Source organism: Papio anubis, chromosome 19 (assembly GCF_008728515.1).
Source record: "Papio anubis isolate 15944 chromosome 19, Panubis1.0, whole genome shotgun sequence".
Classification (NCBI taxonomy): Eukaryota; Metazoa; Chordata; class Mammalia; order Primates; family Cercopithecidae; genus Papio; species Papio anubis.
In genome coordinates, this window is record NC_044994.1 from 41,594,374 (window position 1) to 41,665,214 (window position 70,841).

At 46.6% G+C, this 70,841-nt stretch overlaps 1 protein-coding gene and 1 long non-coding RNA gene across 10 annotated transcripts in view; one reads left to right on the top strand and one right to left on the bottom strand.

Moving 5' to 3' along the window:
- Nucleotides 1–4,905: 4,905 nt before the first annotated feature.
- On the top strand, nucleotides 4,906–32,709 carry LIPG (lipase G, endothelial type). 2 transcript variants are annotated; one of them, XM_009192712.4, is made up of 10 exons: nucleotides 4,906–5,997; nucleotides 9,836–10,017; nucleotides 11,974–12,153; nucleotides 13,130–13,241; nucleotides 19,078–19,299; nucleotides 23,085–23,327; nucleotides 24,061–24,181; nucleotides 25,158–25,376; nucleotides 28,362–28,466; nucleotides 32,041–32,709. In XM_009192712.4, the coding sequence occupies exons 2-10, from the start codon at nucleotides 9,979–9,981 to the stop codon at nucleotides 32,060–32,062; spliced, it is 1,263 nt and encodes a 420-aa protein (XP_009190976.1). In that variant the 5' UTR covers nucleotides 4,906–5,997; nucleotides 9,836–9,978; the 3' UTR covers nucleotides 32,063–32,709. The 2 variants fall into 2 exon arrangements, with proteins under 2 accessions (XP_009190976.1, XP_003914420.1); XM_003914371.5 differs by lacking the exon at nucleotides 4,906–5,997 and adding an exon at nucleotides 6,024–6,938.
- A 32,130-nt stretch (nucleotides 32,710–64,839) lies between these two features.
- The window catches only part of LOC103879736, a 10,678-nt gene continuing 4,676 nt past the window's right edge, over nucleotides 64,840–70,841 (bottom strand). For 2 of the 8 annotated variants that reach the window (XR_002518705.2, XR_002518702.2), the window contains 3 exons: nucleotides 67,493–67,667; nucleotides 65,914–66,032; nucleotides 64,840–65,766 (listed from right to left, as the gene is read on the bottom strand). This is a non-coding gene — a long non-coding RNA (uncharacterized LOC103879736). The remainder of the gene's footprint in view (nucleotides 65,767–65,913; nucleotides 66,033–67,492; nucleotides 67,668–70,841) is intronic. The other 6 variants (XR_002518703.2, XR_002518704.2, XR_004180079.1 and 3 more) reach the window with 6 other exon arrangements.

Here is a 70,841-nt window from a genome sequence, read left to right on the forward strand (position 1 = left end):
CTTAAGTCTTCAAATCTGGTGGGTATTTTCTGCTTACGGCACATCTCAGTATAGACTAGCCATGTCTCAAATGCTCATAAACCACAGGTGGCCCATGGATGCTGCATTTGATGACAAGCATCTAGAGAAACTGGTGGCAGGGCCACTGTGGCAGGAAGGCAGAGGGACGAGGGTGTGAGGTGCTGCCCTCACCTGGGCCAGTCCAAGGAAGGTGGTGTAGGCATGTTAAGGATCTTGACCTTGAAGCTGAGCCACTGATGGCATAAAACATATTAAAAGTCCTGAGAAGGCCGGGCGCGGTGGCTCAAGCCTGTAATCCCAGCACTTTGGGAGGCCGAAGCAGGCGGATCACGAGGTCAGGAGGTTGAGACCATCCTGGCTAACACGGTGAAACCCCGTCTCTACTAAAAATACAAAAAAAATTACCTGGGCATGGTGATGGGTGCCTGTAGTCCCAGCTTCTTGGGAGGCTGAGGCAGGAGAATGGCGTGAACCCAGGAGGCGGAGCTTGCAGTGAGCCGAGATCGCACCACTGCACTCCAGCCTGGGCGACAGAGCGAGACTCCGTCTCAAAAAAAAAACAAAAAAAAAACTCCTGAGAAGTTCTGCAGTGAAAAAGCCCATTCTTGCTTGTCTAACTCAGTGTTCCCACTTTTATTCCATGTAACACCTAACAATGTCCTAGGGTCACACATTGGGAAATGCTGCTCTAGTTGACTACACTTAGAGGAAGTCTTGCTACTAATATAAACTTAAGCAAGAGCCGGTTACGGTGGCTCACGTTTGTAGTCTCAGATACTGGGGAGGCTGAGACAGGAGGATGGCTTGAGGCCAGGAGTTCAAGACCAGCCTGGACAACATAGTGAGACTCTGTCTCTATAAAAAGCAAAACAAAAAAATTAGCTGGGTGCGGCAGCATGCACCTATGGTTCCAGCTACTTGGGAAGCTGAGGTGGGAGGAATGCCTGAGCTCAGAAGTTCAAGGCTGCAGTGAGCTATGATCAAGCCACTGTACTTCAGCCTGGGAGATAGAACAAGATGCTGTCTCAAAAACAAACAAACAAAAAACCCAGAACCCCCCCCACCAAAACCCTTAAGCAGTTGGAGGTTTCAGGCCTCTCAACTTATTGAGGAGATAGCGAGGCTATATGTTATCCAGACCTAAGACCAGGTAAGCATAGAGATGCTGCCTGGTGGAAACTTGGCATTCCCTTTCTAAACTTTGTAGGCAGCAAATGACGCAATAGAATCCAAGTGCTAGCCAAGAGTCAAAAAGTAAGGGCTTTTCATCCTTTAAGGTCCTCCCAAGTCTTACCTTCATCTAATGGTCTGTCTTATCAATTTGCTTCACTTAATACTTTTTCTCTTCTCTGCACTTGGAATTCAGAGTGTGAGTAAACTGTGCATTCATTTATATTTGTCATTTCTTTTTGAGTTTCTACAGCACCTAGCACAATGGCAGGAATGTGTTAGGTGTTTAGTGAGTATTTGAAGGGGTCATGTTTGTGTTCTTTTTTTCAGGCAATGGTATGTCTTTATTTCACGTCCTCCACTAAGTCTGGTCCTCTCAGTCCTTCATCATCTCTTCTGTCTTTGAATGGGGAGAGGCCATGGGAAAAGCACTAATCTTGGAATTAGAGGCTGGGTGCCATGGCTTACACCTGTAATCCCAGCACTTTGGGAGGCCCAGTCAGGAGGATCGCTTGCCCAGGAGTTTGAGAACAGCCTGGGCAACACAGCGAGACCCTGTCTCTACAAAAAACATAAAAGAAAATAAGGTCAGGTGTGGTGGCTCACGCCTGTAATTGCAACTCTTTGAGAGGCCGAGGCAGGTAGATCACCTGAGGTCAGGAGTTCGACACCAGTCTGGCCAGCACAGTGAAACCTCGTCTCTACTAAAAATACAAAAATTAGCTTGGTGTGTTAGTGTGTGCCTGTAATCCCAGCTACTCGGGAGGCTGAGGCAGGAGAATCTCTTGGACCCTGGAGGTGGAGGTTGCAGTGAGCTGAGATCTCGCCACTGCACTCTAGCCTGGGGGACAGAGCAAGACTTCCTCTCAAAAAAAAAAAAAAAAGAAAAAAAGAAATAGCTGGGCATGGTGGCAGGCACTTGTAGTCTAGCAGCTTGGGAGGCTAAGGTGGAAAGATCACTTGAGCTCAGGAATTTGAGGCTGCAGTGAGCCATAATTTTGTCATTGTACTCCAGTCTGAGTGACAGAGTGAGATGCTGTCTCAAAAAAAGGAATTAGTAACCCAAGTTTGTGTTCCATCTCTGCCTTTTTACCAACTGTGTGACCTTGAGCAAGTCAGTTAATCTGGCTGGGTCTTGGGATCATGATCTGTAAAGTGAGACAGTTGTACTAAATGATCTCCAAGGTTTATTTTAGTTTTAATACTATAGATCTATGCTGTCCAATATGGTAGCAACCAGCTACATGCGGCTATTGAGCCCTTGAATATGGCTAGTCAGAACTGACGTGTGCTATAAGTGTAAAATACACACTGGATTTCAAAACAAAAATGTAAAATATCTCAATAATTTTTTTTATATTGGCAACATGTTGAAATGACAATATTTGGATATGTTGGGTTAAGTGAAATATATTAATTTTTTTTAAAAAATGTTTTTACTTATTTATTTCGGTAGAGATGAGGTCTCCTTATGTTGCCCTAGCTGGTCTCAAACGCCTAGCCTCAAGCTATCCTCCCACTTTGACCTCCCAAAGTGCCAGGATTACAGGCGCACCCAGCCACTTAATTTTAATTTCATGTGCTTCTTTTTACCTTTATAATAGGGTTACTAGGAAACATAAAATTATATATGTGCTGCTAGGGACTGAATTGGGACCCCCTCAAATTCCTATGTTGAAGCTCTAACTCCCCATGATGTATTTGAAGATGGGCCCTGGGGGAGATCATTAGGTCTAGATGAGGTTATGAGATGAGGCACCATGATGGGATTAGAGTTGTTACTGGAAGAGACATCAGCATTCTCTCTCTCTCTCTGCCACATGAGGACACAGTGAGAAGGCAGCCATCTATAAGCCAGAAAGAGGGCCCTCACCAGAAACCGACTATGCCAATATCCTGATCTTGGACTTCTAGTCTCCAGAACTATGAGAAAATAAGTTTCTGTTGTTTAAAACCACTAAGTCTATGGTATTCTGTTCTGGCAGCCCAAACTGACCAAGACATGCGGGTTGTGTTATATATTTCTGTTGGACAGCATTGGTCCAGGTATCTGGGAACTTCTACATACCAGCCCACCTTCTGGCACTTGTAACTTTCTGCATTGTGTCTGTGAGAGCACAGGCATGGTCTCCAAGCCAGTGTTTCCTCCCTAGCAGCTGCTCAGTAAGTTTCTGGCAATTAAGTCATTTTCTGACTTGTAAGAATATAAACAGTCTCTGGATAATGTATGTAAAAGAGGACCTCATTAAGATAATATTGGGTAACAACTGGAATCTCTGAAGGGCAGAAGAACCAGGCTTGGAGGATATACTCAGGCAGACAGCAATGTCCCAAATCCTACTGCAGACTCGCCTGAGGGTGACTCCACTGCTGCACCAGAGAACCAGAGTTGGCTGCCCACTGGCAGACTGAGTATGTGCTTCCAGCCTCATTAGCTTCCAGTTCAGAGTTCGGTTGAGTTTGAATCGGGGACTAGCTGCCAGGGAGGTTGGGAAGGTGAGCAATTGCTTTTGAGCTTTTTTTAGTGGAAAGTGGGGTGTTATCATAAGCAGAAGATTTATTCCTTTAACACAGGAAGGGTCTTTAGATGCTGGGCTGCCAAATAAGGACTGCAACGCTTTCTTTGTGTTGCCTGAGACCTTGAAATTTTGTCTGCAACACAGCTGAAGTTCCACCAAGACTCCTCAGCTGGAACTCCTCCAGGCGAGAGGCTCTTCAGATCTCCTTGTTCTTCTGGGAAGTATGAAGCAGAACAGTTGATGTCATGCATTCTAATGCTACAATTATAATTTCATGATGTCCTTTCAAAGTTCTTGCATGATATTTTAGTGTAGAGACACAGGAGGGCACTCTAACCAACTAGCAATAAAACATAAATGGTTTCACAGTCTTGGCCGTTAAAAAATGGATGTTGATTTGTCAAACCTGTAAAACACAGGTTTTTCTTTCTTTCTTTCAATTTATTTATTTATTTATTTGAGACGGAGTTTCACTCTTGTTGCCCAGGCTGGAGTGCAATGGGGCGATCTTGGCTCACCACGACCTCCGCCTCCCAGGTTCACACCATTCTCCTGCCTCAGCCTCCCGAGTAGCTGGGATTATAGGGATGCGCCACCACGCACGGCTAAGTTTTTTGTATTTTTAGTAGAGACGGGGTTTCTCCATGTTGGTCAGGCTGGTCTCGAACTTCTGACCTCAGGTGATCCGCCTGCCTCCACCTCCCAAAGTGTTGGGATTACAGGTGTGAGCCACCGCGCCCGGCCAGGTTTTTCTTTTTTTTTCTAGGCAGGATAACTAACTTTGCAGGACTACCTTCCAACAATACCCTGCAAAATACCCTAGCTTCTGTGGGGGTATCTCACCTATGACAAAGGCTCTCAAGACACACCCTCCACATTATCCAGTTAATGTTCTAGGGACCGTGACTGTGAGCAACTCAGAACAGGGAAGGAGTTTTTTTCTTCTGTTGTCCAGGCTGGAGTTTAGTGGTGTGATCATGGTACATTGCAGCCCTGAACTCCTGGGCTCAAGGACTCCTTCCACCTCAGCCTTCCAAGTATTAATAGCTTGCACCACTGGAGTACCACTTTGCCGGGCTAATTAAAAAAATTTTTTTGGTAGAGATGGGTGTCTATGTTGCCAGGGTTAGGGAAGAAGATTTTTGACTATAGCTTACCCACAGCCTCAGCCACAAGACCGGGTTGCCAAGGGCTCACATTTAAAGGTCAGTTGGCCAAATTGAACCTAGAGCAGAGAAGAGAGACCCGGTTGTCTTGAGACTTTCTTCAGATCTGCAGCCTGTCCCCATGACTCAGTTTTCCCGTCTGTAAAATGGAGATAACATTAGACCTGTCTGTATAGTTTGCTCATGAAGAGAGAGAGTGGGAACAACATAGCTGGGAGTGACATTTACCATCGCATACAGACCATTGAATTCTATACTCAAAAACTAAAGCCAGCCTGCGTCTTGTTAATGAATGATAGCACACGGGAGGGACAAAGCGTGCTCTGCTGGCAGCTGGAGTAACAAAAGTAACAAGGCGAGGTAGGAACAGGATCTGCTGGCTCCGGCTCGGTTTCCTCACACAGGTCCCTCCAGCTGGAGCCACGACACTAGGGAGGAAGGGGCGCGGGGCTGCTGCGGGGCTTTTCCCTCCCCAGGCAGGGGCAGGACCTGTTCCAGGTGACTGCAGGGTTACTCGCGGTCAAGGGTATCGCCTTGAAGAGCCGGCTCCTACAGGCTGGAGCGAGGCTGGATGGCCGGGCGCAGCCTCTCAGCCTCTCGCACCAGCCCTGCGTCCGCAGTGGCTGTTGGCGCAGCAGCCCCGCCGGTGTTCCGGGCTCAGTCCCCGCTCCCCAGCGCCAGACGCAGACTCTGGGCCAAGTTCTCCTTCCGCTCGCTGCTTTCTGCCCCAGGACTCGGATCAATAAAGGGAAGGAGAGCCGGGAGGAAATGATGGAGAACAGAGAGAAAGGAGGTGCTTGATTTCGCTCACCCAGCAGTTAGTGCTCACCGGCAGACACCGGGCGCTGGTCACGCGTCTCAGACACCAAATCTCGGCTCGCTGGTCCCTTTGAGGAGGTCGCCTGAGGGGTTCCCGCAGCCCTCCACCCCACCGTAGGAGTGCCTACCACGAGCTCCGCGCCGCGCTAAGTGCTTTGCTACGTGAACTCCTAGTTTTCCCAACATCCCTAAGTCGCGGATACGTTATCACCCGCGTATTGCGGACGAGAGAACCGCCTCGGAGAAGCTGGCTGGCTCGCCTGGAGTTTTGCAGCTAGTGGCGGAGCCAGGATTCCGAGCAGGTACTGTGCGATCCGCCAGCGCCGGCCACAGCTCACAGCCCCTTAGCTCCGCTGGGTTATTGTGCGGCCGCGCCTTCTGCACCTGTTGCGGCCTTCGCTAGGCGGGAGGGGAGGGAGAAGAGGAGGACTAAGGGGATGAGCAGGTGGCTCTCCTTTGACGGACTCCCGGCCCAGAGCGTGGGTAGACCACTCCTAGAGTGTGGCTTTGCGCCTTGGAGAGGGTGCTCTCCTTCTCCAGGGATCGCGTCCCCAGCGGACGCAGGGTTTCGGGGAAATGTCCGCCTCCGCCACTTGGGGTGGCAGGGGCGAGAGGAGGATCTGGAGGTCCGGGGGAGGGCAGTGGGAGAAAGCTGGGGCTGCTGGAGTCGCAGCTGCCGGCTGAGCTGGCCGGGGAGGAAGCGGGGCTGAGCGTGCGGCGTCCACGCGCTGAGTGTGCAGCGCTTTCATTCAAACTTTCTCCAGTCTCGGTTCCGGCGTCAGCAAGGTGTGACCAATCAGAATCCAGAGACGGGAATAAATTATGCAAATCACCATCTGGCGATGGGTCAGATGACTCCCATACTTTTAAAAACTACCTCTGTAGGAGCGTGACAGCAGCGAGCCCTTGCTTCCAGGCGGCTCAGGACGAGGGCAGATCTGGTTTTGGTGCAGGCGGTTCACATTCGCTTCCTGCCACCGCCCGCGGCTCCGTGCCGCCAAGTTTTCATTTTCCACCTTCTCCGCGTCCAGCCCCCCAGCCCCTGGCCGAGAGTAGGGTCTTACCGTCCCGGATTGCTGGAAACACCGAGAGGTGGTTTTTGTTTTTAAAACTCCTGTTTCTGGGGAGGGGGTGTGGCGGGGCAGGATGAGCAACTCCGTTCCTCTGCTCTGTTTCTGGAGCCTTTGCTGTTGCTTTGCTGCTGGAAGCCCCACACCTTTTGGTCCAGAGGGACAGCTGGAAGGTAACGTGCATTTATTTTTATTCCCCCCAGTCACTTCTCTGTGCTGGGTCCCCTCTGTCTTGCTGATTCTTCAATCCCTCCTTGTTCCTATGAAATTCTTCCTTTCCCACTGTGCTGCCCATTTTCTTCTCCAGTCCGCCTTGGAGTCCACTTGTCTCTCTGCGTGTCTGATGGGAGCATCCCCGGCAAGTCATGCAAAAGGCAAAGGCTGGCAGGCTGCGCTGGCTTTTGCCAGCCCTCTCACCCCCACCTCCTTCCCTCAGACCGTGCTGGTGCTGTCCAGCCAGCTGACCGGCCTGGCAGCAGCTCTGAAACCTTGTCCTCATGCTTGAACCTGGCGGTTTGAGAGGCAAGAAGGTTGTTAGAGCTCTGTCTGCTGGAGCTGCCTTTCAATCTTGTTGTAGGTGTCTTGAAAGTTCAGGTGGCAGGGTAGCTGGCTTTGGCTTGATTCGTGCTTGCAGGGAGTATCTGGTGGGTCACTTGTACTTAGAAGCTGCAGGGCCTATTCCCCCAGGTTGCCAGCCTTTTCCTCTTCAACACTCTTGTGCTCCCCCGACTCTTCCTCTTTCCACTTTTCCTCCCTTTCCTCCTCCTGGCATTTAGCTTTTCTTCCTTTTGGGTTCTCTATGGCAGCCTTTTCCAGTGGCAACTTGCCCTAGGGGAGCCAGAGTCAGTCAGCTCTGGGGGAGTCAGAGTCAGAGTCAGAGTGAGAACTAAGTCAGCTGATTAAGCAGTGGAGGGCTGGGGAGCCCCTAAACTGAACCCCATCATCTCATTTTCTAGTCTGCTGAGGTTGTGCCAAATGGTCTGTGTCCACTTATGTATGTGTGGGAGGGTTACTGTGAATGAATGGAAAGCTTTCCTTTACTCAACATGTTTCCAACTCTGGTGCTAACTAGAAGCATTGTCTGGGGGCAGGTCTCATCTCTGGCTCCTCACCTGTAAAATGCTAAAGTTCCTTTTAACTTCTGTGTTCTGGGCCTCTGAGTATGTGTGAGTCATTTCCTCCATTCCAAAAAGTATTTACTGCATACCTACTTAGTGTCAGACACTATTCTGGGAGCAGGGGAGAGAGCAGTGGACAAAATAGATGGCAATCTCTGCCCTCGTGACACTTACATTTCAGTGGTGGGAAGACAGACAGTGCACTGATTAAAATACCAGTGGTGCTCAGTATTATGGAGAAAAATCAAGCAGAGGAGGAAGGTGGGGGATGCTGGTGGGGGAAGGTGGCACGATTTTATGATGTGGTCAGGGAAGGCCTTTCTGGAGAAGCTAACCATTGAGCAAAGAGCTAAAGGGGGTGAGAGAAGGAGCCATGAGGACATCTGGGTGAGGAACAATCAGAAAGTCCCAGAGGCTGAAGTGACCCAGGCCAAAAGTAGTAGGAATGCAGCTAGAGAACTTTGGGGTCAGAGCGGTCAGATGCTAAGAGGAAGAGTCTTTGTCCATATGCGGGTTTATCCGCAGATCTGTCTCAGGAAACCAGGAGCCTCCTTTTCTCCTAGATTTCCCCATCTGGCCTCTGCGTGAGTGGCTCTCTGGGTAGAAGGTGGGGAGTTGCTGAACTCATTATGTCCGTGGTTCAAATTTCTGCTGGTTGGGGCTTTTGTTCATTACTTTCATGACAGTTAACCTGATTTCCGCTCATGTGCATTTAGCAGCATTTTCTGGAACCTTATCCCTCTTATATCTGCTGCATTCTTCCCCCCTCCCTCTCCTTTCCCTCCACCCTCTCCACCGCTGTATCTCTTTCCTTTTGGTATCTTTTTCCTTTTGCTTCTTAACTCTGAGATAAATTAACTCCAAGATGACCATTTGGCATCTTTCCCTGCTGGGTGATAGGAGAATTTGATACTCTAACGTCCTAGCCAGTTATCCAGTGATGCATCCCAGGATGGCTGAAAGAGCACTGGGTGGGGTCCATTTATGACTTTCTGAAACAGTGTCATGATGACAGCACCTACCTAGTGTTAAGCCACAGGGGCCATCAGTGACATGAGCTGCACTTTGGGAGCAGGGCCGTCTCCGAGGTGGCACTGTGCATGAGCAGTAAAGCTGGAAGGGGGGATTTTTGTTGCCTTTAGGAGTTTCTCCATGGCTTTAGTCACTTACTTAACAAACCAGATGAATGCCTGGCACATGCCACCATTAGAAAGGGCACTGAGGATGCCTGAGGTTCCCTAGATGGGAACACTAGGGGAAGCCTATTTTCCAACAGGTCAACAGCCTCTTGCCTCCAATTCCAAAATCCACAATCTCTCAAAATTGGAAAATGTGTTTGGTAACTTGTTTGGCAGCAAGACCTGGCCTTACCTGATCTGAACTTATTTGGCAGCAAAAAGCCTGAGATAACAGGAGGCTATTGGTTATCTTTATGTTTGCCCTCAAATGTGAGTGGTTATGTATTTCTCTGCAGAAATTTTAGGGTGTTTGATCCAGGGGGAATAGCCCAGGCCCCACTGAAAGCATCATATAATATATGGTGTATGCTCCATAATGCCTTTCTAAAATCTGAAAACTTCTAAATTCTGAAACTCACCTGGTTTCAAGCATTTCAGAAAAAGAATTGAGAACCTGTGATCTAAAAGTAGGAAGGAAGTAGAACTCCTTTTGATAGGAAAGAAGAGGGAAAAGCCAGAGAGAGATCTATTTATTTCAGAGTGACAGTAATTAATACTAGTGACTAATTAATACTCTTTAAGTATAAATGAGATGTCCTTTTTTATAAAATCTTCACAGTTTTTGTGGGAGGTGAAAAGGGAACATTCAGCAGATGTAAAAAGTGAAACCCAGATGGCTTAAGCAATTTGCTCACGATTGAACTAGAATCAGACTCCAGGTCTCTCACTCCCCAAGTCTGCTAGATGCACCTATGCTCTGTTCTGTCTCCCCAGATGAGCTCCACAAACCCAAAGCTATACAGACTGAGGTCAAACCCTCTGTGAGGTTTAACCTCCGCACCTCCAAGGACCCAGAGCATGAAGGATGCTACCTCTCCCTCGGTCACAGCCAGCCCTTAGAAGACTGCGGTTTCAACATGACAGCTAAAACCTTTTTCATCATTCACGGATGGACGGTGAGCCCGGGGAGGGAGCTCTGTGGCTTTATACAAGATTTGATTCCCTTTGTTTTGGTCAATTAGAAAGAATTCTGGTGTTTCCAGATTCCAATCCCTCTTCCCCCCTTTCCTTGTGGGCTGCTTGTATTTCAGACAGCTGTGAAGAATGTAACGGGCATTCACTAAGGGGCAATCTGGACTCCAGCAGGGTGGTATTAATGCTGGCATACAACGGGCTTTCAGAAAGTGGCTCTCCTGAGGGCAGCAGCCCAGCTCCACTGGCTCTTAAGGACCCCTCTAATTACACTTAATTACGCTGGTCAACCACTGCCTGGAGGGGGCTGTCCTGCCGTGAGAGCTGAGCTTGACTAAAGCAACTTGACTGGCTCCGAGAACCTATGAGTAGCCAGCTGGCCTGGATTGCCGGCTGCCCTTGGCATGATGCCCTCCTGTTTGCATAGAGATAGCCCCGTTTAAAGGCACTGGGGCTCTTTATGTGCTCTAGCTGAGCAATTCACATTGAAAAGCTCATGACAAACTTCAACAAAAAAGGGCTTTAGTGCTCAGCTTCAGAAGCTTTTGACCAGCCAGGGATTTATTCATTCATATAATGACAGTCTGTAGGGAAATGGCACTATGAAGTGAGCAGATTTCTGCCTGGGCTAATTGGAAGGGGACAGTCCTCCTCTTAATGATGAGAAATTCGTATCTGTTACATGCTTTTGGGGTCTTTAAGTCTGTCATCCATGGTTGAGGTCAGGGGTAGGAGAGGGCAGGTGTCTGCCTACCTAGTTGAATGAAGAGATGATTAAGAGCCTGTCTAACCGTGCTCATCACACAACCTACAATCAGAATCATATGTTTGAATCTTTTTAAGGCACCCTGTCAAAATGCAAATACAAGCTGCCTGCGACTTACAAATGGGTTGCATTCCAGAAAGTTCTTTTGTAATCTGTTTGGAACTTGGAACAGCAGTTTCCCATAGAAGCAAGATTGTAAATGGTGTTTGGGTTCCCAGGCTAGGCACAGAAAATCTATTTGTTTGATAATGTGCTTGTGGATAGGTTTACAACTGGACCTAGTCGCCATTTATAACTTTGTTTCTGTGGGAAAATATGTTCTGAGTTGTAATTTGGGATTCCGGGGACAGATTCTCCCTACTCTGGGGTCGGGAAGGACGGCAGAGATGGGTTGTGGGAAGGGGTCATTTGTTAACTCTGCATTCACCTAGGAGACAGCATCTCCCTGCATCTCTAAGAGAGAAGCTAATTCTCCAGGACAACCCTCCCCACTGCCTTTGAAGGATGGACCAGGCCACTTGCCTGCCTGTAACAGGGACTCAGACCAGCCTCATGCCAGTATCACCCTTAACACATATCTCACAGTGGCCCCAACAGACAGTGGGGCAACAGCATAGGACATTAGCTAGGAAAGTTTTGATGGGAAATACTGGGGATGTGAAGAGCAACGGAAGACAAATACCTGCATAGTGATTCTGCCTGTGCTGGTCCTGGTCATGTGCAAATGTCTGGTCCCTGAGAGGCCAATGTGCAGGCTCTAAAATTGTCTGGGGGCACTGGGCATGGTGGCTCATGCCTGTAATCCCAGCACTCAGGGAGGCCTAGGTGGGAGGATCGCTTGAGCCCAGGAGTTCAAGACCAGCCTGGGCAACATAGTGAGACCCTGTTGTTGCAAAAAATTTAAGAATTACCCAGGCATGGTGGCGTGTGCCTGTAGCCCCAGTTACTCTGGAGGCTGAGGTGGGAGGAGGATGGCCTCAGCTTAGGAATTCGAGGCTATCTTGAGCTGAGATGGTTGTCAGTGCACTCCAGCCTGGGCAACAGTGAGACCCTGAGTCAAAAAAAAAAAAAAAAAAAAAAATCGGTTGGAGAGAGGGTCATATAGAACGGAATTTCATATTTTTTAGGATTTCTGAAACCAAGAATAAAAAATAACTTCCACTTTTCTCTGCAGATGAGCGGTATCTTTGAAAACTGGCTGCACAAACTCGTGTCAGCCCTGCACACAAGAGAGAAAGATGCCAATGTAGTTGTGGTTGACTGGCTCCCCCTGGCCCACCAGCTTTACACGGATGCGGTCAATAACACCAGGGTGGTGGGACACAGCATTGCCAGGATGCTCGACTGGCTGCAGGTACTGGGGGATGACAGGGAGTCTCCTGTTGCCAGCAGGATCTCAAACCCCAATCTTCTTAAGAAATACATCTGTTGTCATGAACTTCTGGAGTCTGATAAAAATCTTTGAGATTATAAGTTTTATTGAATTAAGTATTGCTTGGAATACTTGAAAGCTGGGACTTTTCAAGAGCCTTTTAATTATTGATAGATCTCTGGATTTTTCCTGATACTTTTGCAGAAAATTGGCCTTGTGGGTTGTTCCTTCCTGTCTTAGAAACAGATACCCTTAGGCTGGTTGGGGATGGCCAGGAACCAGGCCAAGCTTGTGATCTGAAATTCCTACAGAGCCTGCTCGCGTCTCTGAAGCATGGCTGTGTTGAGGGTGGGGAGGGGGTTATTTCAAAGATGCAGCCTAATATCTCTTTTTTAATCTCGGTTCACTGCAACCTCCACTTCCCGGGTTCAAGTGATTCTCCTGCCTCAGCCTCCCGAGTAGCTGGGACTACAGGCGCCTGCCACCACGCCCGGCTAATTTTTTGTATTTTGAGTAGAGAAGGGATTTCACTGTGTTAGCCAGGATGGTCTTGATCTCCTGACCTCATGATCCGGCCCGCCTTGCTTCCCAAAGTGATGGGATTACAGGCATGAGCCACTGCGCCCCGCCTTTTCACCACCACGCTCCCCTCTCTTAGATACTGCCGGAAAGAACAGGAAACATGTAGGGAACAGCCACATACGCAGCCTCCAGTCATACCCTCCACCCTGCCCCCGTGCTTGGCATTTTCAGTGCCACCGTGTCCTTTTGGCCTCCCCTAAACTGACTGTGACCCACACATGGGGCATCACCAGCAAAGCCAGTGGGGCCCTGGGGAGTCTCTGTGCCCACAGCCCCTGCATCTCCTCCTACACCATGATTGAGTTGTTGAATTGCTGGTGACTCTGGATCTCCCGACCCTGCTCTTCTGCTCACATACTTTGGTGACTTTCTGCAGGAGAAAGATGATTTTTCTCTCGAGAATGTCCACTTGATCGGCTACAGCCTCGGAGCGCATGTGGCTGGGTATGCTGGCAACTTCGTGAAAGGAACGGTGGGCCGAATCACAGGTGAGCTCCGCTTCCATCACCAGTAGCCGGTGATTGCCGGGCTCCCTCAGCTACACTGAGCCAGAATGCTCCCAAATGAGGCAGCGGAGTGAATCATAGAGAGTTAGCTTGAGAAGGAACCTGGAATGCATCTAATTCAAAACCTCCCAAATGTTCTTTTTAGTCACAAGAACCTTTTTTTTTCAGATTGAACTCGCACAGGTTCCCAACATATGAGACATGGAGAGAGAGGTGGGTGCTGTGGGTGGTGGGGTGGGTATATGGCGGGTTGTGTTAGCCTTGCCAGTGTGGGCTTTCTCCTTCCCTGGAGGCATCTCAGAGTCTCAGAGCACCAGGGAACACAGTTTGAAAACCATGGGTCTGGTCCAACAGGTGAGGAAACAGATACAGAGGGGTGAGGCAACTTGCCCAGGGGCAAACAGCTAACAACTCAAGAGCAGAAGCTGGATGGAGTCCTGGCCCCAAAGCTTTTGGGTGTTCACTTCAGGTCTCCACCCAAAGACTCAGGGGAAAAGAATGAATAGTAGATTTTAGTTTGAATTCTGCCTCTGATTTCTATCTTGTCTCGCAATAGCCTCTTTCCCATGTTAAGGTAGCATATTTATGAATGATAGCTACCAATTTAGAACGGGTGGTTCAACTTTGTAATAAAAGGAAGCTTTCTGATATTGGTCCCCAGGGGGTCAATAGAAAATTGAATTTTCCATGTTGAAAACTGCATCTTAGTGAGCTTTTAACATGAGAGTTTGGATTAAATCATTGAATGATTGTGAAAAGTGTCAAAGGTTTCCTTTCTCATTGATGGGCCCCGCAGGTATATACACAGAGCTTCCCCTATGCTACAGTTTGTTGCCCTGAACTTCTATTGTCCTTCCAGCATCATTTTATTTATATTTACCCCTAACTTCCCCCTTACTCCCAAGACTCTAAGGGTGATCACCTAGAAGGAAAGATGTGAACAATTCCTTGTCCTGCAGCATTTTCATTTTAAAACAAAACTCAGGTTGGGTGTGGTGGCTCACACCTGTAATCCCAGCACTTTGGGAGGCCGAGGTGGGCGGATCATTTGAGGTCAGCAGTTTGAGACCAGCCTGGCCAACATGGTGAAACCCTGTCTCTACTAAAAATACAAAAATTAGCCAGGTGTGGTGGCGGGTGCCTGTAATCCCAGCTACTTGGGAGGCTTAGGCAGGAGAATCGCTTGAACCCAGGAGGTGGAGGTTGCAGTGAGCCGAGATTGTGCCACTGCACTCCAGCCTGGGTGACAGAGAAAGACCCTGTCTCAGAAAAACAAAACAAAACTCAGGTAGAAGAGAGTCCTTAGCTAAATAACGATTTGGTAAAGGTAGAATTTCAGATTTCAGTGACCAGCTGATATGGTAGAATTTTAAAAAGAATATTTGTGAAGTTTTCCTGGCTCTCCTGAATCCTGTCCCTGGGCTTGAGTCTAGCATGTGCGTGCACACACATGAACATGCATGCACGCAAATGCCTGTTGATCCAATGATTTGATTCATCCCAGCTTGAGAGCTTTATTTTTGATTTCCAAGACTGCGGGGCTTGAGCTCCCCAAAGTGGGCTATGCTTGTGTGACCACCCATGACTGCCTATTAACCCCTTGCTGGTGCAAAGCAGTTTGACCTGAAGCTACTTGGGTTCCATTGTCTGAGCGCCTCTTCCTAGCCCCTGAATGAGAGGTGTGATATTTCAGATCCAGGCGGCTGAGTTCAAATTTCAGCAGACACCAGAGTCAGGCCCAGGATGTCAGTAACAATGACAAACTACAGATCTTGCCTTTCTCTATTTCTAAATCTGAAATGAGATAGGGCTAGGGACGGAACTTTCCAGTTCTTTCCCCCTGCCTGTTTGAGTGGCATCTGCTGGGGTGAGGGCTTTTCTCCTGAGGATGGCAGGGGAGCCAGGCAGAATGCTAACTAGTGCTCTGGGACGTTTGCATGGAGCATGATGCCCACATGCCCTGAGCATAGCCCCTTCCCTCTGGCCTTTTTCTGTAGAGCAGGGGCCTGGCCTCTGTCCAGTTGCCAAGCAGCACCCCTGACACATGCTATTGTGTATGTCTGTTGGGGGAGGCTATGTCCTCTTCTCTCCCCTTGGTAGACTTCTCATGGACCTGTGGACCAGGTGATCACAACTGGTAAGAGGACAGATTGAGGCTCGCATAGGGTCCTGCGTCCAGTGATGCCACTATGCCAAGGCCACCAGGCAGTCCTTAGCCTGGGCCTTGCAAGGGAATATCTGAACCCCAATCTTGCTTGGACCAGAGGGTGTGGATGGGGGTTTGCTAGAGTTTTACTTTCTTAGGCTTCTGAGAGAAGCCTGTGATATACTAGGAAAGAGGTCATATATTTATAATTGAACCTGTGCCTTGTTTGCTATAATCAGGTAAGCAAGCAGATGAATTTATTCAAGAAATGCATACATGTGTGCAGGCTAGATGCTAGCTAATGTTAAATACCTCATGTGTGGCTGGGCGCGATGGCTCACGCCTGTAACCCCAGCACTTTGGGAGGCCGAGTTGGGTGAATCACCTGAGGTCTGGAGTTCAAGACCAGCCTGGCCAATATGATGAAACCTCGTCTCTACTAAAAATACAAAAATTAGCTGGGTGTAGTGGTAGGCGCCTGTAATCCCAGCTACTCAGGAGGCCGAAGCAGGAGAATCGCTTGAACCCAGGAGGAGGAGGTTGCAGTGGGCTGAGATCGCGCCATTGCACTCCAGGCTGGGTGACAAGAGTGAGACTCCATCTCAAAAAAAAAAAAAAAAAGCAAAAATAAAAACAAACAAACAAACAAACAAAACCTCATGTATGACAGCTGCTTTGTGCTATCTCTGAGCCACATAGCAACTCTGAACATTCTACAGAGGGTGAAACTAGGACTCAGTGAGTAAAGGGCCCAATATCCTGGGCCCTATAAGTAGCAGAACTGGGACTCCAACCCATGCTGTCAGATTCCGGATCCCATGCACCTCACTGCTGTGCCATGCTGCCTTTCTTCTGCAGACAGAGATAAAGTGGCCAGGCATGGTGGTGCATGCCTATAATCCTAGCTACTTGGGAGGCTGAGGTGGGAGGATCACCTGAGCCCAGGAGGTGGAGTTTGCAGTGAACTGAGTTTGGGCCACTGTACTCCAGCCTGGGCAACAGAGTGAGACCCTGTCTTAAAAAAAAAAAGTAGCTGTTGAACTACAGCAGGCCCTGCCCTGCCAGGCCAGAATGCACAGCCCTGGAAGTTTTGCATGCATGCATGTGTGTGTGCTCCATTTGCTGGACAAAGCAACTTTGAGGAATCTATGACTGAAGGGAAGAAGCGGGAGCTCTCTATCTCCCCTTTATTTAAGGAGGCAGTTCTCCTGGTCATTCATTCCTAGTTAAAAAAGTTAAACGTGCCACTGCGCCCCTGAATCTGTGGGCCATAGATATGTGTCAGGGACAGTCAGAGCAGGGCAAGCAGGCTCTGGCTGGGGAGGTGAAGGCCCAGCCTTGCTGCCAGCCAGCCTGTGAAACCCTGTCAGCTGCCCGCATTCCTCCAGTACAGCCTGGTTTCCATGGCACTGACCGTCTGGTGGGGACCTTTGTTCACACCGAGTAAAGAGCCTCTCTCTTGTATTGATTGCAAAGCAGAATGTTGCTCTCTCTTTCTCTTTCCTCCAGGGGACACAGGGAGAGGCTGCTGTGTCAGTAATGTGGTCCTTGCGGCCTCTGAAATGGGTAGTCATTGGTTATTGTGGGAGGACGCTGCTTTTGTGCCATCTCTCTTTTGGGTCCTGGGCTAGGGATGAACCCTCAAGCAGCCTGGGCTCCTTTTCTGTCTTGGTCACACATAAAGTTATCTAAACTTGGCCGGACGCGGTGGCTTACACCTGTAATCCCAGCTACTCAGGAGGCTGAGGCAGGAGAATTGCTTGAACCCAGGAGGTGGAGGCTGCAGTAAGCCAAGATCGCGCCCCTGCACTCTAGCCTGGGTGACAGAGCAAGATTCCGTCTCAAAAAAAAAAAAAAAAAAAAAAAAGTTATTTAAATTTGTGGAAACTATTTAATGTTTCAGCCTCTACCAGTTCTCATATGAGTAATGAGTTCTGCAAGTTGACCGTCCACTCTAGACAGTAGCTCTGCCTCTTGTTTATCCTGAAGCTGCCGTCTCAAGTCTCCTGATAGGCTCCCTGGTTCTAATGTGCTGGGGTCTGGTGAACATGGTTGTTACCCATGTCCTCCTTTCAGGACTCTCATTGGTCACATGCCCTCCCAGCCTTGGTGTTTTGAGGCCAGGGTTTCTCAGCCTAGGCAATATTGACATTTGGGGCCAGGTAAGGTTTTGGTGTGGGGGGTGTGTGTGTGTGTGTGTTGGGGGTGGATTGACTTCTGTACTGTAGAATGTTTATCTGTATTCCTGGCCTGGCCCTGCTAGATGCTAGCAACTCTCTCCATCAGAACGGGGGCAACAAAAAGGTCTCCAGGCATTGCCAGATGTCCCCTGGGGGGCAAAGCCACTTGTAGTGGTGAACCACTGTTCCAGCGGCCCTTCCTTTCTGGCACATTTCATCTCTTAACTTTCTCCAGGTCCTTCCTATGTGTCTGTGGGGCAAAGATGCGTTCTGGTTGGGTTAAATGTGGTTCCCATAATCACTTGGGCTTGGTAATAGTAGCTAATACTGATGGGAACTCAGTCTCTTAAGATCTCACATGGACTGTATGAATTAAGGTATAAATTCAGGTTCTATTTTATAAATGATAGTGAAACACAGGGAAGTTTTTTAATATTTTGCCCACAGCATACCTACTTTTAGGATCATCTGGGGAATGAATATCTATTTCTAGGAGCCATAATTCGTAACTACCCACTAGAATCTCTAGGAGTTCAGGGACTTGTGAATCTGCATTTTATACTTTGCAAGTTCTTTTTTGGAACGGTTTTACGTTAATGCAGTTTTCAAATCAAAAGATGGTGAAAAGTCTCTCTTACTGCTCTGCTATCTGTCCATTTCCCTTACCCACCCTCTCCCCAATGCACATGCATACGGGTAACTAGTTGCTTGTGTGACCTTCCAGAATTTTTTGTAGCTGTATGGTAGAATTTAAATTTAACAAGCTCCCAGTTTCAAATATGAACCAGTGCTCTCAACAGTGCCGCTTGCCTGCTCAACACAAAACGTTTGGAGGCAGAAAGAAAGATTTTCTCATTGTGGCTGCAAAATAGAGGAATTCTGGAGGCCTGATGTATGGATTCTCAGTGTGTTGGGTGTCCTCTTCTCTCTCACCATTCCACCCCTGGGCCTGACTCGTAACTAAAGGAAGGGGAAGAATAAGTTCAGATACAAATAGCTCAGTTTAGGGAGACTGGATTCTCCTTCCAGAAGGATGTGGGCAGCTTAGTTATTCTGTAAAAATTCTGCTAAAATTAAGGACGTGAAAGGTGCTCAGTGGCAGAATGAATGGGACAAATGGCTTAGTTTTAGGCAGTCTGAGTTCTTTCTAGAACTGCTTCAGTTTTAACAGGAGCAGTTCCTTGGAGCTGTGTGGCAGCATGAACCTTATAGCTAGTTTACGGGGTTTGGTTGAGGTGTCGGGATACATGAAGGCTTCAGAAGAAAGTATAAATTCCATAACAATAGGATTTAATTTCTGCAATGATGTCTTGGGGTCACTTGCATATGGAAATGGGTTTCTTACTTTCTTCCGTGCTTTCCACATCTCGATTCTCCCAGCTAGATTCAGAAGGCATCTTCTTCATTCTGCACACCCAGGCTTAACTTGTAATCAGGACTCACTGACTTTGTGTACCTGACAGAGCTGTTTTGGGGCCTTGTTCTGCTGCAGGTTTGGATCCTGCCGGGCCCATGTTTGAAGGGGCTGACATCCACAAGAGGCTCTCTCCTGACGATGCAGATTTTGTGGATGTCCTCCACACCTACACGCGTTCCTTCGGCTTGAGCATTGGTATTCAGATGCCTGTGGGCCACATTGACATCTACCCCAATGGGGGTGACTTCCAGCCAGGCTGTGGACTCAACGATGTCTTGGGATCAATGGCATATGGAAGTGAGTTCCCTGTTTTCTGCTTTGTGTTCGACTCAGTTTATCCCATCTCCTTCTAAATCAGCCGAGCCTTTGGCGCTGCAGGCACTACGTGTTCACTATTCTCATCTCCTGCCACAGAGGCCTCCAACACTGTGTTTAATGTTTCTCGTTGTCCTCCAAGACTAACCGACCCAGTGGTTCCTGCTGTACTTTCCCATGCTTTAAGGTCACAGTTATTATTGATTAATTTCTTTTCTTTTTTTTCTTTCTTGTGTTTGAGAGGGAGTTTTGCTCTTGTTGCCCAGGCTAGAGTGCAATGGTACAGTCCTCGGCTCACTGCAACCTCCACCTCCCTGGTTCAAGCGATTCTCCTGCCTCAGCCTCCCAAGTAGCTGGGACTATAGGCGCCCACCACCACACCTGGCTAATTTTGTATTTTTAGTAGAGATGGGTTTTCACCACGTTGGCCAGGCTGGTTTTAAACTCTTGACCTCAGGTGATCCACCTGCCTCAGCCTCCCTAAGTGTTGAGATTACAGCATGAGCCACCGTGCCTGGCTGATTAAGTTCTTTTTATGACAAAAAAGAATACACACGTTTGTTGAAAAAGAAATCAAGCATTATAGACTTGCATAAAGCAAAAGTGCACTCCCACTCCCACCCCTACTTCCACTCTTCAGATGTAGCCAGTATAAATGCTTTTGTGTGTATCCTTTTGTTTTTTTTCTTTGCAAATTAGTTGCATGCATATTTTCCTCCAAATCACATTATTCTGCAACTTTATTTTAATTTTAATTTTTTTCAACTTTCTTTTTTTCCTGTAATAATATGTTATGGATATTCTTTTTCTTTTTTTAAAGACAGAATCTTGCTTTTTTTTTTTTTTTTGAGACTGAGTTTTGCTCTTGTTGCCTAGGCTGGAGTTCAGTAGCGTGATCTCAGCTCACTACAACTTCTGCCTCCCAGATTCAGGCAATTCTCCTGTCTCAGCCCCAGTAGCTGGGATCATAGGCACCCACCACCATGCCCGGCTAATTTTTTGTATTTTTAGTAGAGACGGAGTTTCACCATGTTAGCTAGGCTGGTCTCGAACTCCTGACCTCAGGTGATCCACCTGCCTCGGCCTCCCAAAGTGCTGGGATTACAGGTGTGAGCCACTGCACCCAGCCAGAATCTTGCTATGTTACCCAAGCTAGAGTGCAGTGGCTATTCACAGCTTACTACAGCCTTGAACTCCTGGGCTCAAGCTATCCCCCTGCCTCAGCCTCCCAAATAGCTGAGACTACAGACATGTGCCATTGCATCTTGCTATTATGGACATTCTTAAATATCAGAGCACACAGATTTACTAACAATATTTTTACAGGCTGTATAATATTCCATAGCATGGATACACTCTATTTGAATTTTTGGTAACATTTTAAAGAAGCAAAACCATTTCACTTAAGTTTTTTCCATTCACTTAACATTTTTCTTCTTCTTCTCCTTCTTCCTCACTATGTTTCCCCGGCTGGAAACAAGCAATCCTCCTGCCTCAGCCTGAGATTATGGGCGCAAGCCACCACACCTGGCTCCAAAATTTATCTTCTGAATGCTTGAGCCTGTTCTCAGCAGATTTGGGCTGAACTGAATTTGCTAAAACTGAGGGGTAGGGCAGTGACCAATTTTGGGGGGTTTCTTATCCTTTTACTGCCTTGGCTGCTGACAGCATTTCCTGTCTTGACCCCAGGCAGCTCCCTCCACTCTGATGCTCTGCCCTCCACATGTCCTGCTCTGTTGCTCCGTCTTCCCCTGTCCTAGTTTAATCCAAGTAGCTCTGCAGGGTTTGGAGGTCCATGCAAGGGGAGTTTACTCCCTCCTCAGAATATAGGATGATGGCTTTCTTTTCTTTTCTTTTCTTTCTTTCTTTCTTTCTTTTTTTTTGAGATGGAGTTTCGCTCTTGTTGCCCAGGCTGGAGTGCAATGGTGCAGTCTCTGCTCACTGCAACCTCCACTTCCCAGGTTCAAGTGATTCTCTGCCTCAGCCTCCCAGGTAACTGGGACTACAGGTGCCCACCACTATGCCCAGTTAATTTTTTGTATTTTTTTTTTTGAGACGTACTTTTGCTCTTGTTGCCCAGGCTGGAGTGCAATGGCATGATCTCGCTCATTGCAACCTCCGCCTCCCAGGTTCAAGTGATTCTCCTGCCTCAGCATCCTGAGTAGCTGGGATTGCAGGCACGCACCACCACACCCAGCTAATTTTTTGTATTTTTAGTAGAGATGGGGTTTCTCCATGTTGGTCAGGCTGGTCTTGAACTCCTGACCTCAGATGATCTGCCTGCCTCGGCTTCCCAAAGTGCTGGGATTACAGGCGTGAGCAACTGCGCCCAGCCCCAATTTTTTGTATTTTTAGTAGAGATGGGGTTTCTCCATTTTGGCCAGGCTGGTCTCAAACTCCTGTCCTCAGGTGATCCACCCGCCTTGGCCTCCCTCACGATTACAGGCGTGAGCCACCACGCCCTGCTAGATGATAGCATTTCTTAAGACTGCTGGTGCCATTGAGGCAGGGTTGGGGGTGGCTTTGCCAAATTTTTCATAAGATTCCAGAAATTATTTGGGCCAGAAAATCCAAATTGTATGCCTAACTTTGTAACCAACTGTCTGTAAGACCCTGAGCAGATTACCTCACCCCTATGGACCTTTGGGTCATAATCTTTAATTGAAGCCATTGGACTAGAATGGAGTTGGTAAACATCTTCTTAAAGCATCAGCTAGTAAATGTTTTAGGCTTTGCGGGCCGTATTGCCTCTGTTCCAACTCTGTTGATGTAGCATGAAAGTAGCCACAATAATACTTAAACAAATTAGAGTAACTATTCCAATAAAACTTTATTTACAAAAACAGGTAGCCAGCAGGCATGGTGTGGTGCACCTGTAGTCCCACCTATTTGTGAGACTGAGGCAGGACGACTGCTTGGGCCCAGGTGAGGATCACTTGAGCCCAGGAGTTTGAGGCCAGCCCAGGCCACATAATGAGATACTGTCTATAAAACAAAAATAAAACAAAGCAAAAAAAAAAAAGAGGTAGCCAGCCTGCAAGTCATATTTTGCTGAGCCCTGCATGAGATGCTTAGGATCTCATCCATTTGCAACATTCTGTGGCTGTATAGCCCTATTGGGAGGTAGTGACTCCTGCTGCACAGCTGGTCTGCATCACTCTACTTAGCACTTACTATATGGGCTTTCTTGCTCTTTATTGCTTTGTGTGTATTCGTGCTGTCTTCCCACCAAGAGAGTGAACAGTTAGGCAGCAGGAATGGCCTTAAATTCTTCTACATCTTAATGGGAGCCTAGCACCTTCCTGGACATTAATTAAGCATTACACAGGCTGGGTACAAGGGCTCACATCTGTAATCCCGGCACTTTAGGAGGCGAAGGTGGGAAGATTGCTTGAGTCCAGGAGTTCAAGACCAGCCTGGGCAATGTGGTGAAACCCCGTATCTACAAAAACTACAAAAATTAGCCAGGTGTGGTGGTCATGTGCCTGTAGTCCCAGATACTGGGGAGGCTGAGGTGAGAGGATCACCCGAACCTCAGAGGTTGAGGCTGCTGTGAGCGGTGAGTCATGATTATCCCACTGCACCCTAGCCTGGGCAACAGAGTGAGACCCTGCCTCAAAACAAACAAACAAGCAAAAGTATTACATGAAAATACTAACAGTGACAATGAACAGCTATCACTGATGAAGATTACAGTATTTATTGTTTGAGTGTCCAGTCGTCAAGAAAAGCTCATCCTGCATGCTTTCTGTCTCTCCCACCCCTAGCAATCACAGAGGTGGTAAAATGTGAGCATGAGCGGGCCGTCCACCTCTTTGTTGACTCTTTGGTGAATCAAGACAAGCCAAGCTTTGCCTTCCAGTGCACTGACTCCAATCGCTTCAAGAAGGGGATCTGTCTGAGCTGCCGCAAGAACCGTTGTAATAGCATTGGCTACAATGCCAAGAAAATGAGGAACAAGAGGAACAGCAAAATGTATCTAAAAACCCGGGCAGGCATGCCTTTCAGAGGTAACCTTCAGTCCCTGAAGCATCCCTGAGGAAGGCCCTTATACCTCCTTCTTAATACCATGCTGCAGAGCAGGGCACGTCCTAGCCCAGGAGAAGTGGCCAGCACAATTCAATCAAATCATTGCAAATCAGATTACACTGTGCATGTCCTAGGAAAGGGAATCTTTACGAAATAAACAGTGGGGATCCCTTTTGTGATGTGGCTATCAGTCCACGATCACAATATCAGTATCTTAAATTTTTATCTTGCATTTAACTTTCTTTTTTTTTTTTTTTGCATTTAACTTTCAAAGCTGTTTCATATTTGTTTTCTCATTTGATCATCACAAGAAACATAAGGCAGATGAACAGTGAACCAAAATGACATGTCACATTTTTATAATGCACTGTAAAATCACAAGGTTTTCTGGGTACTGTGGGTATTATTTTACTGTGAGGAGGTTGAGGCTCAGAGAGGTTAATACCTTGGTCCTTAATCCAGGGGCATGTAGTTAGAAAGTAGCTAAATGAAAATCCTCAAAAGATCTAACCCCCAAGCACAGGGCTCCTTCTTCTAGACTGCAGTGGCCTCTTATGGCATTGGACAGAACAAGAGCAGATGGGGGCTGCAGGTTGGGCTCAACCAAAAGAACACCAGCCCTAAAATCTCTGCGCTGGGTGACTCAGTTTGGGTTGGGGTGTCCAGTGATGACAAGCAAGGATTACAAGCATCTTTGTTCTGCTGTCTCTGCAGTTTACCATTATCAGATGAAAATCCATGTCTTCAGTTACAAGAACATGGGAGAAATTGAGCCCACCTTTTATGTTACCCTTTATGGCACTAATGCAGATTCCCAGACTCTGCCACTGGAAATGTAAGTCATCAGTTTCCCTTGCTGGGTTTGGGATAGAGAACAGATTGGTTTGAGAATGAGAGAGCACAAGGGAGCATGTGAACAAGTGCAGCATGCAGAAGAGTGGAGTCTGACTGCTTGGGGAGGAGCCAGGTGGTCTGGCTGGCCTCTGCAGTCCTCCTGCTGCACCTTCTCTACCAAGCTCTGACTCAGCGTTTCAGGGAGGAAAGTTCCTGGGATGAATCAGCATCATGAGAAGCTGCTAGATCAGCGGCTGGATCAGCTGGGCAGAAACTGCTGTTTCATTCCAGGCAATGCCTGATGAGGCTTCAGGCAATCTGGAATTTCATAAACGTCATCCCTGGACCTTTCCTAATGATGTGGCTATGGGAGGGGTGCATAGCGATCTGTATATATTTGTTGAGTATCCACCAGGGACAAAGCGTCATGCCAAGTAATGGCATTGTGATGAAACATCATCAAAGTAGCTCACTTTTCAGGGCTCAGGGTCTAGCTGGGAGACCAGGTTTGTACATGCACATGCATACTTACACACAGATGGGGCAGGGCAGACGAGGCCAAGCCAAATGAGAGGGACAGACAGGAAGCAGCTAGGAGTTCGGGGGAGACAGATGCCTGTGGGCTGAGCGGAACAGCGCACTTGAGTGGGGATGTGACTTCTTTGTGTTTTCTTATTGTGTTCTTTCTTGGTTCTGTATTTTCAGGAAGTAGCATAAGTGGGGCGGAGGGGGTGCCCAGGAATGGTTTTGATAAGAAGCTGGAGTGCTGTGGGCAAAGTTAGTTCAGCCCATGTGGAGTACACCCGAGCTTCCATCTTGTTCCTGCCGGTGGGAGGTGGAGGGTTAGAGGTGGGGGAAGGACTCACACTGTCTCTCTCCTGTCTGTGTGGGGTTGTTACTGCCACTGTGTCACCCCACACAGTGTGGCAGTTTTCTAGCTGTCCGGGGAGTGAGATCAGCTTCTCTCCAACTTGTAGAGTGGAGCGGATCGAGCAGAATGCCACCAACACCTTCCTGGTCTACACCGAGGAGGACTTGGGAGACCTCTTGAAAATCCAGCTCACCTGGGAGGGGGCCTCTCAGTCTTGGTACAACCTGTGGAAGGAGCTTCGCAGCTACCTGTCTCAACCCCACAACCCCGGACGCGAGCTGAATATCAGGCGCATCCGGGTGAAGTCTGGGGAAACCCAGCGGAAGTAAGTGCCTCCTGCTCCTTCTTCTGCCTGGTGTAGGTGGGGAACAGAAGGCCGTGCCTCCGCCATTTCCTTTCCTTTGCTGCATCCACCCTCAATCCTTCCCTCCAGCATGCAGGTAAAACCTCAAACACCTTTGCAAGGACAAGTGACTTCCAGATCAAGCCTTCTATCAACTGTTACGCATCTCATGCCCTGAACATAGGCCCTCGGGGAGAAGGGTGGGCCAGTGGCGGCAGGAATTCAGCCCTGGCCCTGTTTGCCAGGCCTTGTGTCAGCCTGGAGGAGGGGGACTTCTCTTGGTCCGGGCTTTTTAGGAGTGCTGCCTTGTTGATCTGTTTACTGTGGGGTCCATGCAGACAAAAGGCTTTGCTTGCTTCTGACCAGAGCAGACTGGAGTATCACGTCCAGGGAGCCCCCATGGATGAGATCTGTGGGAGGAGCTGGTTTTCCCCAGCATCTGATTTTCAGAGCATCATTAACTCTCTCCTTCAGAGGTTCTAAGTCAAGGATGTGGGGCTGTGGTCCTAACTGCAAGTCACAGAGAATCCTCTGTGCCATGCTAGCTGGCAGTTTCCCATTTCTTTTAACCCCAAGCCTAGCATAAAAGATCCAGACCTTTCTATCAGCTCCTAACACCGTGCCTTGACTCCCTGAGCAGGCTTCTTTCTAAACAGAAGCCAGGGAAGCCTGCGAGATCTTTGTCAAGAAGGGAGAGTTTCTTTAACCAAGTCCTTCAGCTGACCTCTAGAGAGGTCACTGCCAGCCTTGGCATGGGACGAGGCAACTGCCTCCCTCTTTGTCCCTCCTCTGGCATTTTCTCCATTATAATTCCTGCCATGTCTGGTTTACATTCATCATCTGTGGCACAGCTTGGCAGCAGAGGGAAGTGAAGTGGAGGCTTGGAGCCCTCAGCTGAATGATTCTAGTCTAGAAACCTGTGAACTGGGGGTGGTCTAGACTGTGTATCTTTTTACTTCTCTTGGCCCTTGCAGGTGCAAACTATACCTATGGGTGTGATAGCAGGAAGATGATCACTTATAAATAAAATATTTCAAATAAAATAAACACCTATTAAATCACCATTGAGACTTAAAAATATAAATAGTTTTCCATATGGGTTTAGATATAAGATTTTTAAAAGTAAAACATTATAGATACAGTTGAAGCCCCTGTGTCCTTCTCTGCTCTACCCTTCTTCTTTCAAACCAAATATAACTAATATTTCAATATTAACAAATGTTAGTGTGTTTCCTTCCATCATGTTTTTATACCATTAGTACTTTTTTTTTTCTTTTGAGACTGAGTCTTGCTCTGTTGTCCAGGCTGGAGTACAGTGGCACAATCTTGGCTCACTGCAAACTCCGCCTCCCGGATTCAAGTGATTCTCCTGCCTCAGCCTTCTGAGTAGCTGGGATTACAAGTGTGTGCCACTATGCCCAGCTAATTTTTGTATTTTTAGTAAAGATGGGGTTTCGCCATATTGGCCAGGCTGGTTTCAAACTCCTGACCTCAGGTGATCTGCCTGCCTCGGCCTCCCAAAGTGCTGGGATTACAGGTGTGAGCCACCGCGCCCAGCCCCCTTAGTGCTTCTGTTTGTATACATAAACGATGTATAGAATTGTTTTGGATGCTTCTGAATTTTACATGAGTGGACATAATATTTTACAATTTGATTTTTTCATTCTAATATTGTTTGTGAAGTTTATCCAAAACATAAAGATCTAATCTATTCTTGTTTAACTCTGTATGTAAATCACCATTGCACAAATAGTTTTGCCATTGTTCTGCTGAATAAGTTAAGTTGTTATTGATTTTTTGTAGTTACAAATGGTGCTGAGATGAACATCCTCTGCACTTGCCTTGTGCACATGTGTGTAAGGGCTGTTTTTCAGCATGTGTTCTAAAAAGTGGAATTGCTGGGTTGTAGTATATGCATTCTCCAGCCTGAACAGATATTATTAAATCTGTCTCCAAAGTGGTTGAACTAATTTTCCATCTTAATTATGGATGAAGGGTTCCCTTTTCCCTCCTTTTCATCCATATCTGGTGGGACGTTCTTGTCATTTTGTTAGGTGTGAATGGGCCCCCTGCTGTTGTTTGAATTTGCATTTCCTGATTGTGCGTGAGATAGGTCATGTTTTTATATGTGTTTAAACATATAGGTCCTAAGGTCCTTAGGGCTTCCTGGGAAAGGTTCTTAAACTGTTATGAATGGGGCTTTTGTCCTGCCTCAGCTCCAGGGTCAGGTGCCCCACACACTTAAGGATTACGTGGTCACACTACTCACACGCCCCTGAGGCTGCGTGGGGCAGCTGTAAGTTACAGGGAAATGGTTATTAGGCCCTGATTCTTTCTTGTGAGTCTTGGTTGTCCATTTGCTGAGTCTTTGATTTTGACTTGCAGCTGAGTTGCAGTTGCTCTTGCCAATGGATATTTACAGAGCACTGGACTAGAGGTACTTTGAATCACTCCGTTCAAGTTTACGGTCTAGTGGAGGAGTCAACTACAGAAATCAGCAAGCAATTTCACATAGGGCATGAGGTTTTAAAATAAAACGTGTTTTTTTTTTTTTTTTAACTCTATGTTGCAAGAAGTAGCAACACTAACAAAAGCAATATTTATATAAGGACATACTTTGTAACCAGTTGAAAGGCCAAGGGAGGGTTAGGTTAATGAGGGCTCAAGCAGTCAGGGAGGCTTTCGAGAGGCTATGGCCTTGACAGGCAAGTGGCCTTTTGGATAGACAGAGGGAAGCAGGTGGGAGAGGTCTGGCTGAGGCTGCATGAGGCTGAATCATGGAAGCTTCAACGTGAGACACAGTTTAGAGTCCCTGCAGTAGCGATGGGGAATTCTGAAGGCTTTTGAGTCAGGGCATGGCATGAAAATTTCACCCCTGCCTCCTCACCCATCTGCCTTGAATCCAGAAAGCACAGCTGGATTCCCCCTAAAGTTCTGGCTACATCAATGGTTTCTTTTCCTTCCTAGACTGACATTTTGTGCAGAAGACCCTGAGAACACCAGCATATCCCCAGGCCGGGAGCTCTGGTTTCGCAAGTGTCGGGATGGCTGGAGGATGAAAAATGAAACCAGGTAAGCAGGACGTTTTCATGTGTTCCACCCAGGACATGTTGACGTGATGATCTCCTAGCATGTGCTGGGGATGGATCTGGGTGCTAGGGACATAGCATGAACAAAACAGATAAAAATCTCTTCAAGAAGCTGGGCCAGGCATGGTGGCTCACTTCGGGAGGCCGAGGCAGGCAGATCACCTGAGGTCAGGAGTTTGAGACCAACCTGGCTAACATGCGTGTAAACCCAGTCTACTTGGGAGGCTGAGGCAGGAAAATCGCTTGAACCTGAGAGGCGGAGGCTGCAGTGAGCTGAGACCGCAATATTGCTCTCCAGCCTGGGCGACAAGAATGAATCTCTGTCTCAAAAAGAAAGAAAGGGCTGGCTGCAGTGGCTCACGCCTGTAATCCCAGCACTTTGGGAGGCCAAGGCAGATGGATCACGAGATCAGGAGATCGAGACCATCCTGGCTAACACAGTGAAAACCTGTCTCTACTAAAAATATAAAAAATTAGCCGGGTGGGGTGGCGGACGCCTGTAGTTCCAGGTACTTGGGAGACTGAGGTAGGAGAATGGCGTGAACTCGGGAGGCGGAGCTTGCAGTGAGCTGAGATTGCGCCACTGCACTGCAGCCTGGGTGACAGAGTGAGACTCTGTCTCAGAAAAAAAAAAAAAGAAAAAAAAGAAAGAAAGAAGGAAAGAAGCTGACCTTCTGCAAGGAGATAAAGAAGCAAGTGAAATACTGTAGATATGATGTTGGAAGTGTTAATGTCTCTTCTGCATTTTGTCCTGCCTCAACCTGTAGGGGTTCATTGCACATGACCCTACTGGCATGAGATTGTCTCTGTAACTAAGTCCCTGGGTTAGTGCCCCTGCCTGCCATCTTTGAAGTATCTTTTTTTTTTTCCTTTGAGACAGGGTCTTACTCTGTTACCCAGGCTGGAGTGCAGTGTCATGATCCTGGCTCACTGCAGCCTTGACCTTCCCAGGCTTGGGTGATCCTTCCACCTTTGCCTCCTGAATAGCTGGGACCACAGGCACATGCCACCACACCGAGCTAATTTGTGCATTTTTTGCAGAAACAGGGCTTCACCATGTTGCCCAGTCTGGTCTTGAACTCCTTGGCTCAAGTGATCCGCCTGCCTCGGCCTCCCAGCGTGCTGGGATTACAGGCGTGAGCCACTGTGCCTGGTCCCTGCCATCTTTGATTGACATCTTCTCTGTAATAACTAGAGCTGTGGGAAGGTGCCTAAGGGCTCCTAGCTTCTTTTGGCCACCATGTCAGGGTTGGGAATGGGGTGGGAGACAAAGAGAAGCACAAAGCATATTCTCCTTTCTTAGGTTTTCTAGAACTCAGGTGAGTGTGGGCCTAATTCTCCCACACACTTTTTTTTTTTTTTTTGAGACAAAGTCTAGCTCTATCGTCCAGGCTGGAGTGAAGTGGAGTGATCTTGGCTTACTATAGCCTCTGCCTCCTGGGTCCAAGCAATTCTCCTTCCTCATCCTCCCGAGTAGCTGGGATTACAGGTGCCTGCTACTATGCCTGGATAATTTTTGTATTTTTAGTCGAGACGGGTTTTCGCCATGTTGGCCAAGTTGGTCTCAAACTCTTGACCTCAAGTGATCTGCCCACCTTGACCTCCAAAAGTGCTGGCATTACAGGTTTGAGTCACTGTGCCCGACCCCAATCCTCCGCCTTTTTGAGAAACAGAAATGCTCATGTATGTGGAGCTAAGTGAGACAAAGGGGTTGTCATGCTTCACTATCCCCTTGTCCCATGCTGCAATCCATGATTTCAGATGTGAGGAAGGCCCATCTCCTGGTGTGAGGCAGTGGGCTCATCCTGGGGAACCAGCCACGTGCCTTCTAAGCCGAAACACCTGCTGAGGAGGAAGGGGACTGTCTCCCCACACCATGCCTGTCCCCACCCCTTGCTCTAACCAGGGTACTAGATAATAATAGTGCTGTGGTACACCTAGCACTTAGCTTGGGCCCAGCCTGCACCCAGGGACTTACATAATGATGTTTATCATCAACCCCACTAGGCAGGGGTTGTTATCCCTGTGTACAGATGAGGAACCGGGGCTCAGGGAGATGAAGTTTCTCTCCCAAGGCCCCCAGCGCTGGCAGAGGGAGTTGAAGCAGGTCGGTCTACTCCAAAGCCTGCACTCTTGAGCACCGAGGCTCCATGTGCTCAGATGAATCACCTCGCCTCTGTCTGGGTATCAATTATCAGGCAGCTGTGCCCATGCTCCAGGGTCCCCTGTGATGAACCGTTTGCCACCCCCGAGGCTGGGCTGCATCCCAGCTGCTCTGTCTCCTGTTTAGGAGCTGAACATGACCACAAGCACCATCATCACAGGACTCGTGCCATCTAATTAAGGGACTCGGTCTAGTGTAGGCTCATATGATTTTCTACTATTATAACAATTGTAAATCTTTATGTATTTAAATATATACATTTCAAAGTGTTTCCACATATATTAACTTCATTGATCCTCCAGACAACCATGTAGATTGGACACACCCAGAAAAGATGGCTAAGGAAGGCTATTCTTTTTTATTGAGACAGGGTCTTGCTCTGTCACCCAGGCTGGAGTATAGTGGCAGGATCACAGCTCATTGCAGCCTCGACCTCCCTGGGCTCAGATGATCCTCCTACCTCAGCCTCCTGAGTAGCTTGGATTACAGGAATGCGCCACCATGCCTGGCTAATTTTTGTATTTTTTGTAGAGATGAGGTTTCACCATGTTGCCCAGGCTGGTCTCTATCTCCTGGGCTCAAGTGATCTACCTGCCTCGACCTCCCGAAATGCTGGGTTTGCAGGCATGAGTCACTGTGCCAAGTCAGGATGGCTATTCTTCTGATAAAGGCTAAGATATTTATTCTTCTTTCCCACTTTGGAATTCATATACCTGAGAACTCTATGACTCACCCTCTCACTACTAATTTTAGAAAACAAGCTGTCCTTTCCATTTCCCTCAAAAACAATAGGAGCCCAAGTAATAAATGAACATTAGGAAGTCATAGCATCGTATGTAACATGTTCAGCATCCTCCCTCCTGACATGGATGCTGTTCACATGTTCACTGATAAGGAGCCTGAGATTCAGAAAGGTTCAGTGGTTTGTTCACGTAACTGAGACTAGAATCCAGGTCTCCCAACTCTCGGTCTTGCCCCCTTCCTGCCAATACGGTGTCTCTCTTGTATTTCTAGATCAAGGCAAGGAGGATGCTTTGATGGTTCTCCCCACACTTGTGTGTCTGTGATTGTGTGTGTGTGTGTGTGTACGTGTGTGTTGTGAGTGGATATTGTGCTAAATATGTAAATGCGAGAACTGTGATGTACTCAACTCAGGGTCCAGAGAGTGCTGCAGCATGATGTTTCTCAAAGTGCATTTGTGGCTTCTCAGGTTAGGGAGAGAAGGCAGCACTCAGGACCTTGTCCATTTCTTCTGAAAGGAATACAGGTAAAATAGTCCTATGGAGTGTCAGAAAGTTTGGCCTTGAGGTTGACAGAGCACACCCTGAATACAGGTTTGCATGTTTGCTGGTGCGTGAGCTAATGAATGCCACTGTCACACGGTTTCTTTCAGTCCCACTGTGGAGCTTCCCTGAGGGTGCCCTGGCAAGTCTTGCCAGCAAGGCTGGAAGACTGCCTGCTATCCAAGCACACGGAGGAGAGTTACTGCTGAGGACCCACCAATGGGAGGATTCTTCTCAGCCTTGACCCTGGAGCTCTGGGAACAACTGGTCTCCTGTGATGGCCGGGATTCCTCGTGGGAGGGGACTGTACGCTGCTATAGCTCTTGCTGCCTCTCTTGAATAGCTCTAACTCCAAACCTCTGTCCACACCTCCAGACCACCAAGTCCAGATTTATGTGTAAGCAGCTGGGTGCCTGGGGCCTCCCGTGCACACTGGATTGGTTTCTCAGTTGCTGGGTGAGCCTGTACTCTGCCTGACAAGGAATGCTGGCTCCGAAGAGGCCCTGTGTAGAAGGCTGTCAGCTGCTCAGCCTGCCTTGAGCCTTAGTGAGAAGTCCTTCCAATGGGAGCTGACTCTTGTCAGAATGGCAGGCCTGGTATCTTGTTCAGACCCTGACTGTTGGGGTTCTCATGGGTTGCACTGACCACACTGGTTACATCTTAGCCATTCCGTCCTGCTCCCCAGCTCACTCTCTGAAGCACACATAATTGGCTTTCTTATTTTTCTGTTGTTCTTTTTTTTTTTTTTTTTTGGAGATGGAGTCTTGCTCTGTGGCCCAGGCTGGAGTGCAGTGGCGCAGTCTCAGCTCACTGCAACCTCCGTCTCCCGGGTTCACACCATTCTCCTGCCTCAGCCTCCCAAGTAGCTGGGAGTACAGGCGCCCGCCACCATGCCCGGCTAATTTTTGGTAATTTTAGTAGAGACAGGGTTTCACCATGTTAGCCAGGATGGTCTCGATCTCCTGACCTTGGGATCCACCCACCTCGGCCTCCCAAAGTGCTGGGATTATAGGCATGAGCCACCGCGCCTGGCCTGTTGTTCATTTTTTAATTGAGCAAATGTTTATTGAACACTTAAAATTAGTTAGAATGTGGCAGTGGATATATTACTGAGCCTCTCCATTTGGAACCCAGTGGAGTTGGGATTTCTAGACCCTCTTTCTGTTTGGATGGTATATGTGTATATGCATGGGGAAAGGCACTTGGGGCCTGGGGGAGGCTATAGGATATAAGCATCAGGGACCCTGAGGCTTTAAGTGGTTTCTATTTCTTCTTAGTTATTATGTGCCACCTCCCCTGTGAGTGACATGTTTGATCACTAGCAGAATAGCAAGCAGAGTATCATACATGCTGGGGCCAGAATGATGGCTGGTTGCCAGATGTAACTGCTTTGGAGCAAATCTCTTCTGTTTAGGGAGATAAAAGGTATGACATATGTAATACACATCTGTGTACACAGAAACCAGCACCTGCCAGACAGAGCTGGTTCTAAGATTTAATACAGTGCTTTTTCCCTCCTTGAAATATTTTGTTTTAATACCAGTGCCTTTTCTTGTTGAACTTCTTGGAAAACCCACTGATTCTAGATCTTGATTTGAATTAATACCCACAATATCTGAGACACTTACACTTTTCAAAAGATTTGTGTGTGCATTACCTAATTAGAGTAGGGGGAGAAGGGCAGCTATTATTATCCCTATTTACAAAACCGAAGCTTAGTGAGGTTCAGCCACATGCCTAGACTTACATACCTAGTTAGTGGTGCAGCAGGGAGAGGACTCAGATTTCCTGGAGGCAAAGTCTGTCTCTGAAACTCCATGAAGACGTTTGCAGCCAATTCCCACCAATATGCCCCAGATGTGAGACACACAAGGACTTTTTTTTTTTTTTTATAGAGCCATCCATAAAATCCTAAGCCCTTTTATTAATGTATAACCAGGAGAACATCTGTGCCAAGGGGTTGGACTTTTTATGTCTGATATTCGGGAGGAAGTGTGATACCAAGTTGGGGAGGAAGAATGATTTTCTTTGTACTTAGGTTTTCTAAGGACATTGTTTTAATCTGTATCGTGCCAAAGTTGTATCACTGTTAAACTTCTGAAGGCATAACCAGTTGAGTCTTAATTCAAGATATGTTCTCAAGCCAATTATGTGCTTCTCTTGTTTCTGTGATTGCTTTCTAGCCAAAGTGAAGCTTGTATAGGTTGAGTATCCCTTATCCAAAATGCTTGGAACCAGAAGTGTTTCAAATTTTAGATTATTTTCAGATTTTGGAATATTTGCATACACATAATGAGATATTTTGGGAATAAGACCCAAGTCTAAACACAAAATTCATTTATGTGTCATTTACGCCTTATCCACGTAGCCTGAGGGTAATTTTATACAATATTTTAAAAAATCGTGTACATGAAGCACAGTTTGTGGTGAGTACTTATGTGAGGGGTTTTCCCACTTGTTTTCTTGTTGGTGCTCAAAAAGTTTTGGATTTTGGAGTATTTCGTGTTTTGGATTTTTGGATTAGGGATGCTCAACCCATATTATTGGCTGTACATCCTGGTCACTTCTGACTTCTGTTTTTACTCGTGGAAGCTTTGCGAATTGAATTCTCAGTGGGTTGTATATTTATACACCTGGCTTAAGCCTTAATTGTATATAATGATGCTTTTTAAAAAATGCTATTTAGAAGACTATTTATTTCTCAAGTGTATATAATGTATAAAAACAAATATATGGTTAGTTTTTACGTTAGGTTAACCAATTTCAAGATTAAAAGTTTTAAATAGTAAAATAATAAAAAATTATAAAGTTCTTAATGGTCTGGCAACTCAATTCTTGTTTTTTTGTTTTTTGTTTTTTTGAGACAGAGCCTCTCTCTGTCGCCCAGGGTGGAGTGCAGTAGCAATCTTAGCTCACTAGAACCTCTGCCTCCTGAGCTCAGGTGATCCTCCCACCTCAGCCTCCTGTGTAGCTGAGATTACAGAGATGTGCCACCATGCCCAGCTAATTTTTGCATTTTTAGTAAAGATGGGGTTTTGCCATGTTGGCCAGGCTGGTCAGGCTGGGTTTGAACTCCTGGCCTCAAGTGATCCGCCTGCCTCAGCCTCTCAAAGTTCTGGGATTACAGGCGTGAGCCACCGTGCCTGGCCAGTTCTTAAAGTTTGAAAGAATTATAGCTGCCCCAACGTAGAGCTTGACAAAAAGTTACTCTAATATAAGGCATATTCTTTGACACTTATTGTTGGCAGAAGTGGACAGCAATTCACTAAAGAACCAGAACAAGAACATCATTTCACTAAAGATGAGAAGAAAAATTATTTCAATTGTAGCAGCTTGAAGGCCTGAAGGTGGATGTTAGGAAGAACAGGGAGCATGGCTGGACATTGGTGAGCATTAGTGAGATTATTAGGTTTGGTTGAATGGGAACTAGATATCAGTGACCTAGACCAGAGGGAAGCTGATTTCTCTATTGGTTAAAGTCCCAGCTGGTAGTAAGGCTCTATTCTACAGGCCAAGAGGGGTGCAGGTTCTTAGTTTTTCACTGTGCCATTCATAGGGTATTCCTCACATCCCCACAGCCCAGGGATCCCCCACTAGGTCTCCTACCAGCCGATGGAAAGCCAGAAAAGGGAAGGGATGAACAGTCTCCTCTTAAAGACATGACTGAGAAGTTGCCTACATTCTATTGGCCGGAAATGAATCCATGGTCACATGACAGGCTGAGAAATACAGTCTTTATTTAGGGTGCCCATGGGCCCTGTTGAAGATCCAGTTACTATTATTTATTTATTTATTTAAAAGTGACGTATAATAATTGTACATATTTGTGGGGTAAATAGTGATGTTTCCATACATATAAGGTGTAGTGATCATATTGGAATAATTAAGCATATCCATCCTCTCAAACATGTATTGTTGCTTTGTGTTGGGAACATTCAGTATCCTCCTTATAGTTACTTGAAACCATATTTTATTAACTCTAGTTACCCTACAGTGGTATAGGACACTAGAACTTATTCCTCCTGTCTAGCTGTAACCTTGTTTGTTTTGTTTTGTGTGTGTGTGTGTGTGTGTGTGTTTGTGTTTTTTTAATTGAGACGGAGTCTTGCTCTGTCGCCCAGGCTGGAGTGCAGTGGTGCGATCTTGGCCCACTGCAACCTCCGTCTCCTGGGTTCAAGTGATTTTCCTGCCTCAGCCTCTCAAGTAGCTGGAATTATAGGCATGTACCACCATGCCCAGCTAATTTTTGTATTTTTATTAGAGACAGGGTTTCACCATGTTGGCCAGGCTGGTCTTGAACTCCTGACCTCAAGTGATCCCCCTACCTCAGCCTTCCAAACTGTCAGGATTACAGGTGTGAGCCACTGTGCCCAGCCACTAGCTGTAATTTTGTATCTTTTAACAATGCTGTCCCTATTTCCCCTTTCCCCTTACCAATTACTATTTATTAAAAGGGAAATTGGATCTTGCCATCCGTTTATCAGGAATTAATTTTTCTCTGCTAAGGCCCACGAGATAGACCAGAGTACCATTTAAATGATTAAATCCTGTAGTCAATTTTTAGTAATCGTAAACTGATCTATGACTATGAAGTATAATGCATTACATCAGTTTGACTTTATTTCTGGTCTTGTGTGAAAACATTTTAAAATGAGAAGGGAGCTCTCTGTAAGGGGCTTTAATGATGGTGGAAACTCCACTGTCCATCTCTACCAAGGACATTCGGAAACCAGGCTTGATAATGGCTGTAGGGAGTTGGGTTAGACAATAAGAGGTAAGTTCTTCATTTAGTTCAGATGTCAGAGGAAAGCAGAAAATGGTGTCTCTGGCATACTAAAGAAAATTGTTGAAATTTCCCAAAGGAAGAGTCGTAACCTGGTTGACTTCAAGTTCCTTGTTGGACTTGGGGGTTCAATTACTAATTAGAGTCAGGGGAACGTCCACACACTTCCTTTGACTGTCCAAACAAGCTGAAGCCCCAGCTCTTGGAAGGATGGATACAAAGTAGGTACTAGAACAGTCTTTGTCATCAAATATGGTATTTCTCAGGTGTCACCTCTGTGTTCAGAGCTACCCTGAGCCCTCTGCCATGTAAGCTCTATGATGGCACAGATTTTTATCTGGCTTGTTTTCTGCCATTGTCTTAGAACCTAGAATAGTGTCTGGAACATCATGGGTGTTCAATGAATATTTAAATAAATAGATGAAGTTGGATATAAGAAACTAGGTGCTTAAACAGGCAGCAGGTAGTCTAGGAAAAGAGCAGTTAGTTTGGAATCAGAATTCTTGGTGTGTCATCCAGCATTATGTGAGCTTTAGGCTAACTAAATATAGCCTTTCTGAGACTCTGTCTGCTCATTTGAGAGACAGAGACAATACTGCTCAGGGTTGCTGTGAATGTTAAAGGTACATGGTGAAAAAGAAAATATTCATGTTTTGTAAACATTTGAACTGATAGGAGGACAGTGTGAGACAAAGATACAATAAAAAGAAAATCCTGGCTGGGCACAGTGGCTCACCCCTGTAATCTCAGCACTTTGGGAGGCCGAGGTGGGAGGATCATGAGGTCAGGAGTTCGAGACCAGCCTGGCCAATGTGGTGAAACCCTGTCTCTACTAAAAATACAAAAATTAGCTGGGCCTGGTGGCATGCGCCTGTAGTCCTAGCTACTCCGGAGGTTGAGGTGGAAGAAATTGCTTGAACCTGGGAGATGGAGTTTGCAGTGAGCTGAGATCACGCCACTGCACTCCGGCCTGGGCAACAGAGTGAGACTCCATCTCAAAATAAAATAAAATAGAATAAAATAAAATAAAATCCTTTCCATGTATATGTGGAAATTTTATATATGATAAAAGGTGTCTCTTCATCTTTGGGAAAGGAATGGATGGATGATGAGAAAGTAGGCTCACTTAATAAAGAGAAACAACATTAGATCCCTATCTTAACATGCAACAAAGATGAATTGCAAAATATCCATTGGGTACTATGCTTATTACCTGAGTGACAAAATAATCTGTACAGCAAACTCCTGTGACACAGCATTTACCTATGTAACAAACCTGCATATGTACCCCTGAACCTAAAATAAAAGTTAAAAAAACCATCAACCCCCCAAAAACAAAAATAAATTCCACCTGAATAAAAGGTATAAATGTGAAAGTCATCATGTTAATAGATGTTATGAAGTATAAATTCAAAACCTGTATAAAAACTGAAAAAGTGTAAAATGTCACAATTAGAATAAGAAAATTTAAATAGAACAACAAATATTAAATAAATTAAAATGCTAATAATACTCCATAGGGCTGGACACGGTGGCTCACGCCTGTAATCCCAATACTTTGGGAGGCCGAGGTGGGTGGATCACCTGAGGTCAGGAGTTTGAGACCAGCCTGGCCAATGTGGTACAACCCCTTCTCTACTAAAAATACAAAAAATAGCCAGGCATGGTGGTGGGCACCTGTAATCTCAGCTACTTGGGAGGCTGAGTCAGGAGAATCACTTGAACCCAGGAGGTGGAGGTTGCAGTGAGCTGAGATCATGGCACTGCACTCCAGCCTGGGCGACAAGAACAAAACTCTACCTCAAAAAAAAAAAAAAAAAAAATAGTGCCACAGAAATGTCCATCCAGCGGTGGACAATTACCCTTTTGTCAGCCATTCCTCTGTTACTGACCATCAGATCCACATTTCTTTTCTGTCCACCCTGGTCCCCTGGTGCCCCCTTTCCTGGCCCCGTGACATATTGTCATGTGACTCCAAGCATTTCAGCCCCTCATACCCGTCAAGTGCTCCATTTTCCAAATGCATTTGACTTTCTACTCCCTTAGCCCCAGCTCTCTGGTATTCTGTGTAGCTGACTTCCACAAGGGATCTGTTGGGAGCTTGTAACTGAACTGAAGTCACACACATTGTCAATGGCTAGTCGGCCTTTACCTGGCCCAGAGTTGTCTGCATTGTTTAAAGAAGACATTTGTTAATCCAAACTAATCTTTGATTTGCATGGAGACAGTAGAGTAAATCAAAAGGAAAGCTTCCTCTCCCTAGAATGCAAACTCAGAAAAAACAAACAAACAAACAAAGAACAAGAAACAAAAGGAAAGGTTCCTGTTGGGGTAGGGAAAGAGTGGAGCAGGGCAGCCGCCTTACACACAGGCTTGGGAATCTTTCTTCTCATCGAGGCCCCTAACATATTCCTGATTTTCACAGTTGATTTCATTCCTTCCCTCCTGAACTTACAGAGCCTTTCAGTAAACACCAGTATTTGTCCCTCTCCGCATATGCCCAGTGGTTTCCATGGCAGCAACAGTTGCCATAGAGAGGTGAAGAGAGGTGTTGATGCCCTCTTTTATAACTGTGGGTTATCTATAAATTGGGGGTGGCCTCTCCTAAAAAAGATTAATATGTAAATAAAAGGAGTAAGAATCAAACAAATATAAATCAGGGCTCAAGTCATTTGTTTTCCTAAACCTCTGTGGTTATCCATACTATTTAACCTTGACTTTGCTTAAATCATACCGGTGCATGTGTGTGCAGAGGGGAAGGGCTACAAGAAGAGTCTGGAAGCTAGGACAGGTCTGAGCAGGTGAGGGCTCAAGCCCAGAGGCCAGCTGGGGCAGCAGGGAACAGAGTTATCTGGGCCATTTGCTAATTATCTCAGCCCAGACGAGTCCACACGCTGTGTGGTTTAATACCTTCACCAGAGGCAAATGGTTTTGGACTCACAAGAATTGCTCATGGCCAGAGGCAATGGACAGATGCCACATGAGAAAAGGCTGAGGCCAGGAACAGAGGCAGGGTTATCTCACTGGAATGGAGAAGATAAAATGACATTATCTTTCCTTCCTCCCTGGTTATTATCCCAAGGCAACTTCAGTGGGCTTATTTTGAAGTCAAAGCCTCAACTGTTTATTGTGAGGGAGAGCACTCCATCATGACCTCAATAACTCATTTTCATTTTCCTGCCAGAGATGTCAGTCTTACTATTCATCCTGTGTCCTCTATTAGATACACAGAGCTTCCTCCTTCTGCTTAGGCTGCCCCAAATTCCACATAGGATTCTTTTTGATCAGCTAAAAAGAGGTCCTAGGAAATGTGGCTTCACAACCCTGGGGTTTGTTTCCCTGAGTGTTGCCTCTCTCTTTTTTTTTTTTTTTTTTTTTTTTTTGGAGACAGGGTATTGCTGTGTGGCCCAGGCTGGAGTGTGGTGACACCATCACTGCTCACTGCAGCCTCGACCTCCTGGGCTCTAGCAATCCTCCCACTTTAGCCTCCCAAATAGCTGGGACTACAGGTGTACTCCACTATGCCTGGCTAAATTCTGAATTTTTTTGTAGAGATGGGGTTTTGCCATGTTGCTCAGGTTGGTCTCAAACTCCTGGGCTCAAGCAATCCACCCACCTTGGCCTCCCAAAGTGCTGGGATTACAGGCATGAACCATCGGGCCTGGCCATGCTGCCTCTGTCTCCTTCAAGGTAAACTTCCTCTTTCCTTCCCCTTCTCCCCGCTTCTTTCTCCTTCTCCCTCCTCTTCATCTTCTCCTTCTCCTTCTTCTTCTCACAGCTTTTTATTGAGTTATAACAGGCACACCATAAACTGCACACAGGTAAATCATATATTTGACATTTTGATACAGGAAATCATCACGAAACTAAAAGCATTACATCAGGATTGTGAACATACCACTACCAGAAGTTTTCTTGTGCCCCTTTGTAATTCTTCGCACTGCACTCTCCCCAGGTTATCTCTGATCTGCTTTCTGTCCTTACAGAGTAGTTGCATTTTCTAGAATTTTATATAAGTGGAGTGTACAGACAGTACGTTCTCTTTTGTGTTTGCCTTCTTGTACTCAGCATAATTATTTTGAGATTCATCCATATCTTCGCATGGATCAGTCATTTATTCCATTCTATTGCTAAGCAGTATTCCACTGTATAGATAAATTACATTTTATTTATCCATTTACTTGTTGATGAACTTTAAGTTGTTTTCAGTTTTGAGTGATTATGAGTAATGCTACTATGAACATTTGCATATGAATCTTTGTATGGACATGCACTTTCATTTCCTTTGGGAGTAGGGATAGCTGGATCATATGGAATGTATATGTTTAGCTTTTAAATAAACTGCCAAACTGTTTTCCAAAGTGGTTGTACCATATTACATTGCCACCAACAATGTATGAGAATTCCAGTTGTCCTATATTCTCTCCAACATTTGATATCGCCGGTCTTTTCAATTTTAGTCATGCTAACAGATATATCATGGCAGCTCATTGTGTTTTAACTTGCATTGACCTAATGATGCTGAGTATATTTTAATGTACTTATTTGCCATTGACATATTTTCTTTGGTGAGGTATCAGTTCAAATCTTTTGTCCATTTTGAGGGAGGTTGTTTGCTTTCTTACTGAGTGTTGGGCATTCTTTATGTAAAGGATATAAGTTCTTTATCAGATATATGCTTTGCAAATGCTTTCTCCCCGTTTGTCATTTGTCATTTCATTCTCACATTAGTGTCTTTTAAAGAGTGGAAGTTTTACATTTTGATGAAATATAATTTATCAATTTGTTCTTTTAGAGATGTTGATTTTCGTATTATCTGTAAGAAGTTCACAAAGACAAACACCTGGTTGGTGGGGAGGGGTGAGGGGAGGTGGGGTCCTGAGATCTCACCCCAGTAAACTTCTGCATGCAAATCTCCATCTCAGACAGTATTCCTGGGGAATCCAACCTAAGATAGATGATTATTTCCTAATCAGTTTGCAAATAATGCAAGGACTTAAAAGATTGTAACTATCAATCTTCAGGCAGCCCGGGAGGCTCAGGTATGAGAGATGGGAAAAACAGAAAGGCAGTTTGTCAGTGGCCCCAGACGGTGTAGAGTCCAAGTCACTTGCCTTAGTCCAAGGGGCTTTCCCTCTCCACACCTCACATCACTGAGTGACTCCACCTGACAGTGGGAGGCAGAGAAAGCACCTGGCAGGCTTCTGCCTTCTCAGCGTGGCAGGGACCTGGATGACACAATGGGGAGAGAGAGGGAAAGAGGGAGACTTTCTGTATAGGGCCAAGGGAAGCGGAACAGAGGCTCGCCCACTGGGAACAGGGGATCACAGCATTGGAGGGGAACCCTGATGAGGAAGGTAGAGAAGACCACTTTGTAGCTTTTCTCAATTCCTGTTCAATGGGGGCAGAGGAGGGAGATGGGAAGTCAGAGGAAATTGTACCAGAGGTACTATCAAATTGAACATTATGGTATTCACACATTTTTATTCGCCTATGGATGCTGATGAAACCCAGAGTGAACAGAACCGAGGGGTGGGCAAGCAAGATCTAACAGATGGGTTCCCTAATTACTTTTCTTTGCCACAGACATTAACCAATATTGTGTCTTCCATCTTGACATAAATCTTGTCCTATTCTGTCCCAAGGGTATGTGCCCCACTCTTTTTTAAGTTAGAATAGTGCCTTCAAAAAAAGACATGTGCTGGCCAAGTGTGGTGGCTCATGACTGCCCTCTCAGCTACTTGGGAGGCTAAGGCAGGAGGAGAGCGTGAGCCCAGTGGTTCAAGACCAGCAGGGGCAACATAGGAAGGCCCTGTGTCTAAAAAAGTTTTAAAATGAACAGTCTTGGGCTTCCTCATGTCAGTGAGCTTCACTTTATACAGCAGAGATACTTATATTTTTTGTAAATTTAATTATAAAATAATGATGAATACATTAATTGTATTATAATGTCCTTTCACATATGTTCCCTCATTTCACCTTTACAATAATCTATGTGGTAGGTATTTCTCCTTGGCAGAGGAGAGCGCTGAGTTCAAGGAGGTAAGTGACAGGTACTAGGCATCTTAATGAAAAAACTTGGATTTAAACTTGGGTTCACAGATACTAAAGCCTGAGCTGTATCCTTCCCTTACAAGCACTGTAAGAATTTGCCTTTCTGCTGACTTCTCTAGTGAGTCTCTCTCTCCTCTCATGTAGAAATATGACTGGACGACGTAGGTCAGATGATTCCTTTATGGCCAGTTCTTACACAGACAGGCAAAGGGGAAATTGAAGTAGTACATGATATCTTTAGATTTCATGCCTGGCTTTGGAGGAAAGGGGTTCTGGTTTCTATGACCTGCCTTGGGGAAGAAATTTGGATATTCATCTGTTATGAGGTGGGGGCCGCCTGCTTTCTTTGGGAGAGTATCCATTTCGAGACTTTCTCATAAGAAAATGGACAGTGGGCTGGGCACGGTGGCTCAAGCCTGTAATCCCAGCACTTTGGGAGGCCGAGACGGGTGGATCACAAGGTCAGGAGATCGAGACCATCCTGGCTAACACGGTGAAACCCCGTCTCTACTAAAAAATACAAAAAACTAGCCGGGCGACGTGGCGGGCGCCTGTAATCCCAGCTACTCGGAGGCTGAGGCAGGAGAATGGTGTAAACCCGGGAGGCGGAACTTGCAGTGAGCTGAGATCTGGCCACTGCACTCCAGCCTGGGTGACAGAGCGAGACTCCGTCTCAAAAAAAAAAAAAAAAAAAAGAAAAAAAAAGAAAATGGACAGTGAAGAATCGCTCTCATGTGTCAGGCTGGTGGGAGATTGGCAGTTGCCAAGATTTCCAAACTTGCCCAACTGGCTCTCTGGGGACAACCAGTATCACACACATTCCTGAAGAATGGCCTGGAGATGTTTTATCAGCAGAACCTCCTCCTGTGATGGGAAGGGACACTGCCTGGAAAGAGGAGCAGTTACTGGAACAGGAGGTGCAAGGAGGAGGAATTTATGAACTGAGTCCTGGACATGCTCCAGTTATCAGGTAGGCTCAGAAAGTTCTGGAAGTCATGGAAGGTCCAGCATGAAACCAGGCCATTTTCAGGCCTATCACATTTAATCCTCACTGTACTGGTGTGAGGCCAGTTTTTCTTTCCTTTATTTCAAATGGGAAACGGAGACTTGGGGAGGCTGAAATGCCAAGGCTTAGCAAATGTAAGTGGTGGTTAGGATTTGAGCCCAGGTCCTCTGACTCCAAATCTGTTGTTTTTAATCACTGTGTTCTACTGAATATAGAGTGAGGCAGGATAATGAATTGTATTGCATTCAGACCCATATTTAAATTATTTCTTCAACATTTGCTTAGTGAGGTGGGAGAGGCTGGTGGTGGGAGGAGGGGCAGGGCAGCAGCTGGCACACACTCTTCACTCAGCAGACTCCGCTAGGTCGTGTAATGCTCCTCCCGCCTTGTAAGACAGACCAGAGCTGCTCTGTGCTTACCTGAGCTTATTATGGGGAGACATCGTCTTTCCTACCTCAACCCGCCCGTCAGAGAATCCCTTACAAGCACAAGCAGTTTGGACCCTGAGAGGTGGCCTTGTAAATGGTGTTGCCAGAAGGGTGGTATGCTGAGTTCTGGTTCCCCAGGCACTGCCACTGTTTCCCGTGTGTTCAGGCCACAGGCCACCTCCGAGGATCTCAGAAAACGAAACCCCAAAATGAAGGTTCAGAATCAGCTCTGTCTGCCCTCCTGCTCCTCCTGTCTCTGGCCTCGCTCATTCTCCCCCAAGGCTAGTCATGGAAACTAGACTCCCTCTTCCCCAAGGCAGGTCATAGAAACCAGAACCCCTTTCTCCCAAAGCCAGGCATGAAACCTAAAGATATCATACACTACTCGAACTTCCCTTTGCCTGTCTGTGTAAGAACTGGCCAGAAAGGAATCGTCTGACCTACCTTGTCCAATCATGTTTCTACATGGCTGCTCATACCTGGTCGAATCTAAGCATAAAAATGAACAGTTTCCGCTGTATCTTTGGGTCATAACACCCCCATTCCAGAGAGGGTCCTGCCCAACCCAGGAGGAAGACGTGCTGCACAGAGAGGCCAAGAAGAATCCAGACAGGCCTTGCTGGGTTTCCCCATTCATTCCTTTTTTATTTTTAATTATTATTACTTTTTGAGACAAGTCTCACTCTGTCGCCCAAACTGGAGTGCAACGGCACAATCTCGGCTCACTGCAACCTCTGCCTCCTGGGTTCAAGCGATTCTCCTGCCTCAGTCTCCCGAGTAGCTGGGATTACAGGTGCCTACCACTGCACCCAGCTAATTTTTGTATTTTTAGTAGAGACGGGGTTTTACCACGTTGGCCAGGCTGGTCTCAAACTCCTGACCTCAGGTGATCCACGCCTTGGCCTCCCAAAGTGCTGGGATTATAGGCATGAGCTCCCCACTCATTCTATTAGCATTAATCCTACACTTTTTCTCCAATCGTGTTTCTACAAGGCTGTCTGTATTTTATTGAATCTAAGTATAAAAATGAACAGTTTCCCCTGTATCTTTGGGTCTTTATTCTGAAGGCTCCTGCATCATGTAGAACTGGGATCCAATTGTATGCCTTTTCTTATATCGATCTGTCTTTTGTCAGTGATTTCCAGCTAACTTTCAGAGGGTGATAGGGAAGTTTTCCCTTGGCCCCTGTGTAAACAATTGCCAAGAGGTTTGTTGAAGAGCTCCTGTTCTGCCTCCTGGCCTTACTCACTGTGGCTGCTGCTAATGCTCTCCCCAGAGCTGGGCACCTGATGGGTGATGCTGGCCCCACTGGTCAAGCGGCTGCATACTGCCCCTCCTCCCTCTGGCCACACTCCCCTGTTGTGCAGTGGGTACCTGACTCTTGTTTCCAGCCATTGCTACCTGCTGTGGGTGGCTTCCTACCAGACTACACCTCCTGCTTCCCCTCAGAACGCACACATCCCAGGGAATCAGATGGCTTCCCTATGTATATGCTTTACTCTGGAGAAAGTTTGGATTACATGAAGATCACCTTCAGGGAAGTGCACTCCAGGTTTGCACATCATGATAAGTAAGCGAGGGCCTCTCCACTCCATTCTCTTCTCTGTATGTCATCATCAGTGTACTTCATTAAGGTTGAAGTCCATAGCATTTTGGCTGAATATAAGTCCAACTGAATATTTTTAAAACTGTAATTTTATACAGTAATTCAGACACTTTTCCATCAAGGAGTTAGTAGTCTACCACGAATTCAGTTCATGGTATGGTATAAATCTTTACTGTGCTCAAACCAGTTTTAACAGCGAGAAAACATAAGCTAAAAGCTTGTGCACAGGTAAGTATGGGTGTGTGAGAATAAAGGAGAGGTACAGAAATGGACAAAGATGACTGGAGGTGACTGGCAAGGAAGACCCAGCAAGAGCCTGCACCTGCTGGAATGTGCTCATCAGAATCCTAATTACTATTAGAGGAAGAGAAAGACAAAAGATCAATGTAATGTTCCCTGAGCCAGGACTAAACCAGCCTAGAGGCACTAAGGAGTCACTGATCCTAATCTGTGCAAAATCAGGAAGTGTTATTATGGTATTAACTGGTGTAACAAGATTCGCCTGAGCTCTAAAGATGTGCAAATTATTCCATAAATAAAAGACTCTGAAAGAATACTCAGCTGGTGCTTGGAGAATGAGCTTGAACTTTCTGCAGGATGTTACAGGCCTTGGATCATCCCAACCTGAAGATGTGTACATAATTTCTCAGCAACTCCTGGTGGCTTTGCCAAAATTCCATGAAGGCAGAATTGGCTGACACTGCTGAGGAGTGACACTTCATGGTACATGAAGGCCAGGGGAAGATGCTGGCACATCGGGGAAGGTGGGACAGTTGCGAACATCTGACTGTGGATGTGGATGTAATATCTGAATGATAATGTGTTATCCATGTGATGGTAATTTTCTTTTATTTTGTCCTGGAATTTTGGTTCTCATGTGTAACAGGTAAATGCTCTAATAATGATTTAATAAATGGTCTCCAAATTCCCTTAGGAAAGGTAAGGAGTAATTAATTAAAACAACAAAAATGAAGTGTAGTAAATGTAAATGGTCCAAGAGAATGAACCTTGCTGACTTCTCTCCTTGTACTAATTTATTTCTATTCCAAGTCTTAGGGTCATCAACAGGATTCTTGCTTTTCCTGGGTCTTTTGGGAAGCAAAAAGCATTTTATTTTTAGAGTTCAAGTGATATGGTAGGCATTGTTCAGATCAGATTCTAGTAACAGGCAAAACCACAGAAGTCACTCAAACCTGTGGCATGAGAAACAACACTGTACAGAATGAGGAGGATGGGAATATTTTAAAGTTAAAAATAAGTAAGGTTCATTAGCAAAAATGGAAGAGTAGGTAGCTCCAAGGGCCTGTCCCTCCACGGAAACATGAAAAACTGCAGCAAAAACTGTCAGTATTAATTTTGTCAAAACTCTGAAAACAGTCACTGGTTTACAGCAACCAAACAATGAATAAATAAATTTTTTAAAAAAACCTTAATATGGTAGAAGAGTTTTGCCATATTCATACTTACCCTTGTCTCATCCCCCTCCTCAGCAAGGCAGCAGTCCTGAAGACTGCAGCCTGCATTCTAAGTGTGGATCTTGGTCCCTGGTTCTGGAAGGAGCAGAGCAAGTCTTATTCTCAAAGAATTGTGTTTGTCTGTTCTAACCTGGCTATGGGCTACCTAAAGGACTAATGCAAAGCTCTTGTCTTTATTTCACTTAACTCAGAACTTATTCATTGTGAAGGAGCATCTGTATGGAGGGAATTCCTGGAAAACATTGCTGGAAAAACGAACAATCCTCTACTACTGCCTGGCCAAAAGATTACAATTAAGGTAAATAGCTGATCACTAAAAGCTGGGAGGAAAAGTTGGGAGGAATTTTATTGGGAAATGAGGGCATTCGACTGTGTCCATTGTGAATTTAGAAAGCCACCTGCATGTCCAGGACAGGATAAATGCTCAGAAAAGATCTGAGAAGACCTTATGCTTTCAACTCTGGCTGGTCTTTAGACTTGGCACCAGCAGGAAGTGAAGGCAAAGGCAGTGTTGTAAACAACATGGCTAAGCATTGAAGGAGGATCCCAACACAGAGCCCCATTGCAACGTCTATGAGAGCTTTTTCCCCCCTTTTTCTTTTCTATTTTTGGCATCTGGTGTTCAAGGGAATCTCTGTCAAAACACTAGCTGATTACAAGCTAAAGGATCAGAGACCTCAGAGATCACATATGACAAAGAATATAGGCTTTACAAAGATAGTTTAGAAAAGTCACTAAGCAAATGAATAGATACAACCCATAGCAAGCAATGAAAATAAATCCTGAGTGGGGGAAGAATCTGATCTCCAGTGTTAAAGATCCTGTTTTAAACAAAAAGGTATGAAGCGTGCAAAGAAACAAGGAAGTATGGTTCATTTACAGAAGAAATTAACACAAACTATTGCTGAGGAAGCATGGACATTCAACTTACTAGACAAAGACTATAAATCAAAAAGTCTTAAATATGCTCAAAGAGCTAAAGCAAACCAAAAGAATGATGTATGAACAAATAGAAAATATCAAGGAAGAGATAGAAATCATCATAGGAAACCAAGCAGAAATTCTACAACTGAAAAATGTATTGACATTGTTAAGACGGCAATAATCCCCTAACTCATCTACAGATTCAATGCAATCTCTATCAGAATCTCAGTTGGCTTCTTTGCCAAAATTGACAAGCTGATTCTAACATTTATATGGAATTACAAGGGGTCCTGAGTAGCCAAAACAATCTTGAAAAGGAAGAATAAAATTGAAGGACTAACACTTACTGATTTTAAAACTTACTACAAAGCCATACCAATCAAAATAGTGTGGTACTATCATAAGTATAGACATATAGATCAGTGGAATATAGACTCCAGAAATAAACACATACATCTCTGGTCAGTTGATGTGCAACAAGGGTGCTAACACCATTCAGTGTGAGAAATAATAGTCTCTTCAACAATGGTGCTGGAACAACTGAATATTTACATGCAAATGAATAAAGTTGGATCTTATCTGACACTATACAAAAATTAACTAAATTAACTAAAAATGGGTCCATGACCATGTAAATATGCACAAAATTATTAGCTATCAGGAAAATGCAAGTTAAAACCACAGTTAAAACCACTTTGTACTCACTAAGATGAGCATAATAAGATGCACAGATAATAACAAGTGTGGGCAAGGATGTGAAGAAGTTGGAATGCGCATACACTGCTGGTGGGAATGTAAATTGTTGCAGTCATTTTGGATAACACTTTGGCAGTTCCTTTAAAAGTTAAATAGTTATCATATGACACAACATTTCTACTCTTAAGTAAATACCTGAAGTAACTGAAAATACATGTCTACACAAAAACTTGTACATGAATGTTCATAGTAGCATTATCCATAATAGCCAAACGGTGGAAACAACCCAAATGTCCATCAACTGAAGAATGGTTAAGCAAAATGTGGCCTATCAATACAATGGATAACAGTCATAAAAAGGAATTACATTCTGATGTGGATGAACCTTGAAAATATAATTCGGGCCGGGCGTGGTGGCTCAAGCCTGTAATCCCAGCACTTTGGGAGGCCGAGACGGGTGGATCACTAGGTCAGCAGATCGAGACCATCCTGGCTAACCTGGTGAAACCCCGTCTCTACTAAAAAAATACAAAAAACTAGCCGGGCAAGGTGGCGGGCGCCTGTAGTCCCAGCTACTCGGGAGGCTGAGGCAGGAGAATGGTGTAATCCCGGGAGGCGGAGCTTGCAGTGAGCTGAGATCCGGCCACTGCATTCCAGCCTGGGCGAAAGAGCGAGACTCCATCTCAAAACAAACAAACAAACAAAAAAAAAAACAACAACAAAAAAAGAAAATATAATTCTACATGTATGTTCTTGGCAGCACTATTCACAATAGCAAATAAATGGAATCAACCTAAATGTCCATCATACATTTAGGTAGGTGAGATAATTCTTTTTTCTTTTTTTTTTTTTCTTTTTTTGAGATGGAGTCTCGCTCTTGTTACCCAGGCTGGAATGCAGTGGTGCAATCTCGCTCTTGTTACCCGGGCTGGAATGCAGTGGTGCCATCTCGGCTCACTGCAAGCTCCGCCTCCTGGGTTCACGCCATTCTCCTGCCTCAGCCTCTCGAGTAGCTGGGACTACAAGCGCCCGCCGCCATGCCCAGCTAATTTTTTGTATTTTTAGTAAAGATGGGGTTTCACTATATTAGCCAGGATGGTCTCGATCTCCTGACCTCGTGATTCACCCACCTCGGCCTCCCAAAGTGCTGGGATTACAGGCATGAGCCACCGCGCCCGGCTGAGATAATTCTTTATGAGCAGTTTTTACACAGACAGGCAGGCAGAAAGAGTAATATGATATCTTTAGGTTTCAGATATCGGCTTTGGGGAAAGGGGTTCTGGTTTCTATGATGCGCCTTGGGGAAGAGGTAGTCTAGTTTCTATGGCTAGCCTTGGGGAGAGAATGAGAGGCCAGAGACAGGAGGGCAGGATAAGGTCAGAGAAAAACTTTTGCGTCTGAGGTCTTCATTTTTGGATATTGTTTTCTGAGTTCCAACAACAGAAATGTCCAGAATAGGCAAATCTATAGAGACAGAAAGTCGATTAGTGGTTTCCTTTGGTTGAGGGGCTGGGGCTAGGGCTAGGTGAGGGACATAGAGGCAGTGACTGCTAAATGGTACAGGGTTTCTTTTTGGTGTGATAAAATGTTCTGAAATGGATTGTACTGATGGTTGTACAACTCTGTGAACATGCCACTGCTGACTTGTACTTGTTAAATGGGCAAATTGTGTGGTATGTTAATGCTATCTCAATAAAGTGGTTAAAAATGAGTAAGGAGAGCCCATGTGTAAGATTCTGAGTGTTGAAGGAGGGAAGCTGCAGCTGTTTGTACCTCCTGGAGTGCTCCTGGGACCACAGCTGAGGGCTGTGTAGGGAGATAGGGAGGGGGCCTGGCCTGGACACTGCAGAGGCTGAAGCCAGTAGGCATTTGATACTCGAATGGACAAATTCTGAAGTTCCTGGCTCTTTGTTAATGCCCAGTCAGTGAGGGGGAAGAGAAGAAAAGAGTTAGGCTTAAGTCTTAGGATTTGGAGCTTGGAAGGGCTTTTGGCGGTGGTCCAAAGGGATTTTGAATTAAGGCTGTAATAGAACCAGCCATACTGTATATTTGCACATCTCTTCACCCCTCAGTGAGCATTACACCTGGGGTCTCATTTGGGGTCTTTGTCTACAAGACTGAGGGGCTGAGAGCAGGAGGATCTCATTTGGCATTTCAGCATGAAAATCTGGCTCAAGGAAATCAGTTACCCCTAAGAATTCTCATCTCCCATTGTGGCGTATGGCATTTAAGTTAAATGAAAAGATTTCTCCAGCAGCAAAGCTCATAAAACACTGGGCTGAATCACCTCTGGGAAGACGTGGGACCTTTTAGGTAGGAAGATACTTGGGAATTAGATGTAACCCAGAATGAGACTGGGGCATGGATCATTCAACCTTGGAAAGCCCCACAGTCAGGGGAGAGGTTGTGGTTTAGCCTGTTGAAGGATCAAGATCAGGTGTGATCTAATAGGTTGAATAGAGTCAAACGGGTCATTTCATCCAAATTTTAAACCAGCTATTGCTGGCCAGTAATTTATTGTGTGATGCTAGGTAAGACACTTGCCTCTACGAATCTGCTATAAAGTTGTAAGTAAGGGCTGGCTTTGAAGGAAATCACGAAGCTGTTTTCTGCTTTCTCTGTTGCTGCTATACTTCAGTTTCAACTGTGCTTGTGTCCCAAGTGCCAATATTACCCCAATCTGGTTCCAACTCCTGTTCCTTAGTAACTTGGCTGGCAGAGAAGCTTCAGAAAGAGAATGGCATAGGTGAAACCATTCTGGTAAACAAATTCATGCTAAGATATGTGTGACTAAGAGTTATTTAATATGTGGGATACAGAGAGGAAGTCAGTTACCTTACGGAACAATTTAATGAGCTCATTGCAGTAGCTTTTGTTTGTTTATTTTGTTTTAGGTGGGCAGACATTCTGGATGCTTCTTAATTGACATCACTTGAGGTCAGTGCCGTTCAAACTTTAATGTACACATGAATCACCTGGGGACCTAGTTAAACTTGATTCTGATTCAGTAAGTCTGGGGTGGGGTCTGGGACTCTACATTTCTAACAAGCTCCCATGGGTGCTAACTCTGCTGCTAGGGGACTGTCCTTAGAGCAGAGGCCTGGGTGACCATCAACCCACCTTCAGTGATACTGATGCACTCAGGAAGGAATGAGTTGCTTTTCTCTTTCTTGAGGCCCTTTGACACTCTGCACATGTATCCATTGGAGCACTTTGTGTTGTAATGATTTGTGCTGGCCCATCTTCTCTATGAGGCTGAGGGCTCTTATACACAGTAGCCGCATCTTATTTATCTCCATTTCCTCTCGACTTCCACCTCTCCTCACTTTAACACTGTGATTGGCACAAAAAAGGCAATTAACTTATGATGATGAACAGGTCCAGTCAGGCCTGATGGTGATCGGGTGAGCTCATAAACTCTGTGGGCTCTTAGGTGGCATCTCTGTTCCTGTGTGGCCACATGGCATAAACCAGTGATTTCCAACCCTGACTACAGATCAGGGGAATTAAAAAAAAGACTGATCCCAGGCCCACTCCAGTGTTCTGATTTAACTGAACTGTTTTGAAGTCCAAGTATAAATGATTTTAATAGCCCTCCAGGCTCTTACAACTCAAAAATAAAAAACCCAATTAAAAATAGGCAAAATATTTGAATGGATATTTTCCCAAGGAAGATTTACAAATGGCCCATAAGTACAGAAAAAGATATTAAATATCATTAAGGAAATGCAAATCAAACCTGAGAGACACACTTCACACCTAATAGGATGGTGTGGGAGAATTTCAAACTTTCCCTCTGAAGATTTGAGTCTAAGGCTGTTGAAATGAATTGACAGTAGATGGATTAACAGGAAAAAAGGCATACAAATTTGCTTACTGTGCCTACGCATGGGGGAATCGCAGGAGAATAATTACCCAATAACCCAGTGAGGTCTAGATGCTTTCATACCCTTTTACATAGGGGAAGGGGAGACAGTGGGTGTAGGAGTAATTGATTTTAGGAGAGGTAAATAGACCTTGGAGACAGAAATTTGCTTGGGAAGGATTCTTTTTGTAAATTGAAGGTACTGGAGAACAAACAATAGTTTGGAGCAAAGGTGGTCTGGACTTTAGGTGTGGTGTTTAATTTTCAGTCACTTCCTCTGTGACATGAATTTTAATCTTCTCTGGTTAATGTAATTTTAGGGGTGGGATCAAAGGCAATTGTGTTTCTCTTTAGCAGGCCCAGTTTCTAGGTAGTTGAGGAAATTTCAGAGAATAGCCTCATCCTGTGCTTTGGGAAAGACAGGAGAGGTGGGGGAAGGCCAGAGAGACCTTAAGCCTGCTTCTTAACTTGGCATGTCAAAGTGCCACATTTCATAGCATCTTTTCTGTGCCCCCACAATGGATATATTAAAAAAAGAAAAGAAGTGTCGGTGAGGATGTGGAGAACTCAGAACCCTCATATACTGCTGATGGGGATATAAAATGGTGCAGATGCTTCGGAAAACAGCTTGGCAGTTCCAAAAATGTTAAACGTGGAGTTATTATATGACCCAGCAATTTCATTCCTAAGTATGCACCCAAGATAACAGAATTTCATCTCAAAAAATAAAAAGTAAAGGGCCGGGCGTGATGACTCACGCCTGAAATCCCAGCACTTTGGGAGGCCAAGGCAGGCGGATCACAAGGTCAGGAGATCGAGACCATCCTGGCTAACACAGTGAAACCCCGTCTCTCCTAAAAATACAAAAAATTAGCTGGGCCTGGTGGTGGGCGCCTGTATTCCCAGCTACTAGGGAGGCTGAGGCAAGAGAATGGCGTGAACCCGGGAGGCGGAGCTTGCAGTGAGCCGAGATCACGCCACTGCACTCCAGCCTGGGCAACAGAGTGAGACTCCGTCTCAAAATAAATAAATAAATAAATAAATAAATAAATAAAAATAAAAAGCAAAATGCTTCCCAGGGGAATCTGATGTGCAGCCAAATTTGAGAAGCTCTGATGTAAAGTAACCTGGGGTTCAAACACTTGCTGTCAAGAGGATGCTGCTGCTGACCAGAAGTTCTTGACTTCACATGCACACTGGAATGACCTGAGGGACTTCTAAAAAATGCCATTGCCTGGATATCCCCCAAATGAGCTTGATTTAATTGTTCTGGGGTACAGCCTGGACAAGCACTGCAGGAGATTCTAATAAGCAGCCAAAATGGACACAGTGCTGATGGTGGTGGTCGTAAGGATCACTGGAGGGCTGTTAAAATGCATTTTCTTCACCTCTGTCACCAGAAGTTCTGAGTCAGGGGACCTGGGGTGGGGCTGGGCATCTTCATTATTTTTATTTTTAATTAAAAAAATTTTTTGTGAGACAGTCTCACTGTGTCACCCAGGCTGGAGTGCAGTGGCGTGATCTCAGCTCACTGCAACCTCCACCTCCTGGGTTCAAGCGGTTCTCCTGCCTCAGCCTCTCAGTAGCTGGGATTACAGGTGCCTGCCACCACGCCCAGGTAATTTTTGTATTTTTAGTAGAGACAGGGTTTCACTATGTTGGCCAGGCTAGTCTCAAACTCCTGACCTCAAGTGATCCACCTGCCTTGGCCTCCCAAAGTGCTGGGATTACAGGTGTGAGCCACTGCGCCCGGCTGCACCTTCATTATTAACAAGCTCCCTGATGATTGTGATGCAGGTGGTCTGGACCCCGCTTTGAGAAACACTGCTTTAGAGAAGGCCTCTTGGAATGCAATGTGCATGCAAATCACCTGGGGACCTTGCTAAACTGCAGCTTCTGATTCTGCACTTCTAACCAGCTCCCAGATGATGCCAGGGATGCTGGTCTGCAGACTGCAGCTTGGGTAGCAAGGCTACATAGCCATGGTTCTCAAAATGTGAGTCCTCAATGGGCAACAGTATCACTTGGGAAGTTATTAGAAATGCAAATTATCAGGCCCCATCTCAGACTTACTGAATCAGGAACTCTGGGGGTGGAGCCCAGCAATGTTTTTTTAAAAGCATGATTGTATACATTTATGATACACAACATGATGTTTTAATGTATGTATACATTGTGAAATGACCACAATCAAGCTATTTAATATGTCCATTGTCTCACATAGTTATCTTTTGTATGTGAAAAGAACACTTAAAATCTACTCTTAGCAACTTTCAAGTATATGAGACATGAGTAACTGTAGTCACCATGCTGTGCAATAGACATCCAGAAATTAGTCATCCTGTCTAATTGAAACTCTGTACTCTTTGACCAACATCTCCCATTGCCCCCCACCTCCCCAAGCAGTGTGTTTGAGCAAGCTCTCCAGGTGATGCCGACGCACACTGGAGCTTGAGAACCACTGTGGAGGGCTATCAAGTGCTTCCAGCCCCTCCCAAATGCTTCCCAAGCCTGGAGCAGCATCTCGGTAGAGCAGGGGAAGACCGCCCGTGGCCTCTGGGAATTGCTGATACTGAGCAGAGAAAGTCCTTGACTGGAGAGGTTTTGGAGTGTGAAGGTGGGTGCTACTAAGGATGAGAGAGTTCTTCAGCCCAGGATGGTGGCACAGGGAAGGGCCAGCTTAGCAACGGGACACTGGGCATTAATGGGAGTTGGGGGCACTTTTGTGGCAGGAGTGGATTTGTAAGCCAGGGTCTCCAGTCTTCCTGCATTCCCTCTACAGATCAGGGCACCTGCCATTCTGGCTGCCCCCAGGTCCCTTGGAAAAGCTGCCCAGGAACTTTGGTAGGTGTTAGGAACCTCATGTGTTACTTCTTTCAGGGTCATTTGCATTTAAAAAGCAGCATTCTGGAGAAAGCACTGTTTCTAAAGTGGAATTTTAAGCTTTGGGGCTCCTCGGTAGGAAGCTCCCTGGTCTTCAGATCCCACCTCCCATATGGATGCAGCTCTGCCTACAGCTTTTCCTGGTGATGGAGGGCAGGCCCCCCTCTGGGTGCAGGCGGCTGGAGGAGCAGAGGAAGCAGGAGCTAAGGAATTCCCCATCGCTTGGCTGCCTCCTGGAATCTCTCACAGACCCATCCCCTGTGGGAGAGAGGCAGCAATTAGCATAACTGGAACAGACTCTCTTTGTCTACATCCCAGACTGTGGGATTCAGGCCTCCCCCAGAGACATGCTAATTATGTGGAAGGGACCCTGGGTGCCTGTTGGCACTGATGCTTGCTCCTAATGCTGCTGCTTTCTGATCAGAAACCAGGTGTAGGTGGAGCCCTTGCCCAGGCTTGCGCGTTGATGAACGCTCTCCTCATCCAGGAAACCTGCTGCATGGGCCACTCGAGCTCTTTCAAATATCTTTCTCCTCCAAATTTCTACAGCTCCTAGTGATCAGAACAACTTGCTAGCTCTTGGCATTATCTTTTATTGTCTCGTCTGGGATTGGTTTTCCTCCCCCTCTAAATTGCAGTTCCTTTACAGGGGACCTTGTTTTATATTTAATAAATCAATCAACCAACCAATGAATATCTATTAAAGAAACTATTTGCCAGGCACTGTGCCAACCCTGGAGATACAAAGATTAATAAGGCCCCATCTGGAATGAGGCGTGTGCAGCCCAGCGGGGGTGCAGGGGTTACAGCTGAGTGAGCTGCTGTGTATTCCTGTGAATAGAGTGAGGTACTGAATGCTCTGGGGGTGCTGAGGAGAGGGCACAGTGATGTGCCTGGGAAGCGCAGGGAGGTGGGGAGGAGCTGAGGAAGGCTTCCTGGAGGAGGTGGCATCTGAACATTATTAAGGATGAGTAGGGGCTTATCACACAGCTGTTTCAGACAGGGAAGGGCATATACAAAATCACATGAGGGGTTTGAGGCTTTCTTGGAACGACAGGTAGCTAAGGTCATTCAGCTATGGCTAGACCATGGAGCATAGCTGGGCCATGGAGAGATGCAGAGGCAAAGTAGAGACCCGGAGGTTGGGTGGGTCCTAAAAGGCTCTATCTTCCAAGCTAAAGAGTTTAGGAGTTGACTTGAGGGCACTGGGCAACCATTGAGGAATTTTAATGAGAGGGTCATGTGGTTAGAATTATGTTTTAGAAAGAGAGTGGGTATTAGGCTGTTCTTGAGTTGCTACAAAGAAATACCCAGCTGGGCCAGGTGCGGTGGCTCATGCCTGTAATCCTAGCACTCTGGGAGGCCAAGGTGGGCGGATCACCTGAAATCAGAAGTTCCAGACCAGCCTGGCCAACATGGTGAAACCTCGTCTCTTCTAAAACTACAAAAAAAAAAAAAAAAAAAAAAATTAGTTAGGCGTGGTGGCAGGTGCCTGTAATCCCAGCTACTCAGGAGGCTGAGGCAGGAGAATTGCTTGAACCTGGGAGGCGGAGGTTCCAGTGAGCCGAGTTTGCCCCACTGCACTCCAGCCTGGGCAACAACGGTGAAACTCCATCTCAAATAATAATAATAAAACTTCACACACACAAAAGAAATAACTGATTGGGTAATCTATAAGACAAGATGTTTAATTGGCTCACAGTTCTGCAGGCTGTATAGGAAACATGGTGGCCTCTGCTTCTGGGGAGGCCTCCAGGAGCTTTCACTCATGGCTGAAGGCAAAGTGGGAGCAGGCCCTTCCCATGGCGGGGAGCTTGGGGAAAGGTGCCGCACTGTACAGCAACTGGATCTGGAGAGAACTCACTATTGCTAGGTGAGCACCAAGCCAGGAGACATCTGCCCTCGTGACCCAAACTCCTCTCACCAGGCCCCATCTCCAGCACTGGCGATTACGATTCAACATGAGATTTGGGCGGGGACAAATATCCAAACTATATCAGAGTGGCTGCGGGGTGGAGAATAGACTATCGGGGTGTCTGGAAATGGGGAGACTAGGAAGGCATCAGAACCACTGAGGAGTGAGACCAAGGCAGGGACAGTGGGGAGAGAAATGAAGCTGTGAGGAAGAGGGGGTTTGGGAACGATGCTAGCCCAATGCCTGGGGTTGGAGCCTGGCTACATGGTGGTGCCAAGGGAATGGAGACAGAGGAGACATAGAGAGCACGGTCACGGTGGAGGAGAGAGGCTCTCCTCCTGACAGACTTTTCCCTGGGAAAGATGTCCATAGAGAGGCAGCCACCCCTCTGCTTTCTGTATCTGTGGACTGGCTTGGTGGAGCTAACTCCTGGGAAGTTAGACATATGGGTCTAGACTGAAGGAGAGACCTGGATATTGGAAGTGGTGAAACCCGGTGCCTTGGAGAAGATGTTTTGGAGACCGAGCTGAATTTGAATCCTGGCTTTGCCTCTTCCTAATTGTACACAGTTAAAGAAGACATAACATACGCTCTGTGTGTTGTGTGCCTTTTTTGTTAAAAAGGAGTCTAAGTACTATCTTGTGAGATTACGGGAAGACACATGAAGTGCTTAGCACAATGCCTGGGACATTATAGGCGATCAGGAAACTGTTTTAATCAATGGGGGTTGTGGGAGGTGGGTGGTAGTTGAAGCTGGATGTGAATACAAAGACCCTGGGGAGATTGAGTAGCATGAAAAAAAAGAGAACCAAAAAGAGACCCACCACCAAGGAGTTAGCAGCCAGGGAGGTGGGCGGGGTAGGGAGAGGGAGGCCAAGAAAGGAGGAGAGAGTAACCAGGAGACCCAGATATATTAGGGGGCTTCTAAGATGCAGGTGAGCTGGCTGGATCATCAATGATGAAGTGACTGGTGATTATAGAACAGTTTCAACGGAGTAGGGAATGAGTGTGGATAATATTTTCAAAAAACCCTGCTATGAAGGATAGGAGATAATAAAATGAAGAAAAAAGGGAACAGCTGTAGGGAAGGCTTCTGTTTTAAGGCAGATTTTGTACATATCTCTGTCCTTTCACTTTCCACATTTTACTGAAATTGGCTGTAGGTGGACATCTGCGCTGCAGCAGCCCCTCAGCACTCCTGCTCACTGCTCCCCAGCCTCCCTTGGCACCCTGCTCACCTCAGTCTGGGCTGCACGCTGTTGTCTTAGCCCCGTAGTCCTCTGAAGAGCTTTAGCAAAGCACCCACATGGTTAGCTGGGGTTGCTGGTTGTGTATGCATCTTCCCCCGTGAGACTGTGGGGAGTATAGGGACTAGGCCTTCTGTGACTTCGGCTGCCCTGCACCTATGCCAGGGCCTGGCACAAAATACATGCTCAATAGATGTCTCTTAAACCAGCTTGTGTCAGCAAGATGTTGGATAAAGGCTCCTGCTGCCGGTCGCTGCCTACCTGGGGTGAACTGTGAGTGTCCTGGGGTTGGAGCTGCAGGGCATATGGTGACTCTAAAATGGTGCAAGAACAAAGGGGTCTGCGGTTGCTCTGATCATTGACCCAAGGCCAATGTCTTGTGAATAGATGCTTAAGTGCGAGCTCAAGCACGTTCCTGTCAGGTACATAGACCCAGAATAGCTTACTTATTTGTTCCCATAACTGGTGTTTTGGGTGTCAAGGGTATGTGAAGTCTTGTCCCTACTGGGCCGTGAAGAATCTTAAAAGGGAAGCAGAAGTTACCAGTCTTGATTTCACAAATAGGTGCTAACCACTCACAAATAATATTTCCCTTCTCACTGATGCCTAGAATTTTCCTGGTCTCTGTAAGTGTGAGTTGCAGGGGTGGGGACACATCTTAAGTGCTACAATAATCTCAGTCTCGGTCGGGCGCGGTGGCTCAAGCCTGTAATCCCAGCACTTTGGGAGGCCTAGATGGGCGGATCACGAGGTCAGGAGATCGAGACCATCCTGGCTAACACGTTGAAACCCCGTCTCTACTAAAAAAAATACAAAAAACTAGCCAGGTGACGTGGCGGGCGCCTGTAGTCCCAGCTACTCGGGAGGCTGAGGCAGGAGAATGGTGTAAACCTGGGAGGCGGAGCTTGCAGTGAGCTGAGATCCGGCCACTGCACTCCAGCCTGGGTGAAAAGAGCAACACCCCGTTTAAAAAAAAAAAAAAAAAAAAAATTAATCTCAGTCTCCTCATCTGGAATATCAAGGTGTCATTCCAGCTTTAGATGGCTCTGATTCTGCTTTCAGGTCCTTTCTTGAGAGTGGGTTTTCATCAGAAGGGCCTGAAAGAATGTTAAGCAACTGAGAGGGAAGGAGGGATTCTTTGGAGGGCAAAGGGCTGAGCAATGGGAGCTGATGGCTCTGGGAGGTCCACTGCCTCCCTCCCTGCCCTCAGGCCACTTGCCATCCCATTGAGGAGTGAGGATGACCACAGCAAGTCTTAGGTGATTATAGGTTTATGTAAAGCCATGTATATGGGCTCCAATGGGAAGTGGTTGGACCAGACCAGTTCAGACCTGCCCTGAAAGTAGCCCATAGGCCAGTGAGGTGGGCTGAGAACTCTCTGGTTCTACCCCGTCCTGTAAACAACCTTTTAAGGTAATCTAGTGCCAGAGCAGACCCAGAACTGCAGGGAGAACAGGCAGCTTCCTGGGTGCCCTTCCTGGTGCATCCTTCTCTCTGTTCTACAGCAAAGCATCGAAGGAGCTTCTGTCTGTCCTTGGCGCCATGAAGAGCTTAACCCACAAAGGCCTGGTTTTGAGTCTCAGTTGGTGGGTAGAGCAGAGATTCTGATAGAACTCTGTTCTCTCTTTTCTTTAGCCTTGACGTTTCAGGCAGGAAAGCAAGAGAAGATGATGCATTGCTGGGCTCTGCAAAGGGCCTATTTTCTAAAGGCATTTGCCTCTCTCTCTGTGCCTAGCCTTGGGCTGGGCAAGGAGGGGTTGCCCCTAAAATACTTCTTGATTGGCTAGATAAATTGTAAGCTGGAAAAACAAAGTGGTTTGCACATTTCCTAAATTACACACATTGAAATTTGCCAATTCAATCTGACTCTGAAGGAAGCTTAGATTGGTTGTTCGAATAGGGAGCTCTGTGCTCTGGGTCTTTTTGCTTTTGCAGTGGGATGTATTCCCAGACCACGTCCCTCAGGCCTGCTGCAGAGCCTGGGGATCCCAGGGCAGTGTTGTTCACCACCTGGCTCAGATCAGGCAGGGAGAGCACGTTTTGTGACTTGCTCAGAGCTTGTTCTAGGAAGTGTTCTTACATCCTGAAATGGAAGAGACCTTCTCTGATGCACTGTTGCCAAATGGGCTTGGAGAGCATGAAAGAATTACAGCATCTTCAGAGTCTGTTTATAACTTCAGATGCAAAAACTACACTTTGTAAAGGGGAGGCCGTGCACTTTTTAGGAAAAAGCTATGAATTAAGGAGTCAGGGGCTGGGCACGGTGGCTCACGCCTGTAATCCCAGCACTTTGAGAGGCCGAGACAGGTGGATCACGAGGTCAGGAGTTCAAGACCAGCCTGGCCAAGATGGTGAAACACCATCTCTACTGAAAATACAAAAATTAGCCAGGCGTGGTGGTGGGCGCCTGTAACCCCAGCTACTCGGGAGGTTGGCACAGAGAATTGCTTGAACCCAGGAGGCGGAGGTTGCAGTGAGCCAAGATCGTGCCACTGTACTCCAGCCTGGGTGACAGAGATGAGAACTCAACAAAAAAAAAAAAGGAGTCAGAAGACCTGAGTGGTTCTGTGCCTACTTGGGAATCCATGGATGTTTCAGCCTGGCAGGTCTTTCGATTTTGCTCACCTACTCTAAAAATGGGCAGCCACTTTTTTTCTAAGCTTGTTTTGAGGACCGAATGAAATAAAAATGTGAAAGGGCCCAAGGAGCTGCCACATGCTATCTGATGTAAGAGTCGACTCTTCTGACTACAGACCGGCTGGACTCTTCCTCCCACAAAGGATATCACCACTAGATGAATTCACACCGGCTTGCAAGGGGTGTGGGGCGCATGTGGGTGTAGGGTGCTCTCTGCTCAATTTTGGGGCCCTCCAGTTGGCAGCACCATCTGTTGCCTTGTGTCTCTTGCCCATTCTTCCCTGAGCTAGAGCCGGCTGGGGCTTTGAAGCTGGCAATATGGGGCTGGGTGCAGTGGTTCATGCCTGTAATTGTAGTGCTTTGGGAGGCCGAGGCAGGAAGATTGCTGGAGCCCAGGATTTCGAAGCTGCAGTGAACTATGACTGCGCCACTGCACTCCAGCCTGAGTGAGAGCGGGACCTTGTCTCAAATAAAAAATAGAAAAAAGAAATTGCTGGCAATGTTTTTCTAATTTCTGCTGAGTGAGCAAATGAAGTGTTCCCGGGGACTGCACTCCCAGTCCCTCCAGAAGGCCATTGTTGGGGAATGATCAGGGACTGGCCTTTATCTCTGCGACAGTTTATAGCCAGTCAGGCATTTTATTGTTTCCCCAGTTACGACATGATTGGAATGTGGCCATCTCTTCGGAGCACTCCGGGAGGTTGAATTAACAAAGCGGGTAGGCCAGGGAGTCCTGTGCTGGACAATGGAAGCTGCAGACTTGGGATCGCACAAACTCCTAGAAGTTCTTTTTCGTTAGGGAGGCAGCTGAGCTGGGAAGGGTTGAAGGTCTGGAATTCTCCTTTCGTATCTGGCTGCTGGGAGTGGGGCAGGTTGGGTTAGAAATCCCTAGCCATCATCTTGTTAAAACACTCCTGTGAAGCAGGCCAGTGCCAGGGCAGGGGGTGGCGGCTTCCCGGGGCCATCTCTGAGTGGTGGCTGAGCCAAAATGTTGGCATGAGGATGGTAGAATTCAGCCAGAATACGATCCGTTTCACACAGAGAGCAATTTTGAACAAAGATACAAAAATCAAACCCATGGGGTTTTTGCTCTTAAGGAACTTATAGGAAAGAACAATGAATAGAGCCACATAGATGGCTGTGACCTGTGGTGGAATGTGGTAGCCAGTACTTGGGAGGTACCAACCCATGTGACAGGGGTTTAGGGTATTGTTGGGAGAGTCCCAGAAATCTGTGATGGGTGCCTGCACCAGCCCAGGGCATCGGCAGAACCACACCAAGCCGGTTGTGCATTTCCATGGAGATCCCTGTTTTTGCCTCCATGAGCTGGTAACCTGAAGGCATGAATTCATCCGTCTGAGCTGTGAGAAGAATGTGTCCTCCTGGAGCTCGAGCGGTCCCTCTGGAGAGAAGCTGCTATGTTATGGGCCAGATCGGATGCTTCCTAGGGCTGGCTACATGCCTTGGAAGGCAGTTGCCCCAAGGACTGCAAGTCTGTCACCCCCGTGAGGCCTTGGACATTCTCCTCAATTTGAAATAGGCCTTCCCCAAAGAGAAAGACCCTTCCCTGCTAACTGCCCTGGATTTCACAACCTGCTGGTCCCACTAAATGTTGTCTCCCATATGTCTTTAACCCTTCTCCTCCGGGCTATCTGCCTTTAACATTTTCTATCTGCCTTTAACATTTTCAAGCCTCATTCATTTAAAAAAAAATGAATAAATAAAGCTCCCTCCCGCTGCCTTGCCTTCACAGCCCCGTGTTGCTACCTTTCTGTTTGTCACACCTTCTGGAAGGTGTTTTCTAAACTTGCCCTTTCCACATTACCTTACCTCTCATTCCCACCTTAACTCATAGCTGTCTGGCTTGTCCTTCTCCTCAGGACCAACACTGCTCATAGTGAGGTGCCAAGATGCCTGTGGGTAGGGCCAGTGTTCATCCTTCTACATAGATTCTTGACAGAGGTCAAGACAATTCTCTTGACCTCTTTTTTGTACATGTGAAGGTTTGCTACATAGATGAACTCATGTCCCAGGGGTTTGTTGTACAGATTATTTTATCACCCAGGTATTAAGCCTAGTACCCAATCATTATTTTTTCTGCGCCTCTCCCTCCTCCCACTCTCCACCCTCAAGTAGACCCCAGTGTCTTTTGTTCCCTTCGTGTTCATGGGGTCTCATCATTTAGCTCCCACTTATAAGTGAGAACATGTGGTAATTTGGTTTTCTGTTCCTGCTTTAGTTTGCTAAGGATAACAGCTTCCAGCTCTGTCCACGTTCCCACAAAAGACATGATCTCATTTTTTATGGCTGCATAGTATAGTATTCCATGGTGTACATGTACCACATTTTCTTTTCTTTTTTTTTGAGACAGAGTCTCACGCTGTCGCCCAGGCTAGAGTGCAGTGGCACGATCTCAGCTCACTGCAATCTCTGCCTTCCTGGCTCCAGTGATTCTCCTGTCTCAGCCTCCCAAGTAGCTGGGATTACAGGCTTGTGCCACCACACCCAGTTACTTTTCTGTATTTTTAGGAGAAATGGGGTTTCACTATGTTGACCAGGCTGGTCTTGAACTCCTGGCAAGTGATCCACCCGCCTCAGTCTCTCAAAGTGCTGGGATTACAGGCATGAGCCACCATGCCTGGCCATTTTCTTTATCCAATCTATCATTGATGGGCATTTGGGTTGTCTTCATGCCTTTGCCATTGTGGATAGTGCTGCAATGAACATTCGCGTGCATGGATCTTTATAATAGAATAATTTATATTCCTCTGAGTATATGCCCAGTAATGGGATTGTTGGGTCAAATGGTAGTTCAGCTTTCAGCTTTTCAAGGAATTGTCACACTGCTTTCCACAATGGGTGACCTCTTGTTTCTAGGGGGGGAAAAAAAAAACCATTCTTACAGTCTGTGATCCCACACCTGTTTCCCAGTTTCCCAGGTCTCCAACTTCCTCTCCTCAGTCTCCTTTACCAGGTTCTGTTCTTGCATCCTAAACACTCTTTACTCCCTCTCTTTTTGCTACATTCACTCTCAGCTGTTTCTCCAAAATGATATACAAACCACCACCAATCCCTCATTCCTAACTGGACATCTTTCCTGAGCTCAACTCAGCTGTCTCTGGACATCCAAACTGAGTAGGTAAGACTTGGTGTGCCCCCCTCTCCCTTTCCTGTGCGTCCATGAGCAGCTCAAGTCAGAAGCCGGAGTCTGTGACTGAGTGTGTGCTTGTCTCTGTGGGGTGACTGGTGAGTGCAGGAATGCTCCTTGGAACCCATGATTTCTTCCCCATCCTCCAAGAGCAGGTTTGGAAAGGAGAGAGAGAGGAGAGAGGGGAGAGAGGGAGAGAAATGGGGGAGGGAGGAGAGAGGCATGAGACAGAGCAGGTTTTCTCTTTTTAGAAATGAACATGTTTTATTCATGTTTGTGACATTTTAATAGTGAACGGTTGTCAAGGCAGGATGCTGGCAGATTCCTCTCCGAGAATGCCCTTGGGGCTGAACCCAAACAGGAAAATCGTCTTGATCTTTTCCTGAGATTAGATCTGGGTGGGGCACCTCATCAGAGACTCGATTCAACAGCTGAAGTCCCCTGACAAGAAGTGGCGACTGAGGGGAGGGCTCGGCAGGGAGGGAGGGTTTTTAAGGAAGGGCTGGATGTGTGAATGTGTGAATAGGCTCTGTAGCCCTGATGAGGGTGGAAGCCATGCCCCCCATCTCCCAGGACAAAGCTTCAGGGAAACAGACCCTAGAGGGCCTGGAAGGGTGGGAGAAAGGGGGCAAGAGGCTGCAGCAGGCTAAACTCGCCTCACCCTGGAGCCGGGAGCTTGGAAGCTGCTGGGCCACATGGACCTTCAGGCTGCTCTGGTGGCTGTGACTAGGGGCTGTGGAATGACTTCTCAGCTTCTCTATGGCCCCTTGCTGTTCCTGGTTTTGAACAGTTGGGATAACTCCTTGGAGGTTGGCTTGTGGTCTCTACTTTTCTATTTATTTTTTATGTTTTTATTCTTTTTTTCTTTTTTAGCCCTGACATCATTTGTAAGGTCTCTCTTTTACTAATGCGTTCTTTCTCCTTCCACCTTTCCCCCCATGTTCTTCCCCCACCTCAGTTACCTTTTGCTAATGGAACCTGGTAATGCATCCCCTCTGGCTCTAACCTGGATCAAGTCTCCTAATTTCTGTCTCCAGTTAGAGACCTCTGTCCCAAGGCTTGGCTTCTAGGAGGTTTCCTTCACATCTTTTTCTTTTGCACAATGTTCCTTCACACAGCTGTAAGACCTCTTCATGCCACACCTCAGGCCAAACGTGTTTAGAAGCTCCCTACAAACGTGATGGACCCATTCTGAACAACTCACTCAGGGACCTGGTGCTCTCCCAGGCCCTTCCCTACTTTAAACTTGTCTGCAGCCACAGCACCCCTGCTCTGGCCCCTGACCTTCCCCCAACTTCCGTGTGTGTGACACACACCTATGCACACTCACTGTCACAGCCTTCTTGCCTGGAATGCCCTCCTTGGCATCTAGTGCTGATTCTGCATTGTCAGCCTTTGCTGGGGCTCCATCCTCTCCCAGAACCTCAGTTTCCCCCTGAAGAAAATAGAAGATTGGACCAAATAAGCTTTACCGGGATCCCCTTCAGCACTGAGATTCTTTAACTTTGTGACTACAGCAGTCCCCCCTTACCCTCAGGGGGATCCACGTTCCAAGACTTTCGGTAGATGCCTGAAACTGTGGTTAGTACCACACCCTATATATGCTATGACTTTTTTCCTATCCACGCATTCCTTTTTTTTTTCTTTTCAGACAGTCTTGCTGTGTCACCCAGGCTTGAGTGCAGTGGCATGATCTCACAATCTCACCGCAACTTCCACCTCCCGGGTTCAAGGGATTCTTATGTCTCAGCCTCCCAAGTAGGTGGAATTATAGGTGCCTGCCACCATGCCCGGCTAACTTTGTATTTTTAATGGAGATGGGGTTTCACCATATTGGCCAGGCTGGGCTCAAACTCCTGACCTCAAGTGATCCTCCCACCTTTGCCTCCCAAAGTGCTGGGATTATAGGTGTGAGCCACCGTGCCCAGCCCTATACATGCATTCCCATGATAAAGTTTACTTTATAAACTAGACACAGCAAGAGATTAATAACAATAACTAATAATAAAATAGAACAATTATAACAATATGCCAGCATCATTACTTTTGCACTTTTGGGCCATTATTAAGTAAAAAGAAGGGTTACTTGAACACAAGCACTGATACTTCATACCGACACAGTGATATAATAAAATCTAACAGCTACCCAGACAATCTGAGCTGGATGCTAAAGTGACTAAAACAGGGGGCAGCCTATGCTGGACAAGGGATGATTCACATTCCAGGTGGGATGAAGCGGGATGGTGTGAGATTTCATCACACTACTCAGAGGGCGAGAAATTTAAAACTTTTGGATTATTTCTGAGATTTTCCACTTAATATTTTTAGACCACAGCGGACCTCAGGTACTCAATGGGAGGATCTTAGCAGAAATCATGGAAAGCAGAATCGTTGACAAGGACTACTGTAGTTAGAAAGCTAACAGAGCTGGGCACGGTGGCTCATGCCTGTAATCCCAGCACTTTGGGAGGCTGAAGCGGGCAGATCGTGAGGTCAAGAGATCGAGAACATCCTGGCCAACATGGTGAAATCCCGTCTCTAGTAAAAATACAAAAATTAGCTGGGTGTGGTGGCATGCGCCTGTAGTCCCAGCTACTTGGGAGGCTGAGGCTGGAGAATCGCTTGAACCCGAGAGTCAGAGGTTGCCATGAGCCGAGATCACGCCCCTGTACCCCAGCCTGGTGACAGCGTGAGACTCCATCTCAAAAAACAAAACAAAACAACTAACAGAGAACACGGACTCGGCCTCAGATACATCTGTGTTCCTGACAGCAGCAACACAGAAACTGCTGGACAAGCCGTGTAGGGTTTGTTACTCTGTCCCACCGTGAGAGCAGAAGGTCTCGATGGTGTGGGTCTAGGGTATGTGTGGGTGTCTCTGAGTACAAAGCGTACCCCAGATGAATGGAAAGAAGGCGTGTTCCAGGGGTGCACATGGAGGCCATTTCTGGGTGTTAGATGACAGCAGAAGTCAGAGTCTGAGCAGAGCTCTTCACTTTAGATGATGCCAGTGACCTTGGGATCTGCAACCTCATGCCGTAAGCCTCTGCTCTCGTCTCAGCTTCTTATTCTGTAAAAATGGGGAGAATCTGTGAGATTAACTATGGTAGTGCGGTGTGAGTGCCTGTCATATAAAGGGCACTCCGTAGGTGTCAGTTTCCTGGCTTCCTTCTGCCCATCCTTCCCTCCCTACACATTCTCAGGGAAGACAGTTTCCACTTGACTCAGTGCCAAGTTTGAGACAAGTAATCTTCTCACTCTGTGGGACAGATACTTTCTTGTTCCACCTTTCCACACGGGTTTTGCCCTTGGAGGATCCAGCATAAAGTTTCCTGTCTGACTACCCGCTCTGGGATGGTCCCAGCCTTCGTTTCCATGTTCTCCAGCTTCACAACCTCTCTCACCGATTTCTGTCATTGACCAGTCCTGACCATGTGGGTGAGAGGGAGTGCTTCCACGACATGGCCTCCCTGGCCAAAATGTAAACTCGTTCATTTCAGGAATTAGTTTTTCTCCTCTTAAAGGCCCTGCCATGTGTGACTCAGACCCAGGTCGTTCCTCAGTGAGACCTCAGTGGTAAATCACAAGGACTGGGCTCCAGCCCACACAGATGCTATCCTCTTTCTTCTGTGACTGTGTGCTTAGCTTAAGTGGAAAAAAACAAACAGAGAAACAAAGGCACTGTCTCATTCTGTGCAGCTGTTGTGCCCAGGGGTACTGGTCTAAGCCTCCCTTTCCAAATCTCTTTGCTGCGGAAGGTAGAACAATTCAGATAAATAGAAGCTCCAAAGAAAATAAGGTCATGGTTTAATGACCCCAGGCTTGTCTTGAATGAGCCAGTGGGTGATGGATTTCCACATTGCCTCTGGCAGGTGAGGTTCATGGGCAAACACATTAAACAGGAATGAGAATAGCAGTCAGATTTCCATCATTAAATATCCATAATATTTGATCTTGTGAAAATAAACAACAAAGCACTAGAAGAGAGGTCCTATGGAATAGTGGAAGTTGATTCATCTGGGCAAAAGGTGATCAGCTGGTGTGGCCAAGAGCGTGACAGCAGGAAGTTCAGGCTGCAGGATGCTTCTCTGGGAGTAAATCTGGTTTGCTCAGTCTGTGCTCTGGGCCCAGAGTGTCTCCTTAGAGGGTAGCCCGTGGACTGAACAAGAGCATTGCCAATTTGCCTGTAACCTCACCTAAATCCAGCAATTCTCAGCTTGGAATACGGAAACACAGCATCCAATTCCCAGGGAAGCTTGTGAAACACACACACACATACACATTTCCCTACCCGTGTGGTTGTGTCTCAGATTATAGTGTAGTGTGGCCTGAGAATCTGCATGTTTACTGAACTCAGCAGGTAATTCTGCCACATAGCCAGGTACGGGAACCACAGCCCAAACCCCGTATGAAGTGACTGGAGGTGGATACATCAGCTTCCAAATTAGCTCCCATTCTGTTCCCTTTCCGTGCTTCTCCACTGTTTCTCAGCTGCCACGCTACACTGTGTGTGTGCCCGTACGTGTGAACATGCTCAAGAGTGTGCAGTTCTCAGATCCACCCTCCCCACAATGAATGAAACTCTCCCACAGCCCTTCCCTGCCAGTTTTGAGAATCACTGATTTCCTCATTTCCACGTCTCAGGCTGTGTAGGAGAGGAAGTTCACTTGCGTGCACACTGGACTTTGGGATGCTGTTCCTTTGTTGGAGGGAGTAGAGCCCTCTCACGGCCTTGGGGGACATTTGGAAGCAAAAGGAAAAGGTGCACCCCAGAGGTGGAGCCGTCTCTGGCCTGGACACCTGCTCTGTGGACCAACAGTTTTGCCATCAATAGGTGGTCTTCCAGTGGGTTGTATAAAATTCTTCTGGAAAGGCTGGGCATGGTGGCTCATGCCTGTAATCCCAGCGCTTTGGGAGGCTGAGGCAGTTGGATCACGAGGTCAGGAGATTGAGATCAGCTTGATCAACATGGTGAAATCCCATCTCTACTAAAAATACAAAAATTAGCCGGGTGCAGTATGGCGCACCTGTAATCCCAGCTACTTGGGAGGCTGAGACAGGAGAATCGTTTGAACCTGGGAGGCGGAGGTTGCAGTGAGCCAAGATTGTGCCATTGCACTCCTGCCTGGGTGACAGAGTAAGACTCTGTCTAAAAAAAAAAAAGATTCCTCTGGAAAGAAAGGTGCCGAGTTAGCTGTGAGGTGTGTCCACAGTGCCAGCCCACAGTGGCTGCTTTCTGCTTCAGGTCCATGCCTCTCCCTGGGAATGCATGGGTAATAAAAGGAGCAGAACTGGCACTCAGCTCAGTCACCGATGATAGATGAGGCTGCTTACACAGTGGGAAGGGCTCTGAGCCATGGTGGAAGGGCCCACACCGTGTCCTGGGGATTTACTGTTGGGGAACAACTCGGGGGCCTTTTGTCCTTAGGGGTGCCCCAGAAAGCCTCCTCAACCCTGTTTCCCCAGGCCCACAGGCACGCCTTGCCCACTCCACATGCTTGCCTGTAGGCCAGTCACTGCCCACACCCCTTCTCTTGAAGTTCTGTGCTCCAAGTCCCCTCCCCTTTGCCCCAGAAGACAAGCACGGGCCTCTTGTCACCTGAAGGGCTTCCTGCCCTTGCCACAGGGAGGACAGGGGTGTGTAATGACACAAAGGGGGCATTGCAGAGCATGCACCTTGCCTGGGCTGCCGCCGGCGTGGTCCCTGTCTCCTGACTTCCTTCTGAGATTGAAGAAGGAAGTCGTCTGCAGAGGTCATCAACAGCCCTACCAACCCTCAGCTCCCTGTGTCAAAAATGCAACAGCTCACACCTCACTTGTCTTTCCACATCTTCTTTCCTGCCTGTCTATTCTTCTATCTTGCTGACTTTTATTTTTATTTTTTATAAAGTTCAATTTATCAGTTGTTAAAAATAGATTGTACTTTTGGTGTTGTATCTCTTTCTCGTGCTCTCTTAGAGTAACAAGGTCTTACTGTGTGGCCAGGTTGAAGTGCAGTGGCATGATCATGGCTCACTGCAACCTCGACTTCCTAGGCTCAAGTGATCCTCCCACCTCAGCCTCCCGAGTAGCTAGGACCACAGGTGTGTGCTACCATGCCTGACTAATTTTGATTTTTGTAGAGATGGAGTTTCACTATGTTTCCCAGGCTGGTCTTTAACTCTTGGCCTCAAATGATTCTTCCATCTCAGCCCCTCAAAGTGCTAGGATTATGTATGAGCTGCTGCACCCATCCTCGGTTGAC

Coding starts and splice junctions, on each gene's coding strand:
- LIPG (XM_003914371.5), top strand. CDS start 6,842: ATGAGCAACTCCGTTCCTCTGCTCTGTTTCTGGAGCCTTTGCTGTTGC. Junction 10,018..11,973: donor TCATCATTCACGGATGGACG/GTGAGCCCGGGG, acceptor TTTTCTCTGCAG/ATGAGCGGTATCTTTGAAAA. Junction 19,300..23,084: donor GGGATCAATGGCATATGGAA/GTGAGTTCCCTG, acceptor TCCCACCCCTAG/CAATCACAGAGGTGGTAAAA.